General features: G+C 47.6%; 11 protein-coding genes across 11 annotated transcripts; 5 read left to right on the top strand and 6 right to left on the bottom strand.

Annotated features, from left to right (window-relative positions):
• The first annotated feature begins 11,804 nt into the window (after nt 1-11,804).
• Nucleotides 11,805-12,784, top strand: LOC142729718 (uncharacterized). Its single transcript, XM_075849302.1, has one exon. It carries the CDS (start codon nt 11,837-11,839, stop codon nt 12,680-12,682), a length of 846 nt encoding a protein of 281 aa, XP_075705417.1. The 5' UTR covers nt 11,805-11,836; the 3' UTR covers nt 12,683-12,784.
• A 9,276-nt stretch (nt 12,785-22,060) lies between these two features.
• On the bottom strand, nt 22,061-23,441 carry LOC142729734 (uncharacterized). The gene is made up of 2 exons (XM_075849317.1): nt 23,385-23,441; nt 22,061-22,882 (listed from the first exon to the last, which is right to left on the bottom strand). The coding sequence occupies exons 1-2, from the start codon at nt 23,439-23,441 to the stop codon at nt 22,175-22,177; spliced, it is 765 nt and encodes a 254-aa protein (XP_075705432.1). The 3' UTR covers nt 22,061-22,174.
• On the bottom strand, nt 23,312-27,376 carry LOC142729733 (uncharacterized). The gene is made up of 5 exons (XM_075849316.1): nt 27,338-27,376; nt 25,076-25,186; nt 24,264-24,437; nt 24,058-24,181; nt 23,312-23,726 (listed from the first exon to the last, which is right to left on the bottom strand). Exons 1-5 carry the CDS (start codon nt 27,374-27,376, stop codon nt 23,530-23,532), a joined length of 645 nt encoding a protein of 214 aa, XP_075705431.1. The 3' UTR covers nt 23,312-23,529.
• A 10,966-nt stretch (nt 27,377-38,342) lies between these two features.
• LOC142729731 (histone H4) lies at nt 38,343-38,654 on the bottom strand. Its single transcript, XM_075849315.1, has one exon. The coding sequence runs from the start codon at nt 38,652-38,654 to the stop codon at nt 38,343-38,345; it is 312 nt and encodes a 103-aa protein (XP_075705430.1).
• Nucleotides 38,655-39,686: 1,032 nt separating this feature from the next.
• Nucleotides 39,687-40,097, bottom strand: LOC142729724 (histone H3). Its single transcript, XM_075849309.1, has one exon. It carries the CDS (start codon nt 40,095-40,097, stop codon nt 39,687-39,689), a length of 411 nt encoding a protein of 136 aa, XP_075705424.1.
• An 846-nt stretch (nt 40,098-40,943) lies between these two features.
• On the bottom strand, nt 40,944-41,616 carry LOC142729723 (histone H1A-like). Its single transcript, XM_075849308.1, has one exon. It carries the CDS (start codon nt 41,614-41,616, stop codon nt 40,963-40,965), a length of 654 nt encoding a protein of 217 aa, XP_075705423.1. The 3' UTR covers nt 40,944-40,962.
• Nucleotides 41,617-50,734: 9,118 nt separating this feature from the next.
• Nucleotides 50,735-51,115, top strand: LOC142729728 (histone H2B 1.1). The gene has a single exon (XM_075849312.1). The coding sequence runs from the start codon at nt 50,735-50,737 to the stop codon at nt 51,113-51,115; it is 381 nt and encodes a 126-aa protein (XP_075705427.1).
• A 1,562-nt stretch (nt 51,116-52,677) lies between these two features.
• LOC142729725 (histone H2A type 1) lies at nt 52,678-53,070 on the top strand. The gene has a single exon (XM_075849310.1). It carries the CDS (start codon nt 52,678-52,680, stop codon nt 53,068-53,070), a length of 393 nt encoding a protein of 130 aa, XP_075705425.1.
• A 9,883-nt stretch (nt 53,071-62,953) lies between these two features.
• On the top strand, nt 62,954-63,334 carry LOC142729729 (histone H2B 1.1). Its single transcript, XM_075849313.1, has one exon. It carries the CDS (start codon nt 62,954-62,956, stop codon nt 63,332-63,334), a length of 381 nt encoding a protein of 126 aa, XP_075705428.1.
• Nucleotides 63,335-64,896: 1,562 nt separating this feature from the next.
• LOC142729726 (histone H2A type 1) lies at nt 64,897-65,289 on the top strand. The gene has a single exon (XM_075849311.1). The coding sequence runs from the start codon at nt 64,897-64,899 to the stop codon at nt 65,287-65,289; it is 393 nt and encodes a 130-aa protein (XP_075705426.1).
• A 1,553-nt stretch (nt 65,290-66,842) lies between these two features.
• LOC142729730 (histone H4) lies at nt 66,843-67,154 on the bottom strand. The gene has a single exon (XM_075849314.1). It carries the CDS (start codon nt 67,152-67,154, stop codon nt 66,843-66,845), a length of 312 nt encoding a protein of 103 aa, XP_075705429.1.
• Nucleotides 67,155-70,932: the final 3,778 nt, after the last annotated feature.

Here is a 70,932-nt window from a genome sequence, read left to right as displayed (position 1 = left end):
CCCTCACACAGTATTATGCCCCTCACACAGTATTATGCCCCTATAGCTGCCCCTCACACAGTATTATGCCCCTCACACAGTATTATGCGCCTTTAGCTGCCCCTCACTCAGTATTATGCCCCTCACACAGTATTATGCCCCTATAGCTGCCCCTCACACAGTATTATGCCCCTATAGCTGCCCCTCACACAGTATTATGCCCCTATATACCTGCCCCTCACACAGTATTATGCCCCTATATACCTGCCCCTCATACAGTATTATGCCCCTATAGCTGCCCCTCACACAGTATTATGCCCCTATAGCTGCCCCTCACACAGTATTATGCCCCTATAGCTGCCCCTCACACAGTATTATGCCCCTTTAGCTGCCCCGCACACAGTATTATGCCCCTCACACAGTATTATGCCCCTATAGCTGCCCCTCACACAGTATTATGCCCCTATAGCTGCCCCTCACACAGTATTATGCGCCTATAGCTGCCCCTCACACAGTATTATGCCCCTCACACAGTATTATGCCCCTCACACAGTATTATGCCCCTATAGCTGCCCCTCACACAGTATTATGCCCCTCACACAGTATTATGCGCCTTTAGCTGCCCCTCACTCAGTATTATGCCCCTCACACAGTATTATGCCCCTATAGCTGCCCCTCACACAGTATTATGCCCCTATAGCTGCCCCTCACACAGTATTATGCCCCTATAGCTGCCCCTCACACAGTATTATGCCCCTATAGCTGCCCCTCACACAGTATTATGCCCCTATAGCTGCCCCTCACACAGTATTATGCCCCTATAGCTGCCCCTCACACAGTATTATGCCCCTATAGCTGCCCCTCACACAGTATTATGCCCCTATAGCTGCCCCTCACAGTATTATGCCCCTATAGCTGCCCCTCTCACAGTATTATGCCCCTATAGCTGCCCCTCCACACAATATTATGCCCCTATAGCTGCCCTCCACACAGTATTATGCCCCTATAGCTGCCCCTCAGACGGTATTATGCCCCTATAGCTACCCCTCACACAGTATTATGTCCCTATAGCTGCCCCTCACACAGTATTATGCCCCTATAGCTGCCCCTCACACAGTATTATGCCCCTTTAGCTGCCCCTCACACAGTATTATGCCCCTTTAGCTGCCCCTCACACAGTATTATGCCCCTATAGCTGCCCCTCACACAGTATTATGCCCCTATAGCTACCCCTCACACAGTAATATGCCCCTATAGCTGCCCCTCACACAGTATTATGCCCCTATAGCTGCCCCTCACACAGTATTATGCCCCTATAGCTGCCCCTCACACAGTATTATGCCCCTATAGCTGCCCCTCACACAATATTATGCCCCTATAGCTGCCCCTCACACAGTATTATGCCCCTATAGCTGCCCCTCACACAGTATTATGCCCCTCACACAGTATTATGCCCCTATAGCTGCCCCTCACACAGTATTATGCCCCTATAGCTGCCCCTCACAGTATTATGCCCCTTTAGCTGCCCCTCACACAGTATTATGCCCCTATAGCTGCCCCTCACACAGTATTATGCCCCTTTAGCTGCCCCTCACACAGTATTATGCCCCTATAGCTGCCCCTCACACAGTATTATGCCCCTATAGCTACCCCTCACACAGTATTATGCCCCTATAGCTGCCCCTCACACAGTATTATGCCCCTATAGCTGCCCCTCACACAATATTATGCCCCTTTAGCTGCCCCTCACACAGTATTATGCCCCTCACACAGTATTATGCCCCTATAGCTGCCCCTCACACAGTATTATGCTCATATAGCTGCCCCTCACACAGTATTATGCCCTTATAGCTGCCCCTCATACAGTATTATGCGCCTATAGCTGCCCCTCACACAGTATTATGCTCCTATAGCTGCCCCTCACACAGTATTATGCCCCTAGTGGCCCGTCACACAGTATTATGCCCCTATAGCGGCCCCTCACACAGTATTATGCCCCTATAGCTGCCCCTCACACAGTATTATGTCCCTATAGTGGCCCCTCACACAGTATTATGCCCCTATAGCTGCCCCTCACACAGTATTATGCCCCTATAGCTGCCCCTCACACAGTATTATGCCCTATAGCTGCCCCTCACACAGTATTATGCCCCTATAGCTACCCCTCACACAGTATTATGTGCCTATAGCTGCCCCTCACACAGTATTATGCCCCTCACACAGTATTATGCCCCTATAGCTGCCCCTCACACAGTATTATGCCCCTATAGCTGCCCCTCACACAGTATCATGCCCCTATAGCTGCCCCTCACACAGTATCATGCCCCTATAGCTGCCCCTCACACATTATGCCCCTATAGCTGCCCCTCACACAGTATCATGCCCCTATAGCTGCCCCTCACACATTATGCCCCTTTAGCAGCCCCTCACACAGTATTATGTCCCTATAGCTGCCCCTCACACAGTATTATGCCCCTATAGCTGCTCCTCACACAGTATTATGCCCTATAGCTGCTCCTCACACAGTATTATGCCCTATAGCTGCCCCTCACACAGTATTATGCCCCTATAGCTACCCCTCACACAGTATTATGCCCCTATACCTGACCCTCACACAGTATTATGCCCCTATAGCTGCCCCTCACACAGTATTATGCCCCTATAGCTGCCCCTCACACAGTATTATGCCCCTATAGCTGCCCCTCACACAGTATTATGCCCCTATAGCTGCCCCTCACACAGTATTATGCCCCTATAGCTGCCCCTCACACAGTATTATGCCCCTATAGCTGCCCCTCACACAGTATTATGCCCCTATAGCTGCCCCTCACACAGTATTATGCCCCTATAGCTGCCCCTCACACAGTATTATGCCCCTATAGCTGCCCCTCACACAGTATTATGCCCCTATAGCTGCCCCTCACACAGTAATATGCCCCTATAGCTGCCCCTTACACAGTATTATGCCCCTATAGCTGCCCCTCACACAGTATTATGCCCCTATAGCTGCCCCTCACACAGTATTATGCCCCTATAGCTGCCCCTCACACAGTATTATGCCCCTATAGCTGCCCCCCAGCACAGCGGACCAGTTGTAGAGAGCAAGCCCAAAGCTCCTGAACCTGTAAAAATACAGAATTCATTATTGTTGTGTAATACATGAGGTCCGGCTCTTACATAAGGTACAAGGTTGGTGGGTTCCTGTGTAATGAATGACATCCCGCATACACAATCAGAGCCCGCACATGTGAACACAGGACCCCGAAGAGCCCCCACAGGACCCCGAAGAGCCCACACATGCCCACACAGAACCCCGAAGAGCCCACGCATGCATACACAGGACCCCTGAAGAGCTTGCGCACGCCCACGCAGGACCCCCAGAAGTGCCCACACAGGACCCCGAAGAGCCCACACAGGACCCCGAAGAGCCCCCGCATGCATACACAGGACCCCTGAAGAGCTTGCGCACACCCACACAGGACCCCCAGAAGAGCCCGCGCATGCCCACACAGAACCCTTAAGAGCCCACACAGGACCCCGAAGAGCCCCCGCAAGCACAGACTGGACCCCCAAAGAGCCCCCGCACGCACAGACAGGACCCTGAAGTGCCCTAGCACGCACAGACAGGACCCTGAAGTGCCCCCGCACGCACACACAGGACCCTGAAGTGCCCCCGCACGCACACACAGGACCCTGAAGTGCCCCCGCACGCACACACAGGACCCTGAAGTGCCCCCGCACGCACACACAGGACCCTGAAGTGCCCCCGCACGCACACACAGGACCCTGAAGTGCCCCCGCACGCACACACAGGACCCTGAAGTGCCCCCGCACGCACACACAGGACCCTGAAGTGCCCCCGCACGCACACACAGGACCCTGAAGTGCCCCCGCACGCACACACAGGACCCTGAAGTGCCCCCGCACGCACACACAGGACCCTGAAGTGCCCCCGCACGCACACACAGGACCCTGAAGTGCCCCCGCACGCACACACAGGACCCTGAAGTGCCCCCGCAAGCACACACAGGACCCTGAAGTGCCCCCTCACTCACATAGACTGCTCCTTATAGTTCCCCCCCTCTACGACACAAGCTGTTCCCCATGGTTTAGACCCCAGACAAGACCCTCCCCTTAGTACAGACCAGACACTCCACCACAGAACCTAGAGCAGACCCCCTCCCATAACAGACCCCAGAACACCCCTCAACAAAGACCAAACTCTCTTTACCACTATCAACAAAGACTCCCCCTTAAGACTGTCCCCGCTCAGTATAGACCCCAGGCCGGCTATTCACAGCGTCTCCCCTGCTCGCTCTGGAAGATTGATCGCGCTCATGTTGGAGAACAGACACAAGACACGGACCTGGGAACGTCCCACCCTCCATATATGGCGTCTCCATGACTACAACCAAACGACAGAAAAGAAGCGTGCGGGGGCGTGGCCTGTACTGTGAGCGACTTCCGGGTGAGAGGGTAAGAGGAGGCGGGGTAGTGAGGAGACATTGCTGTGACTGTATCATAGGCTGTTATTAAGGTCTGCGGCTCCATGACGGCTTGTGCATACATTCTATTAGATCTAGTGGCATTTTTCTTGTTCTGTTCTGTATTTTGGAGCAGCATGTTTGTATGTCCTTAGTAGTATGTATATCATATAGAAGTATATAGCAGATATATAGAGATGCTGCCCTATAGTATGTACATACCAGGTATCATATACCCCCCACAGCTCCCCATAACTGTAATAGCTGCGGTGTCCCCATAACTGTAATAGCTGTGGTGCCCCCATAACTGTAATAGCTGCGGTATCCCCATAACTGTAATAGCTGCGGTGTCCCCATAACTGTAATAGCTGCGGTGTCCCCATAACTGTAATAGCTGCGGTGTCCCCATAACTGTAATAGCTGCGGTGTCCCCATAACTGTAATAGCTGTGGTGCCCCATAACTGTAATAGCTGCGGTGTCCCCATAACTGTAATAGCTGCGGTATCCCCATAACTGTAATAGCTGTGGTGCCCCCATAACTGTAATAACTGCGGTGTCCCCATAACTGTAATAGCTGCGGTGTCCCCATAACTGTAATAGCTGCGGTGTCCCCATAACTGTAATAGCTGCAGTGTCCCCTTCCCCTTTCCCATCCCACTTCCCCTTTCCCATCCCTTGGTTGAACTTGATGGACATGTGTCTTTTTTCAACCGTACAAACTATGTAACTATGTCCCCATAACTGTAATAGCTGTGGTGTCCCCATAACTATAATAGCTGTGGTGTCCCCATAACTGTAATAGCTGCGGTGCCCACATAACTGTAATAGCTGTGGTGCACCCACAACTAATAGCTGTGGTGCCCCCATAACTGTAATAGCTGCGGTGCCCCCATAACTGTAAAAGTGACAGTGTCCCCATAACTATAATAGCTGCGGTGTCCCCATAACCAAAATAACTGTGGTGCCCCCATAACTGTAAAAGTGACAGTGTCCCCATAATAGTGACACACAGTGCCTACTTGAAAGTGACAACAACAGTTCTCCCATAACAGTAACAACTACCTGCCAAAGTGTCCCCATAACAGTGATAGTCATAGTGTCCCAGTAACATTCCCAATGCCCCCATTACAGTCACATTCAAAGTGTATGCATAATAATAACAGCCACATCACCGCCGTGACAGTAATAGCCATGATACAGCCACAGAGCCCCCATAACAATGACAGTAATAGCCATGGTACAGCCACAGAGCCCCCATAACAATGACCGTAATAGCCATGATACAGCCACAGAGCCCCCATAACAATGACAGTAATAGCCATGGTACAGCCACAGAGCCCCCATAACAATGACAGTAATAGCCATGGTACAGCCACAGAGCCCCCATAACAATGACAGTAATAGCCATGGTACAGCCACAGAGCCCCCATAACAATGACAGTAATAGCCATGGTACAGCCACAGAGCCCCCATAACAATGACAGTAATAGCCATGGTACAGCCACAGAGCCCCCATAACAATGACCGTAATAGCCATGGTACAGCCACAGAGCCCCCATAACAATGACAGTAATAGCCATGGTACAGCCACAGAGCCCCCATAACAGTGACAGTAATAGCCATGGTACAGCCACAGAGCCCCCATAACAATGACAGTAATAGCCATGATACAGCCACAGAGCCCCCATAACAATGACAGTAATAGCCATGGTACAGCCACAGAGCCCCCATAACAATGACCGTAATAGCCATGATACAGCCACAGAGCCCCCATAACAATGACAGTAATAGCCATGGTACAGCCACAGAGCCCCCATAACAATGACAGTAATAGCCATGGTACAGCCACAGAGCCCCCATAACAATGACAGTAATAGCCATGGTACAGCCACAGAGCCCCCATAACAATGACAGTAATAGCCATGGTACAGCCACAGAGCCCCCATAACAATGACAGTAATAGCCATGGTACAGCCACAGAGCCCCCATAACAATGACCGTAATAGCCATGGTACAGCCACAGAGCCCCCATAACAATGACAGTAATAGCCATGGTACAGCCACAGAGCCCCCATAACAGTGACAGTAATAGCCATGGTACAGCCACAGAGCCCCCATAACAATGACAGTAATAGCCATGGTACAGCCACAGAGCCCCCATAACAATGACAGTAATAGCCATGGTACAGCCACAGAGCCCCCATAACAATGACAGTAATAGCCATGGTACAGCCACAGAGCCCCCATAACAATGACAGTAATAGCCATGGTACAGCCACAGAGCCCCCATAACAATGACAGTAATAGCCATGGTACAGCCACAGAGCCCCCATAACAATGACAGTAATAGCCATGGTACAGCCACAGAGCCCCCATAACAATGACAGTAATAGCCATGGTACAGCCACAGAGCCCCCATAACAATGACAGTAATAGCCATGGTACAGCCACAGAGCCCCCATAACAATGACAGTAATAGCCATGGTACAGCCACAGAGCCCCCATAACAATGACAGTAATAGCCATGGTACAGCCACAGAGCCCCCATAACAATGACAGTAACGTTGTCCTCACATAAGTAATGTACAGAGTGCTCCCATATCAGACACAGTGCCCCATAATAGTAATAGCTCAGTGACATCCACAGTTCCCCCATAACAGTGACAGCCATATTTTCCCCACAATTGTGACAGCCACAGTGCCCTCGTAACCGGGACAACCACAGTGTTTCCTCTAGAAGGAAGTATCGGGCCTAAAATCCAGGATGCTTGGGAGCCACGCGCTTGTTAGAGAATTGGGGTCAGTTCACACGTAGCGTCAATACTGCGGAGAGACCGCGGCAAATTACATTAGCAGCAAAGTGGATGAGAAAGAACAAATCCACCGAAAACCCTTCATAGACTGACCGGCGGTGCGTTTTTAAGCCGTAGTTTGCCAATTTATGCTGCGGAATCGCTGCTTTTCTGGTGCAGGTTTTCCCCATTGAATTTAAAGGGAAGATGAGCCATGCGTTGCGGCGGAAACCCTGCGATTCCACCGCAAATATCGCAAATGAGAAAAAAGGTTTTTGAGTTAAAATGAAGAAAACAGTTTATACTTACCCTCCGGCGTTGTCATGGCGACACGTCTCCGTCTTCTGAGCGTAGCCCGGCCTCCTGGGATAACGTTTCAACCCATGTGGCTGCAGCAGCCAATCAAAGGATGCAGCGGTCACATGGACTACAGCGTCATCCCAGGAGGCCGGGCTAGGCTCAGAAGGGGGAGATGTGTCGCCATGACAACGCCAGAGGGTAAGTATAAACTGTTTGTTTTTTTTTTAGATTTTCTGCAGCGGACATTTTTGCCTGATATCCCTGCACCACAATTTGGTGTGTTTTTTTCGGGTGGTGGGATTATCTGCGGCTTCCAGAACTATTACTTTGTGTACTTTCCTGTGTGTTCGCAGGACAAATCCCATTCTCTGGCGACCTGGTTCCGCTCCCTGCACTTTATACACTCAGCAGCTGGGGGCCCCAATCTGGTCCCGGGGCTGAAGTTGATCACAGACCGCTCCTGCGGGGCCGAGTGCACGCAGCGGAGGGGTATGCATCGTGGCTGTGACTACTGAGAAGAAGAAGAGCTGGGGGGAGTGGGGGGCTGCTGTGACTATTGGGAGGGTGGAGGGAGTGGGGGGCCTGCTGTGACTATTGGGAGGGTGGAGGGAGTGGGGGGGCCTGCTGTGACTATTGGGAGGGTGGGGGGTCCTGCTGTGACTATTGGGAGGGTGGGGGGCCTGCTGTGACTATTGGGAGGGTGGAGGGAGTGGGGGGCCTGCTGTGACTATTGGGAGGGTGGGGGGCCTGCTGTGACTATTGGGAGGGTGGAGGGAGTGGGGGCCTGCTGTGACTATTGGGAGGGTGGAGGGAGTGGGGGGCCTGCTGTGACTATTAGGAGGGTGGGGGGCCTGCTGTGACTATTGGGAGGGTGGAGGGAGTGGGGGGGCCTGCTGTGACTATTGGGAGGGTGGGGGGCCTGCTGTGACTATTGGGAGGGTGGAGGGAGTGGGGGGCCTGCTGTGACTATTGGGAGGGAGTGGGGGGCCTGTTGTGACTATTGGGAGGGTGGAGGGAGTGGGGGCCTGCTGTGACTATTGGGAGGGTGGAGGGATTGGGGGCCTGCTGTGACTATTGGGAGGGTGGAGGGAGTGGAGGGCCTGCTGTGACTATTGGGAGGGTGGAGGGAGTGGGGGGCCTGCTGTGACTATTGGGAGGGTGGAGGTAGTGGGGGGGCCTGCTGTGACTATTGGGAGGGTGGAGGGAGTGGGGGGCCTGCTGTGACTATTGGGAGGGTGGAGGGAGTGGGGGGCCTGCTGTGACTATTGGGAGGGTGGAGGGAGTGGGGGCCTGCTGTGACTATTGGGAGGGTGGAGGGAGTGGGGGGCCTGCTGTGACTATTGGGAGGGTGGAGGGAGTGGGGGGCCTGCTGTGACTATTGGGAGGGTGGAGGTAGTGGGGGGGCCTGCTGTGACTATTGGGAGGGTGGAGGGAGTGGGGGGCCTGCTGTGACTATTGGGAGGGTGGAGGGAGTGGGGGGCCTGCTGTGACTATTGGGAGGGTGGAGGGAGTGGGGGCCTGCTGTGACTATTGGGAGGGTGGGGGGGCTGCTGTGACTATTGGGAGGGTGGAGGGAGTGGGGGGCCTGCTGTGACTATTGGGAGGGTGGAGGGAGTGGGGGGCCTGCTGTGACTATTGGGAGGGTGGAGGAAGTGGGGGGGCCTGCTGTGACTATTGGGAGGGTGGAGGGGTGCTTCTGTAACTACTGGGGAAACGGCGGACGGCCAAGCTGGACACAAGCTTTCGGGTATCTTCACTGCATCATGGCATATCGGCATGGAATTAAATGCAGATTTTGTGGCACTCATGGCAAAACTGCACAAAAAATACTGCCCGGTGTGAATGTGCGCTTACTACTAGAGGGGGGAGCAGATAGAAAATTGTTGGTTCAGGCTTGAAATGATTTTTTTCTCTTTCTGTAGATGGTTGCCCGATTGTGTTTATATTAGGTCCATTAATTGTGTCATCATGATGGGTAAAGGAATCCGTCATAAGAATGAGAGAATACTAAACCCCACTCTGGAGATCATCTACCTGCTAACGGGAGAGGTGAGGGATTCTGGGAGTTATGTCACATGACGTCTCTCTAATCTATATTAATATACTACGAGTATGAGGGATTGAAAGAATGTGTATCGGGACATGTATCAGTGTCTCCCCATACACAGGACTACGCTGTCCTGAAGAAAACATGTGATGAGGGTGTGACCTCCGGCGGCCGTTCCCGTGTGTCAGGAGGAGGGAGCAGGACCCACAGCCCCATCACAGGACCTCTACCTCACTCACTGATACATGAGCAGAAGATCCTGGACCTCACCAACAAGATCATTCAACTGCTGACCGGAGAGGTGAGGACCACCGGGAATGCTGGGACATTATATAGTGACGCTATGAAGGTGTCGGGATGATGACTGTCTCATTGTGTGTCAGGTTCCTATAAGGTGTCAGGATGTCACCGTCTATTTCTCCATGGAGGAGTGGGAGTATATAGAAGGACACAAGGATCTGTACAAGGACGTCATGGCGGAGGACCACCTGCCCCTCACATCACCGGGTAAGAGGGATCTGTGCAGGGACGTCATGATGGAGGACCACCAGACCCCATCACCGGGTAAGAGGGATCTGTACAAGCACGTCATGATGGAGGACCACCGGAACCGCACATCACCGGGTAAGAGGAGACTTCCATTATAGGGGTTATGCGGGGTCAAAAAAATGATTATCCCTGCAGTATGTGAGTACATTCGCTAATATACATTCCGGTCCCCTTCTTTGATGACGATTCTTTGTCATGTGACTGAGCCCGTTGTACTCTATGTAATCGCTGTTCTATTTCTCCTGCTTGTACATAGAGTAAAGCGGGGCCGGTCACATGACGAAGAGTCATATCGTCATCAAAGAAGACTGTGCAACTAGACTTCCGGTCCCCCGGCAGCGCTATAAAAATCTATGAAATCTCATAATCCGCGCCACCGGGGACCGGAATGTATATTAGCGAGTGTACTCACATACTGCACAGACTACACCGCTAATACATTTTGGTCCCCGCATAACCCCTTAAGAAGAGAACAGTTTTGAGGGTCACCTATCTGTCACCCCACCATCTTTTCATCAAATATACACTATGTATTCAGTCACTCTCCACGTGTTTCCTATAGATGGATCCAGCAGGAAATGGCCAGCAGGGAGATGTGCCAGTCCAGTGAACCCCAAGGATAGACCAGAGAAAAATCACAATGTCCGACAGAGTCATCAGGTATATAGAAACGACACTGTGACCTGTGGAACCTCTACACATATTGAACGTTATTATGTTTGTTAGATTTTTTGTCTTTCTTGATTTATTTCTTTTTTTAGGCTGAAGAACTGGTTATTATTAAAGTTGAAGAGGTGGAAGGGCTAGAGGAAGAAGGAGAGACATTTATCTGGGATGATTGGCAGAATACAGAGGAGAACATTCTCACAGATACCAGTCTAGGTGATTACTAACCACTAAATACAGAAAAGAGGAACATATTGCCCATGTCTAATCCCTGCGTCAGTCTTGTATTCTGCCATCTTCTCTGCCAATGTAAACTAGTGAGGAAAATGCATTTGCCGAAGGAGGTGCCTTCAGTGACATGCACACGCTGCGTATTACGTACGGAGTTGCCGTGCAGGTTTTCCTGCAGCAAATCCGCAGCGTAATTCAGTACCGGCGAAGGCAAATCAGGTTTCAACTAATCTCATCTACACAAAGCAGAATTTTTCCTGCACATAAGTTGCCCTGCGGTGCGTATTTTATAATCTACAGCATGTCAATTTATCTTGTGTTTCTGCCTCACAATTGTATCTGACAAAATTGGAAAAAAAACGCAGCAAAAACCGACCTAAAAACGCATAAAAGAACGGTGCGGATTTGACCTGCCTGTCTTTACCTACCGTTTTGATTCAGATTTTCTGCATCAAATTACGCAATAGCCTAGGCAATTGCTTCCGGCAAAACTACGGGTCCGATGCACAACAGAGAAAATCGGAAACCATGGGCACCGGATCCGTCACCATTGAAATCAATGGCGATGGAAACGGAAACCTCTGGTTTACGTCAGTTTGTGTCTGTTCCTGGTCCCGGGAAACCTCCGACGGAACGTCATAACGGGACCCCAACGCAGATGTGAACGAGGCCTTAGCCTTGATCCTTTCAATAATAGTGATTTATAAATATTTGCTTGTTATTGTAAGATGTTTCTGTAGTAAACTTTAATATTTAAAGATTTTATTTTTCTCGTGCAGATGGATCCATGATCAAGAATACACTGGAGAAATGTCTCATGTTGTCTTCTGATTGTAACATAGACAATGACAAGCCCGCACACAATTCTCCAGGACATTACCCCATTTCTCACAATATAACAGACTCCCATAATGGTAGAATAGCCCATGGAAGTGGTGACAAGTATCAGTGCTCTGAATGCGGGAAATGTTTTACCCAAAACGGGTCTCTTAACGTCCATAAAAGAATCCACACAGGGGAGAAACCCTTCTCTTGTTCAGAAAGCGGAAAATTGTTTATGCGGAAATCTGACCTGGTTAGACATTACCGAGTTCACACTGGAGAAAAACCCTTTGTATGTTCAGTGTGTGGGAAGTGTTTCAGTCAAAAGTCAAAGCTTGTAAGTCATCAACGTACCCACACGGGCGAAATCCTCTTCCCATGTCCCGAGTGTGGAAGATGTTTTACAAATCGAGCTATACTTGCAACACATCTGAAATTTCACTCAGGAGAGAACCCATTTCAGTGTTCCGATTGTGGGACGTGTTTTCAGTACAAATCGTATCTTGTTAAACATCAAATAATTCACACGAAGACAAAACCCTTTTCTTGTTCGGAGTGTGGAAAATATTTAACCAACAAGGGCGCCCTCATCTATCACTTGAGGACACACACAGGGGAGAAACCTTTCTCCTGTTCTGAATGTGGGCGATGTTTTACAAGTAAAGGACACCTTGTCACTCATAAGCGGACCCACACAGGGGAGAAGCCATTTTCATGTGCAAAATGTGGGAAACGTTTTGCCCGTAAGGCAGACATGGCGATACATCAAATCATGCACTCAATCGAGGAGCCGTTTTCATGCTCCAACTGATGAGGAATATTACAGAAATGTCAATCAGAAAATGACTCCTAAGGCATCAATTCTATTTTTGGAACCTGTAATGCATAAAAAAAACTAAATAAAACTCATTTTAATTTATTACACACATGTGGATGTGAATCCATTTTTATCTTGCAACTAATAGTGTTTTTCTTCTCCAGTTTTTCTTCTCCAAATTTAAAGAGGACCCGTCACTTGGTCATATAAGTTGAGCCAGTCTACTGACCTGATTAGCGCTGTCTCTGATTCCAGCGCTGTTTTTCTTTTTTTCCTGGACCCCCACATTCCAGAAATATGGCCACTGTTGTGTTGGCTCCCTATATGCTGTAGTTAGCCAACAAGGCGTGAACTACCCTCAAGCTGCCTCGCGCTGGTTGGTCAGTATCACAGGCAGGGAAGCTAGCCCCACCCCCTTGACTAACTACAGCAAATTAGCATATAGGGAGCCAACACAACAGTGGGTCATATCTCTATATCAGGAAAAAAAGAAAAACAGCACTGGAATCAGGGAGACAGCGCTATTCAGGTCAGTAGACCAGTTCACATTATATGACCTAGTGACAGGTCCTCTTTAAAGCATCAGCGTGTTAGTATTACAGACCATTTTTGAAAAAAATCTTTTCTATCTTTATGGTCACCGATAGGGTCCTGATCCACGATCATAATTTAGTCATTCAGAAACACCAAACTCGGTAAGTTGCAAAGTGAATACTTCCTTCACCTAGATAGGAGCTTTGTTTTTCTCCAGTTTGTGAAGAAGCTGGGTGACAATGCCCAAAGGAGTGCAAAAATGGCTGCCCATAGTAGTTTTTAGTCCTTTGGAAAAACTTCTTTGCATTGGTTAATAGAGGTCTGCACACATTCGGTAAGATTTATGAAAAGTAGTACAAAAGAAAAGTACAGTAGTCGCCCAGAGCCACCAATCAGATTTTAGGTTTCCAAAGATCCTCTGGAATAGGAGAGATGGAATCTGATTGGTTACTGAAGGAAACGACTCCACTTTTCCTCTGCACTACTTTTCATAAACCTCCCCAATTGAATTTGAAGCTTCCAACTTTGATCAATTTTAATGTCCATTTTTTTTCCAAAGGATATTCCGTGGCGAGATTTATTAAAACTGGCCTGTGACGGATTAAGTAGACCATGGGCTGTTACCCAAACTTGGGCCCCCCTTCCTCACCGCCGCCCTGCCGCGCCGTATCTATTTTTAACACTACCTTTTTGGGCAAGCATTAACAGTGTTACGATTTCCCTTGTCACACTGTGCAGGGACACAACCTCCTGACAAGGGGAATTGTCTATCAGTCCTGGACTGCAGAAATACTTTTTTTGAAATACAAGGATTCCTATAATAAACATGTCAGGAGAGGTGACAGTTTCTCTATAAATCTAGTGACTCACAGGTGACGACGCCTCAGATTCTAGTAGTTTTTTTCCTCTTTTCTTCTCCATCCGGTCCAGCGCTCATGACGACTTCTCCCGGCCATGACTCATTTCTGCAGAAATTGCCACTCAGACGTCTCCTCACTTTTCCAACATTTCCACACCTATAAACGAAAATAAAGTTATCATGGTGTCACATACTGTGCCCCTAAATATAATAGCACCAAACACTGCGCGCCTGAATATAATAATACCACACACTGTAAAACACCACATACACACAGCCCCCTGTTCATAGTGCCACACATAGCCCCTGTAGATATTACACACCCCCATAGATATCGCCATACACAGCCCCCTATATATATCACACATCCCCCCCCCGTAGAGAGCGTTACACACAGCCCCCTATAGATAGTGCCATACAGCCCCCCTGTAGAGAGCGCCACACAGCCCTCCCCCTCTTGTAAATAGCACCAAAAAGCCCCCCCTATAAAGAGCGCCACACACATACCACTGTGGATAGCACTACACAGCCCCCCTTGTATATAGTGCCACACAGCGCTCCCCCTTTTATATAGTGCCACACAGCGCTCCCCCTTGTATAGTGCCACACAGCGCTCCCCCTTGTATATAGTGCCACACAGCGCTCCCCCTTGTATATAGTGGCACACAGCGCTCCCCCTTGTATATAGTGGCACACAGCTCTCCCCCTTGTATATAGTGCCACACAGCGCTCCCCCTTGTATATAGTGCCACAGGGTTATGTACACATTTAAAAACTTTATATTATAATATATATATATATATATATATATATATATATATATATATATATATATATATATATATATATATATATATATATATATATTTATTAGTATGTGTGTGTATCAGTGTGATTGATTGATTTTATTAAAAAATATTTTTACTTTTTGAGATACAGGTGCTTTGTTTCTTGCAGGATCAGTGGTACGCAGGATCCACCTCAAATCTATCACATCTAAGATTATAATTTAGCGCAGGGCCCGTTTCACTGATCCCGTCAGTCCTGCTGACCTGACGGATACAGGATACAAAGCAGCTGTATCTCAAAAAGTGAAAATATTTTTTAATAAAACGTAATTACAAAGTTGCACCAAACACATTTTTATTAAAAAAAAAATAAAACCGACGTGATTTTTGCGACGTTTTTTTTCCGTAGACAATGCAGGTTTAGTTTTTTATCGTTTTTTACACACCTTTTTTGCAATTTTAGAATTTTTATTCATAAAGTTTGAAACTAATAGTAAAAAAATAAGCTTTTTTACATTTCAGCTATTTTTTTTTTGGTAATATAGTTTTACCCTAAAATAGACCTTTTATTTGGAATCGTCATTGTTTACCGGAAATTTTTATATATTACATGTCTATATTAGGGTAATTGGGTCAGCGCTGGCGTTACAACAATGATTGGCGGGGGGGAACGTTTTTTTTGGGGTGGGTATTTTATGTGTATTTATTATTTAATTTTTTTTTGCACTTTACTTTACTATTTTTTTATTACTGTGGTCTGATCCTCAAAGGTCAAAAAAGACCTTTGGGGAACTTTATATATATTTTTTCTTTTACACCATGCTTTTCCACTGTAACTGGGGCTGCACAGCAGCCCCAGTTACAGGGGAAATCAGCCCTCTCATAGTGACGATTGTCACTAATAGGGCTGTGCTGGGTCTAGTAAGACCCAGCAGCAGCCTGCCACTAACGGCACCCGGCGATCATGTGACCAGTCACATGATCACCGGGAGGAATAGAGACAGCGCCGCTGCTGCTGTCTCTATTCCTGTACACAGCGCGCATTCAGCGCTGTGTACAAGTCATCAGAGAAGACAGAAGCAGCGAAAGCTGCTTCTATCCTCTCCTCAGGGTCCCCGGCAGTCACTGACAGCCGGAGACCCGACATTCAGCTGCCCGATCGCGCGGGCAGCAAGTTAAAACCCGAGCCATAGAAAGTCTATGGCTCGGGTTTTAACGACCCGTTCCTGACCGCTGGCCGTAAAAATACAGCCAGCGGTCAGGAACCAGTTGGGCAGGAGGTTAAGCCAACTAACCTCAGCGCCGGTGACCGCCCGCCCGGCTCTTCTCTTGCTGCTTTGGAGCAACAGAACAGCCGTCCGTCGCTGTTCTGTTACTCAATGGCGGCGGCCCGCACTTGTCAGGGAGGCGTGTCCTACCGGCCAATTCCCTGTTCCTCCTCCTCATCTTCGGCAGTTAGCAGCGCTAGCACGCTGAATATATTTATAAGATGATGTGCGGTTCGGGCTGCCATGGGCCCCCTGGAGGCCCCGGGCGGCCGCCCGAATCGCCCATACGATAATCCGCCACTGAGACTGGCGTTTTATACGCCAGCCTTAATAAAGAGTTTACAGGATGTGACACACTTATTAGGAGGTGAACGTCTCTTAATGAATGTTTAGCCTGATTGGAGAGGGGGAAGGTCCGGGGTCCGGTATGGGCCTCTACCTTGTTACGCCCCACAGAGTGAACTCTACGCCAGCCAGGAGCCTTATTCCGCTATCATTTACACCAGCTTCTGGGGTCAATTATAGTAAATAATTCCCTATATAGAAAAATAATTCCCCACCATGTAACTCTGCTACCTGTCAACTGAAAAGTCATCCACAAGAGGGAAAAATGTTTCCCCATGGCGAAAAACCAGAAAGAGTCACTTGGGAATTACACATGACGGGGGAATTTTTTTCCCTCTGACAGATGACTTTTGAGTTGACAGGTAGCAGAGATACATGATGGAGAATTATTGACCATTTTTTTTTTTTTGCAGCGCAGGGGAGAAAATAGAAGACGGAAGAATACTGTATGTGAGTTTTTTTTATTTTTTTATATTGCTCATTTATTTTAATTTTTTTCAGGTGTAGCTGGACCCTTTGGACTTTGTCGTATATTTGTTGGACTATTGTGATAATCTATGTTTTTAAAAAAAAAACAAAAAAAAAAAAACGAAAATTAAAAGGGCTGCGTGGTGGAGTTTTTATTTCAATTTTTTTTTCTAATGTCTGTGTTTTATATTGCATTACGCCTTAGTAAAGGCCACTGTCTGGTTGACAGCATCCATTACTAAGGCCGGGCTTAGTGTTACCCAGTAAAAAGGATGCAAATAACCCCCATTATTACCCCGGTACCCATCACCACCATGGGTACAGGGAAGAGCCGGGTACAATCCAGTACCCGACCATCTGAAGCGATGGCCGGGCAATGGGGCAGCCGCAGGCTGGTATCATCGGGCTAGAAAGGGCCAAGAACTGTATCAGCTGTATCCTGGGTCTCCTAAGTGGCCCATCGATGCAGCACTATCAGCCAGTGGAGCTGCTAAGGTCTTAGAACATCAGGGGCACAAGCCCCAAGACATGTTTTACCCCCCAGAAAATGTATATTTGACAGCATATCTATAGGACTATGACCCCTATAGCTATGCCACTGGATAGGGTTATATACAGGGCCCAGCAGACAGTATCACACGTGATAAGATTGGATACAGCGGCTCTGCAGATAGTATCACACATGATAGGCTGAGATAAAGGGAACAGCAGACAGTATCACACATGATAAGATTGGATACAGCGGCTCAGCAGACAGTATCACACATGATAGGCTGAGATAAAGGGAACAGCAGACAGTATCACACATGATAAGATTGGATACAGCGGCTCAGCAGACAGTATCACACATGATAGGCTTAGATACAGTCCATGGCCCAGGCAGACAGTATAGCACATGGTAGTAGGCTGTGTTCACACTGAGTTTTTTGCAGGAGGAAAATTCCTCCTGCATTAACTGCTCCAGACGTTTTTTGCACAGTGGTTTGACAAAAACTCGTCAAGGTGTTTTTTTTACCTTTTCTGACTGATTGAAATGGGGTTTTGGAGGCGGAAACCACCTAAGGATGGGTCATGTCGCTTCTTTTTACCGCGACGCAGTTTTTTTACTCGCGGTAAAAAACCTTGTCTAACTCCCATTGAAATTCAATGGGAGGCATTTTCGGGAGTTTTTTAACGAGTTTTGCGGAGCGGTTTCCGCACCAAAAAACTCTGTGTGAACAAGGCCTTAGATACAGGGCCCCAGCAGGTATCTGTGAGTTATTCACTAGCATTTGGTGACATCCACTCAAGCCATTTTGCCTGGCACAGGACTTTACAGATGTATCTCCATATGACGGCCTCCTGGACTCCAACCGGCCACCTGGTATATTGATGACTGTACACAGGAAGGTGTCATCACCCTCTGAACTACGGACATCTGCAGAAAGCGGCTACAACCAGTGAACTGCTCACATCTGTGACCAACAACCCCTTCTACGTAGACTCCACCAGGAGTTCCCTTATCCATTAGATGTTACTCCCACTGGCTGGTTCCAGAATACAACAGCGACTGTAGCGGCAGCATCGTTCCGCTGAGCTCCTCCGAGTTGCCTTCTTTCTTCCACATCTGGTGAGCACAGGTCCCTTGTGGCCCTCACATCCCCTTCTTTCTAACTAACCACCTCAGGAGAGTTTTACTGCGTCTCTTTTTTAGAATCGGTCACACAACGGCCTCCCAAAACCAGGGTGTAGTTTAACCTACAGGTATTTCCAAGCCAGGCCTATAGAGACTACTAGTAGGTGCGCTCCTTTAGTGGTGCTTACACCAAACATTTTGCACTAACATTATACAGTGCGTTGGAAAACTATTTGCCCCTTACTTGAATTCTAATTTTTTGATAATTTGTCCCATGTAAATGTTTCACATCATCCAACCTATTTTAATTCCATTCCATTTAATGAGAATAATTCAAAATCTATTTTGCCCATGTGATCAAGTAATTGCCCCCCTAAAGCGAACTGGTTGCGCCAGCCTTGGTGGTAACAACTGCAATCAAACGCTTGCGATAACTTGCGATGAGTCTTTTACATCTCTGTGGAGGAATTTTGGCGCGCTCGTCTTTGCAGAATTGTTTTTATTTGGTTACATTGGAGGGTTTTCGAGCATGAAGTGCCAATTTAAGGTTTTGCCACAGCATCTCAATGGGATTCAAGTCAGGACTTTGACTCGGCCACCTCAAATTCTTAATTTTGTTTCTGTTGACCCATTCAGAGGTGGACTGTCTTGTGGACTTCGGATCTTTGTCCTGCCCCTTGGTGCTGCAGCTAATCTGTGCTCCTGGGGGAGAGGCTCTAAGCAAAATTATTCTCCTTCCTACTCTGGCAGCTGACAACAGTGCCTTATTTTCACAGCAGAAGGAGTCTCCAAAGCTATACCGACATGGAACTGCAGAGGCTCCGCTCCTTTCCTGACAAGCAGGAATGAAAGCTATTTCTATTGGCTGATCTGCAGGTATCAGAAGATTACAATGCAGAGACAAGGTTGTGGGGAGAGTAACTGTGCATGTATGTCCACCAGCATTGAGCTCAGTAGGTGGACGTGCACATTGCTATACACTTTGAACACCCGGAGGCGCCATAAATATGTAAGGTAAATTTCATAAATCTCCACTGGATCATTTTTTTTTTAACAGTAAATGGAAAACATTATTTTTTTTATGATCTTTACAATGTATATGATATTTAATAATGGGACCACTACGTTAAGGGTCTAAAAGTAGTCATGGCGACGTGTCCCTGTATTGTCCAGCAGCCCGGACTCCTGGGATGACGTTTCATCTCATGTGACTGCTGCAGCCTGTGATTGGCGTCATGAAACGTCATCCGAGGAGGCCGGCCTGGATGGAGAAGTATATAAAACGGGTAAGTTTAAGCTTTTCTTTTGTTTCAGCTATTCCGTCGCTAAAAAACCCAACATTTGAGATTTGTCGCAAGTTTTACCTCCGCATTGAATTAAATGGGGAAAACCCGCAAGAAAAAAACAGCAATTTCACAGCATAATGCTGCGGATTCATATAAATCCGATTGTTCAAATCTCATTCCCTCTACTGCTACTGCATTAGGCCTCACGCACATGGACTTCTATTGGCCACGGGAACCTTCCCGTTTACTTACAGGAAGGTGCCCGAGCCGTTGAATAATATAGAACATGTCCTATTTCGGGCTGTAATAACAGCACGGGCAGCCCATAGAAGTCTATGGGGCTCCCTTAATTACGGGTGGCTACGTGTGTGCAATCACGGGAGCGTTGCTAGGCGACATCAGGGGATAGTCACTGTCCAGGGTGCTGAAAGAGTTAACTGATCGGCAGTAACTCTTTCAGCACCCGGGACAGTACATTACAGGAGTTAATAGTATTAAAAGTTAACTTACCCAGAACTCCCTGCTGCTTGCTCCAGTCCGGCCTCCCGGGATGACGTTTCATCCCATGTGACTGCTGCAGCCAATCACAGGCCAATCACAGGCTGCAGCGGTCACATGGACTGCCGCGTCATCCAGGGAGGACGAACTGGATGTATTTACGGGCACGGGTCCGTAAATACTGGTGGAATATGAGTCAAATACGTGTAACAAAGGACCCGTATTTACGCCAGTATTTACGGGAGGAAAAAAAATATGTTCGTGTGCATGAGGCCTTAGGCTGCAGATTTTACGCAATGAAATACGTTGCAAAAAATCTGCAGTATTTATTCTACTAAATGTCTATCCTCAATAGACCGAGATGTGATCCTTAAAAAGTTGTGGTGTAAAGGGGAAATTCGCGTAATAAAGTAAAACAAATAATGTTATTCTCAGACTGTAAAAGAGATCAAAAGCTGAGAGGGTCTTTTTGGAGGTAAAAAGATAACAAAAACGTTGAGTTTTCACTTATATACCCGACGAAGCTAAGAATTATCCATAAAGGTCAGACAGTCGTCTTAGGAGATCCCGTCCTTTGTTACAGCTTGTGACTAATATTTTTGAAACATACATCGAATAATAGCTGGTTTCTGCCGGACAGCTGCCTCCTGTAATGTCCGTGGCTGCGGGCTGTCAGTGCCAACCTCCCCCTGACAGCCGCAGCCACGAGTCGGCAAGCGCTGGCCCCAGCCTCCTCCTCAGGAGACGCCAGCGCTTGCATCCATTCACCTCTGCCGTCCCGTAGGGTGCGCGCGCATGCTCGTTGCCCGCTCTTAAAGGGGCAGCGCGCTCCGAACCTCAAGGACGAACTTTGACCCGTGAGTACCCTGGACTATAAGAGGGGTCCAGCCCCCTAGTTCTATGCCTGAGCGTTGTTGTGTTCCCTAGTTTGTTTATGTGATGGCCTCCTAGTGTGTTTCCTGTTCCAGTCCCTGTCCCTATATCTGTTTCCAGTTCCTGTTCCTAGCAATCCATACCTTCCTGGTCTAACACGGAGCTGTGCCAAAGTCGTGCCGTGCTGCATCCACGCCTGACCTGCTTCACCTCGCCTGACGTTCGCCTGCTACCCAAGTCCCAGCCGAGCCTGCCCTGCTGCTGTCTGAGATGCCACAGGTACCTATAGAACTATAGACCCTCACCTGCTCCCTGTTGGCCAGCTGCCTTACCGCCAAGGCGGTACGGCCCAGTAGGTCATCAGACCCTTCGTGACACCTCCATTGTAATGAATGGAAATCCTAAGAGAAGGGGCTTTGCCTTCTAAACTCTCATGGGCGGTTGTGTGGGTGCATCTACTTAGTGACGGAGTGCCCTCCACTTTGCCCTAATCAAAGTAGGCACAAGTAGATATCGTAGGTATTAATACCCAGACTGACAAGGGAAGAGTTTGTGTATTTCGTATGTCTATTTTTAGTGAACAGAAAAATAATATTTCTCACCCCAAAAATCTGAACACGTGATTACCAGTTTTCTATAACCCCTTAACACAGAATGACGTCCATACAGCTACGTCGACGGAAAAATAAAAACGTTACGGCTCTTGGAATGCAACGATGGAAGAACCAAAAACAATGCTTGGTCCTTAAAGGGGTTGTCCGGGCACGGGGCGGTCTTTAATACGGAGGACCTATGGTCCACAGGATAGGTCCTCAGGATAGGCATGGACATCCGGTGCTCGGAATCAGCCGGAGCCGCTGATCGGTGCCGGGTCTTTATTTATAAAATCTGTTTCCATCTAAGGACGGTGATTTGTCAATTTCCCGTTTAGAGAACATAATCATTCTTTACATCAATGTTCTCCCACAATTGAACATGTCATTTTTGTCTCACTTTTGTGGGATTTTTGATATATATTAAGACTTGTTTTCTGTGCAAAACATTTTCCACAATCTGAGCAGAAAAACGGCTTCTCTCCAGTGTGCGTCCTTTGATGGATGGTCAGATACGTCTTCAATGAAAAACATTTCCCACATTCGGTGCAAGAGAATGGCTTCTCACCTGTGTGGGTTTTCCCATGGTTGACGAGACTTAGTTTATGAGCAAAGAGCTTCCCGCAATCAGCACATGGATATGGTTTCTCCCCTGTGTGAACCCTCTGGTGTCTTCTAAGTTTTGATCCACTTCGAAAGCATTTTCCGCATTGTCCACATTGGAACGGCTTATCCTCGGTGTGAGTTTTCTTATGTTTATTCAGATAGGATTTTAGTGGAAAACATTTCCCACACTCAGAACATGAACACATATTATTGTCCTTACAATCTGTACTAGGTGAATTGACGCTCAATCTAATAGAAGAACATTCCTGGTGGTCAGAAGAATCGGATGATAAACCTGCACTAACAACCCTTGGAGAAGTGACGTTTTCTCCTGGAGAACCTTGAGTGACGTTGCCGTTGTCCAGTATACAGACTGGAGATAAAAAGAGACATCCTTCCAAAATATTTTTGCTGTCCTCTCCATCTGTGGGAGCAAATGTGAAGATGTTAAATGTAAAGATCTCTTATCAAAGTGTCAGAGCAGAAAGTTATGACAATGATGATAGATGTCACAGCATTTCCAAGGATGGCAGGAGTCCAAAAGATGATGTTGGCTCCCCGTAGCCCCTACTGGACACTTCACACATATCAAGGCTACCTGCTCATGATTGTTTGTATTTGCGTCCTGCAAACAATGGATCCATTGTCCGTTTTTTTGCGGTACGACAGTGTGTCCTCCGCATCCGTCCCATTTGTTCCATAGGTTTGACTTGAATGGGCGAGACCGAGCCACAAATACTGACAGGAACAGGACCTGCTCTGAGTTTTGTGGCCCGGGTCCACTCAAGGATCTGTGAAGAACATGGTAGTGTGCACGGAGCCATAGAAATGAAGGGGTCAGTCTGCCGTCTGTTACAATACGGATAGCACACTGATGAGAAGAACGGTCGTCTGCATGTAGCCAAGGAGAGTTCATAAAAAGAGATTGTTTTAGTCACTGAACAGTTTGTGGTTGTCGCTCACCTGGGTAGATATTGTTAGAAGTTTCTTCCTTATTGCACTTTTGATCCTCCCACACATACGCCTTGTATCCTCCGTCTACATTCTCAACTTTAATATGAATATTTCCCTAAACACTCACATAAAATATGACAAATTATTTCCTCAGTTAATGAGCTGAAATGTAACAAATTATTAGGTAATATTGGCAAAGCATGAAGTGCACATTCACCTTTATGGGATTTGACGAGACTTTGGTTCCACCTACGTGATGACCCTCTGGGACGTTGTGATATTCCTGTGGACAATCCCAGGAAAACACAGAACTGGGACATCTCTCTGATGGATTTCTCTTACTGGATATACCTGTAGGAGACACATACAGTGGAAGACATTGTTTATATGTAGTTATCAGGTGATGGGTGTATCTTGTGGACTGTCAAAAATGCTCTCCTCTTACCCGGTGATGGGGTCTGGTGGTCCTCCATCATGACGTCCCTGCACAGATCCCTCTTACCCGGTGATGTGAGGGGCTGGTGATCCTCCATCATGACATCCTTGTACAGATCCCTCTTACCCGGTGGTGCACGGTTCCGGTGGTCCTCCATCATGACGTCCTTGTACAGATCCCTCTTACCCGGTGATGCGAGGGGTCTGTGGTCCTCCATCATGACGTCCCTGTACAGATACCTCTTACCCGGTGATGTGAGGGGCCGGTGGTCCTCCATCATGGCGTCCCTGTACAGATCCTTGTGTTCTTCTATATACTCCCACTCTTCCATGGAGAAATAGACGGAGACATCCTGACATCTTATAGGAACCTGATACACAATGATACAGTCATCACCCCGACACCTTCATAGTGTTACAATATAATGTCCCAGCATTCCCGGTAGTCCTCACCTCTCCGGTCAGCAGATGAATGATCTTGTTGGTGAGTTCTAGGATTTTCTGCTCATTGTTTCTCTTAGGTATCAGTGAAGGCTCCGTGATGGTACTGGTCCATCCTCCAGACATGTGGGGACATCTGTTGGGGGATAGAGAGTCACCAGATGTCTTCTTCACTACTGAACAATCCTGGATATCGAGATGGAACATACAAGAGAATCAAAATGAACAGGAAGTTCTTAGTAAACATTTTGATCGTATAAGCCCACCTGCCTCCTCATGGCAACTTCTTTTAAGTGGGTCCCTACTCTATTAGGTGCCGCACCACATGGCAACCAGTGCCACCGCAACACCCCTCCTGCAGAGGGAGTAACACAGTCCCCAGGCTAAGACACCTTATGTTGTAGCCCACAGATCAGTCCATAGTAATGCATCCAAAGGATAACTGAATGCAACCACCACCAGGTAACACTGTCCAGGTATAGAACAGGTGAATGATAGGTTATTAACCCCTTAATGAACAGCCTATTTTCGGTTTTTTCAATTTTCGTTTTTACCTCCCACCATTCCAAAAATCATAACTTTTGTAATGCGTGTCCACCGCGGACTGTTTAGGAAGGTGGAAGCAGCATTAGGGGGGCAGTCAAAATGCTAGGGGGCGCTATCATTGTATTAAAATAAATATCTATGCACCAGAGAAGATTTGTTACAGCATTTATATTTACAAATCAATTATGATGACGTGATCTTTTGCTTTTTCTATAATATTGTCCGTAGGATAAAAAGATAAGAGAAAGGACATATACATGAGTCCCGGATTATTTTACCTCCCCGGTAAGTAGGTAGATTATCTCCAGGGTGACGTTCAGTATCTTCTCCGTTATGTGTCCCTTATCCATCACAAAGAACAATGACGTGTAGATGGTTTCGAATGAGATCTACAAATAAAGAGATGATAACTAGATGATATAATTATGAAATGTTAAAGGGAGACTCCGGCCAAAACTAACCTCTCCCATGTGCTGCATTCTGGTATTCCATGTGTCGGTCTCTCACCTGTTATTTATCTCTATATATCAGACTGGGACGGTTGCTTAGCAGCGGTGTGAATCCGGCTCGGTGACTACTTTCTCTACTTGGGTCTCCAGAGATCTATGTGTCACTCATCACAGGCTTCAGCAGTTCCTGTACCGCACTAGTTATACACAGGGGAGAAACAGAAACTTCTATCATCAACTACCACTGATACTTAGACAGGTTCCTGTCACACAGGTGTAGAAGAATATAGTGCAGCCTCCCAGTCTGTATACTTATGGTTTCTCAGCTTATTTAGAAGAATATAAAGAGAATAATAATCACAGTGTCCCCCAGCATAAAGAAATTACATGGTCTTTAGCTGGTCATGTGATTGATAGCAAAGCAGAGAGGAAGAGAAAGCTGGGAAAATCTAAGAATCAAGACGGAGGCTTATTTTAAAGCACGGACAAGGCAGGAGTTCAAAAAGTAAGTACAGTATACATAAAAGAAGTGTAGAGTGATATATACAGTCAGGTGGCGGGTGCAGACATGGAAAGTTGTGCTTCCACTAGAGCTCTTCTTTATTTTCTAGTTCCGTGTCTTTTGGCAGTAAGGAGAAAATACAGCATGAGGGAGGTGAGAGACAATACTATATGGATAAAAGTACGTGAACACCCCCCCTAATTATTGAGCTTCACGCATTGAGCTGTTTCAGCTTCACGCATTGCAAACAGGTGCATAAAATCAAGCCCACAGCCATGCAATATCCAGAGAAACATTGCTAGTAGTATGGGTCGTACTGAAGAGCTCAGTGGCTTTAAACGTGGCGCAGAACAAGAACTGTGTGTCAAGAGCTTCATGAAATGGATTTCCTTAGATCCCCCTGCACAATGCCAGGCGTCAGCTGGAGAGGTGTAAAGCACGTCGTTCTCTAGAGTGATGACGTCTTGTTATCTGGTAGTCTGATGGGTGAATCTGGGCCTCTGAACGTTACCTACAGTAATACATAGTGTCTACTGGGGAAGGACCTTTCCTGTCCCAGCATGACTGCGCCCCTGTAAGTAAGGTCCATAAAGACATGGTTTGATGAGTTTGTTGTGTAGGGACTCGAGTGGCCTGCACAAAGGACCATCCAACACCTTTGGGATGAATTATAACACGGGTTGCGAGCAAAACCTACTCATCCAGTATCAGTGCTTGTCTGTGGGAATTTGTGCCCATTCAGCCAAAAAAAGCATCTGTGAGGTCACACTCCAAAATCTTGTGGCAAGCCCAGAAGACTAGAGACTGTTAAAGCCGCAAGAGGGCAATGATCGAGAACGAGGGTTCATATGGCAGTAAAACTTCTACCGATCGCAAAATGATGGCATAACCCAACGACAGACTTTGTGTGATGAGAATATTCCGTTACTTCTTAAGTGGAGATCCGCACAGTAACAGCCAATATCCTATGGCCTTCCTCTATCTATCAGAAGTTTAGTCCAGATGGGCCTGAGCTGTCTATACGTGTCTGCAGGAACATGATCAAAAGATGGTCTCTTGGTTATGGCCATGTCAACTTCCAGCAGACGGTGAGTAATGGTCATTACATTGTGATATGTACCCGGTAATGTAATAAGTGGTGAAATATGACACCCGGACCCCACACCGATCAGCTGTTCGGGCTGCCTCCGGGCACCGGATGTTATGCTGGGCATGCAGTGCTTCATACACTGTATAGCGGCCGTGCTGCAGAACTGCAGCTCCAGTCCCATTCACGGCCGCTATACTGTGAGCCATCTGCTTCCGGAATGGACCCCCATCAATGATATATCGATGACCTATCCTATGGAAAGGTCATCAGTATGAAAAACCGCCCCCTGCCCGGACAACCCCTTTAATTCTGGAGCACTGAACTCTCTTTAGCCGTGGGAACCTTCCAGTATTACACTTGAAGATCTCTGACCAAAAATGGAGCCAACTCAACGTTCTGTAAACAAGTCAACTTTATGGTCCAGTCAGGTAATGTCCTTGTCAGAGGTTATAATGTTGTCGGTCATTATAATGCCTGAACTGAAGTGTCCACATCTCACCTGACCCAGCTCCTCTCCAGACACTGATACCTTCAACATGCTCAGAACTGACGCTGTGCCGAGAAAATCCTGACAATCCACCAAAAACTTTCACCAAATATTTTTTATCAATGCCAGATTAGGGGCCGTTCACATATGACCGTTGCTCCTGTCAGTTTCCCTCCGGCGTGTTGCAGAACAGCCGGAGTGAAACTGATGCTAGAACGGATCCCATAGCTTTCTATGTGATCTGTCCTGGCACAGGGAACACCAGTTGTGGCTCCGTACAGTGATAGACCAGTGCAGGAACCAGGATCCAAAAACGTTACCTGCAGTGTTTTTTGGTCTGGCTCCCAGGATGTCCGGCGCCGTATCCTATCTATTTGAACTGTGGCCGGATGAACACCAGGTGCTGCCGCATCCACCTACCAGCAGCACCCGGCGGAAAGGTGGCCGGGGGTATGTCCCGCTGTCAACTGTATCTGCATCCTCAGGACGCAGATAGAGTTGAACCCAATTCTGAAGAAGGGAACCATCAGCTCCCTGCTTCAGAATTAGTTCAGAGCGGAGAAGCAGAGGGAGCTCCTCCGCTTGCTGAGGACTCTCTGGCCACAGCGCTACCTACGGGGAAGCCCTTGACGTCACTGTCCATATATGGACAGTGACGTCAGTGGCTACTGATTGGCCGGAATCCCCGTTGCCGATGATCTTGGCTCCAAGAGGAAACCCCTGAGGTCAATGTCCATATTTGGACATTGGCCAGGGATTCCGCTCCAGGAAGAGATCCTGACGTCAGAGTCGGCAAGGGGATTCCACTCAAGGAGTAGACACTGACGTCACTTTCCATATATGGACAGTGGCGTCAGGGGGTCCTTCTTGAGGCAATCCCCGGCCACAGCATTGGTAATGCTGCGGCCGGGGATTCCGTTTAGGGAGTAACCCCTGACGCCACTGTCCATGTATGCTAGAGGGAGCTTGAGTGGCGCTATCTACAGGAGAAGGGGGGGGGGGGTAGTGCTATATGTATCCGGTGCTATCTACAGGGGGGCGCTGTGTGGCACAATCTACAGTGGGCGCTGTGTGGCGTTATCTACAGGGGGGTGTGGCATTATATACAGAGGGGGTGTGACATTTTCATACCCTAGACGACCTTTTTGGTGGACCATTGTGGTAAAAACTGATGTTAAAAACGGATGACAACTAGCGACAACTGATGGTTTTGTAGTGAAAATTGTGAAAAAGTCTGATGCAACTGATACATTTTTTTAATCGGTTTTTGCATCAGTTGTAATCACTTGAGACAAAAAAAACTGATGATGATGCAATTGATATATGTGAACGCACCCTTAGGCTGGATTCACACGAACGTTGCGTTTTTGCGCGCGTGAAAAACGCGCCGTTTCGGTTGCGTTGGAGTTGCGTGTGGCATCCGTTTGGGCAGCGTGATAGCGTATTTAACGTGCGTATGGCATGCGTTTTTTACGCGCGTCAAAACAACGGAGGGTAGAGTAATGGAGAGGGCAGCCTACAAAAATACACCTTCTCCAACACCTGCTTGCTGTGAGCACATGCATGTTTGCATCAAGATTTCACGTTACCTCACACTTTGGCCCGTGTTTGATGTTTTTGGGTGGTTTTACAGGTTAAAAAACGACTATTGCTGCAGATGTCAGTGTAAACTGTGCGCATGTGCTCAGAAAGTGAAAAGCCACTTCCTGGTTTGTAGTTGTTTTGTCTAGTCTGCTCAACTCATTTACATAGACTTAACAAGTGTTGCGTGAAAAACGCTGTGCGTACGGAGGTGCTTCCGCGTGCCCTGCGTTGTTTTCACGCACCCATTGACTTCAATGGGTGCGTGATGCGTTGAAAACGCTGAATCAACGGACATGTCGTGCCTTTTTGGCAACGGAGCAACGCTGCGCAAAAACCACGCACATGTCTGCACGGCCCCATAGACTAATATAGGTCCGGGCAACGCGCGTGAAAATCCCGCGCGTTGCATGCGCATATTTTACGTTCGTCTGAATAAAGCCTTAGATGGAACTTCAAACAATGTAACAGTGGCCATCAGCTGTTAATCAACTGTTATGGGGGTCTTTGACTGTTGCTGTTATGTGGGCACTGTGACTGTCACTGTTAGGGGAGCACTATGGCTGTCATTTTCCTGGGGGAGAGTTGGTTGTCCCTGTTATGGAGGACTTTGACAGTTACAGTGCCCACATAACAGCAACAGTCAAAGTCCTCCATAACAGGGACAACCAACTCTCCCCCAGAACAGTGACAGCCATAGTGCTCCCATAACAGTAACAGTCACAGTGCCCACATAACAGCAACAGTCAGGCTGGATTCACTCGAGCACATTACGTCCGTAATGAACGGACGTATTTCGGCCACTAATCCCGGACCGAACACAGTGCAGGGAGCCGGGCTCCTAGCATCATAGTTATGTACGATGCTAGGAGTCCCTGCCTCGCTGCGGGACAACTGTCCCGTACTGTGATCATGTTTTCAGTACGGGACAGTAGTTCCACGGAGAGGCAGGAACTCCTAGCATCGTACATAACTATGATGCTAGGAGCCCAGCCCCCTGCACTGTGTTCGGTCCGGGATTAGCGCCCGAATTACGTTCCGTCCATTACGGACGTAATGTGCTCATGTGAATCCAGCCTCACAGTGCCCACATAACAGCAACAGTCAATGTTATGGGAGCACTATGGCTGTCACTGTTCTGGGGGCCCTTGACTGTTGCTGTCATGTGGGCACTGTGGCCGTCACTGTAAGGGTATGTGCACACGACCTATTTTCAGACGTAATGGAGGCGTTATACGCCTCGAATTACGGCTGAAAAGACGGCTCCAATACGTCAGCAAACATCTGCCCATTGCCTGCAATGGGTTATACAATGTTCTGTTCCCACGAGGTGTCATTTTACGCGTCGCTGTCAAAAGACGGAGCGTAAAATTACGCCCGCGTCAAAGAAGTGCAGGACACTTCTTCGGACGTATTTGGAGCCGTTTTTCCTCCAATGAAGAACAGCTCCAATTACGTCCGTAAAAGACGCCACGAAAAATGCGAGTTCATACAAAAACGTCTGAAATTCAGGAGCTGTTTTCTTCTGAAAACAGCACCGTAATTTCATACGTATTTTGCGTTGTGGTGTGAACATACCCTTAGGGTATGTTCATACGGTCTATTTTTGGCCGTTTTTTCCGGCCGTAAACGGCCGAAAAGCGTCCGGAAGGTCGATAGCAGAAACATTGATTTCAAAACGGCGTTCTCTTCCGACAGAGCGTTTTTTTACGCGTAAAATAACGGTCGCGAAAAAGAAGTGCATGTCACTTCTTGGGACGTTTTTGGAGCCGTTTTTCATTGACTCTAGCGAAAAAAGCTTAAAAAACGTCTGAAAATCAGGAGCAGTTTTCAAGGAAAAATAGCTCTTGATTTTCAGACGTTTTTTGAGCCACTCGTATTTTTCGCTGTGTTTTTGCGGCGTTTTTGTGGCCGTTCTTGGAGCTGTTTTCAATAAAGTCAATAAAAAACGGCTCCAAAAACGTCCCAAGAAGTGACCTGCACTTCTTTTGACGAGCCGTCATTTTAAGCGCCGTATTTTGACAGCGACGCGTAAAATTGCACCTTGTCTGAACAGAACATCGTAAAACCCATTGCAAGCCACGGGCAGATGTTTGTAGGCGTAATGGAGACGGTTTTTCAGGCGTAAATCGAGGCGTAAGGCTGGGTTCACACAGAGTTTTTTGCAGGCGGAATTTCTGCCTCAAAATTCCGTTTGGAAGTTTGAGGCAGATTTTCCTCTCCCTGCACGCCGATTTTCGCAGCATTTTTCGCCCGCAGCCATTGAGCACCGCGGCCATATAACGCCGCGAAATACGCTTTCTCTGCCTCCCATTGAAGTCAATGGGAGGTCAGAGGCGTAAACGCACAAAAATAGGGCATGTTGCTTCTTTTTCCCACGAGGCGGTTTTACCGCTGGCGGGAAAAAGACGCCTCCGCCTCCCATTGAAATCAATGGGAGGCATTTTCGAGCCATTTTTGACAAGTTTTTTGGCGCGGTTTCCGGAAAAAAACCTCTGTGTGAACATAGCCTAAAACGCCTGAATTACATCTGAATTTCATGTGAACATACCCTTGTGGCTACACTGGTGTTACCACGGTTACATAGGAGAGGGGGGTGTCACAGGGGCTCTGAAAAAAGATCAAATATCTGTTTTATATCTCCAAAAAGTGTGAGGTTTGATTCTGGAACATGTAAATGGTAATAATATAATAATGCTATGTCACAGCGCCACCTGGTGGCCATAGTACAGATTGCGCTCATCATCCGCCTGATAAGCATTTTAGTTAAAATCTCACATACAAAGAAGCTGAATATGTTTATACTACGCGCATCATGCGTCACACACTGACGTCACTAAACGTCACTTCCTGTTTGTGTGTTCCAGACATTTTTCTTCCGGGTACTCAGATGGCCTACCAAGACAGTTGCCACAGTGACCACACGAGGCCGCTGTTGCTACTGCACATCTTTTGTGCTGTCTGCATCATATAAAACTAGGTCTATAATTTCCCTGCAGTATTGCTATATTATTCATTAAAATATACAATATCGGAATAATTTGAAAGTAAAAAGTTCCCTGCGGTGACCACACGATGGCGCGCTGCTGCTCCTTGTATCACTAGGCTGCCTGCATTACATTGAATTTAGTGAGCATTTCACAGCATTGACCACACGATGGCGCTGCTGCTCAGCGTATCACTAATTCGGTCTGAATTAGGGTATGTTCACACGGCGGGGGTCCGTAACGGCTGAAATTACGGGGATGTTTCAGCCTGAAAACATCCCCGTAATTTCAGCCGTACCGGCATGTGCAGGCGCTTGAACGCCGCGTCAATTACGGCCGTAATTAGCGCTGCTATTCATTGGAGTCAATGAATAGCGGCTCCAATTACGGCCAAAGAAGTGACAGGTCACTTCTTCTACGCGGGCGTCTATTTACGCGCCGTCATTTGACAGCGGCGCGTAAATATACGCCTCGTGTGAACAGACAAACGTCTGCCCATTGCTTTCAATGGGCAGATGTTTGTCAGCGCTATTGAGGCGCTATTTTCAGACGTAATTCGGGGCAAAAACGCCCGAATTACGTCCGTAAATAGGCCGTGTGAACATACCCTTAGGGTAAATTCACACGGCCTATTTACGGACGGAATTCGGCCGTTTAAACCCCCGAATTACGTCCGAAATTACGGCTTGAAAGCGTTGACAAACATCTGCCCATTGAAAGCAATTGGCTGACGTTTGTCTGTTCACACGAGGCGTATATTTACGCGTCGCTGTCAAAAGACGGCGCGTAAATAGACGCCCGCGCCAAAGAAGTTTCATGTCACTTCAGACCATGGAAAACCAGCTCCAGTTACGTCCGTAATGGACGCGGCGTTCAAGCGCCTGCACATGCCGTTACGGCTGAAATGACGGGGCTGTTTTCTCCTGAAAACAGCCCCGTAATTTCAGTCGTTACGGACGCTGCCGTGTGAACATACCCTTACATTTAATTGATTATGCATTTCCCAGCATTGACCACACGATGGCGCTCCTGCTCAGCGTATCACTGGGCTACCTGCATTATATTGAATTTAGTGAGCATTTCTCAGCGTGGGCCACACGATGGCGCTGCTGCTCAGCGTATCCCTAAGTCAGCCTGAATTACATTGAATATAGTGCGCATTTGCCAGCATCGACCACAAGATGGCGCTGCTGCACAGTGTATTACTAGTCTGCCTGCATTACATTCAATTTAGTGAGATTTCTCAGCATTGACCACACGATGGCGCTGCTTAGCGTATCACTAAGGGTATGTTCACACGAGGGCGTCCGTTACGGCTGAAATTACGGGGATGTTTCAGCCTGAAAACATCCCCGTAATATCAGCCGTAACGGCATGTGCAGGCGCTTGAACGCCGCGTCAATTACGGGCGTAATTGGCGCTGCTATTCATTGGAGTCAATGAATAACGGCTCCAATTCCGGCCAAAGAAGTGACAGGTCACTTCTTTGACGCGGGCGTCTATTTACGCGCCGTCTTTTGACAGCGGCGCGTAAAATACGCCTCGTGTGAACAGACAAACATCTGCCCATTGCTTTCAATGGGCAGATGTTTTTCAGCGCTATTGAGGCGCTATTTTCGGACGTATTTCGGGGCAAAAACGCCCGAATTACGTCCGTAAATAGGCCGTGTGAACATACCCTAAGGCTGTCTGAATTACATTGAATTTAGTGAGCATTTCCCAGCATTGACCCCACGATGGCGCTGCTGCGCCGTATAGCCAATGCAGCCTTCCATAAGTAATATGGTCGTAAAATATAGTCAGTAATACCAGCGATGACCACATAATGGCGCTATTACTTCATCCATGAAAGTAAACAGTTCCCCGCGGTGACCACACCGTGGCACTCGACATTATATTTTGTATGTTTTTTCCTGCAGCGCATCATCTATAGAGGCTGTTCCACTTGCATTATATAACTAGACGAGACACTAAAGTCTGCTCAGGGGCGTAACTAGGAAAGACTGGGCCCCATAGCAAACTCTTGGCCGCCCCCCCTCGGGTGCCACAAGCAGCCCCCCCCTTATAAATAGTGCCCCCTGTAGAATGTGCCATACAGCCCCCCTGTAGACAGTGTCACCCTATTTGTAGATAGCACCCCCACCTCCCCCTTGTAGATTGCCATAAACCCCCCACTGTATAGAGTGCCACACAGCCCCCTCCCTTGTATATAGTGCCACACAGCCCCCCTTAGTAGAAAGTGCAGCACAGCTTCCCCTAAGTAGATAGTGCCACATATAGAAAGTAAATAGGAGGGGACCTCCAGCTCACCTTAAGGCAGAAGAATTTCAAATGCCTGTTGCGCACGGATCCTCGTGTCGGCACACGTTGGTGAAATTGTAGCAGAGAAGTAGTTGAGATCCAGCGCAGAAATGGAGAGTTATTCAGAGATATGTTAAAATGGAATCTAGTTCCAATTTTATTGGATAAATATACATAAAAACAGGGAGTCTTATTCCCACAGCGGGTAAGGTGGATGTAGATGGAAGAAAATAGATGCGTAGCCTACGCGTTTCAGACGATAGCCTCGTCCTTAGTCATGGCTGAGAATGAGGCTATCGTCTGAAACGCGTAGGCTACGCATCTATTTTCTTCCATCTACATCCACCTTACCCGCTGTGGGAATAAGACTCCCTGTTTTTATGTATATTTATCCAATAAAATTGGAACTAGATTCCATTTTAACATATCTCTGAATAACTCTCCATTTCTGCGCTGGATCTCAACTACTTCTCTGCTAGATAGTGCCACACACAGACACCTGTAGATTGTGCCACAGCCCTCCCCCTTGTAAATAGTGGCATACAGTTCCCCCATGTGTATAGTGCCACACAGCCACCCTATGTGTAAAGTGCCACACAGCCCCCCCTTGTGTATAGTGCCACACAGCCCCCCTTTGTGTATAGTGCAACACAGCTCTCCCCCATGTGTATAGTGCCACACAGCTCTCCCCCTTGTGTATAGTGCAACACAGCTCTCCCCCATGTGTATAGTGCCACACAGCCCCCTTTGTGTATAGTGCCACACAGCTCCCTTTAAGGATTTTGCTGCATCTGAAAAAAACATACAGCGGAATACTGTCAGATCATGTATTACCGCATGGTGACGGTTCAAGGGGTTAAAACTACCAGACAGGTTCCCATGAAATATACAATGAATTGAGAAAAATTCCATCTGCCCTGCAATTTTGTTATAAATATATCCTATATAATTACAGCTCCAGAACCAAGCTCCGACATATATACAGCACCAGTACCAAGCTCAGTACATATATACAGTACCAGTACCAAGCTCCGACATATATACAGCACCAGAACCAAGCTCAGTACATATATACAGCAATAGAACCAAGCTCAGTACATATATACAGCACTAGAACCAAGCTCTGACATATATACAGCAATAGAACCAAGCTCAGTACATATATACAGCAATAGAACCAAGCTCAGTAGACAGTGGCCCAAATATAGACCCCCCTGTATAATAATGGCCCACATCTCCACATATAGACCACCCTGTATATAATGGCCCACATCCCCACATATAGACCCCCCTGTATATAATGGCCCACATCCCCACATATAGACCCCCCTGTACAGTGAAGGAAATAAGTATTTGATCCCTTGCTGATTTTGTAAGTTTGCCCACTGTCAAAGTCATGAACAGTCTAGAATTTTTAGGCTACGTTAATTTTACCAGTGAGAGATAGATTATATAAAAAAAAAACAGTAAATCACATAGTCAGAATTATATCTATTTATTTGCATTGTGCACAGAGAAATAAGTATGTGACCCCCGACCAACCATTAAGAGTTCAGCCTCCTCCAGACCAGTTACACGCTCCAAATCAACTTGGTGCCTGCATTATAGACAGCTCTTACATGGTCACCTGTATAAAAGACTCCTGTCCACAGACTCAATGAATCAGTCTGACTCTAAACTCTACAACATGGGCAAGACCAAAGAGCTTTCTAAGGATGTCAGGGACAAGATCATAGACCTGCACAAGGCTGGAATGGGCTACAAACCCATAAGTAAGACGCTGGGTGAGAAGGAGACAACTGTTGGTGCAATAGTAAGAAAATGGAAGACATACAAAATGACTGTCAATCGACATCGATCTGGGGCTCCATGCAAAATCTCACCTCGTGGGGTATCCTTGATCCTGAGGAAGGTGAGAGCTCAGCCGAAAACTACACGGGGGGAACTTGTTAATGATCTCAAGGCAGCTGGGACCACAGTCACCAAGAAAACCATTGGTAACACATTACGCCGTAATGGATTAAAATCCTGCAGTGCCCGCAAGGTCCCCCTGCTCAAGAAGGCACATGTACAGGCCCGTCTGAAGTTTGCATATGAACATCTGGATGATTCTGAGAGTGATTGGGAGAAGGTGCTGTGGTCAGATGAGACTAAAATTGAGCTCTTTAGCATTAACTCAACTCGCCGTGTTTGGAGGGAGAGAAATGCTGCCTATGACCCAAAGAACACCGTCCCCACTGTCAAGCATGGAGGTGGAAACATTATGTTTTTGGGGTGTTTCTCTGCTAAGGGCACAGGACTACTTCACCGCATCAATGGGAGAATGGATGGAGCCATGTACAGTCAAATCCTGAGTGACAACCTCCTTCCCTCCACCAGGACATTAAAAATAGCTCGTGGCTGGGTCTTCCAGCACGACAATGACCCGAAACATACAGCCAAGGCAACAAAGGAGTGGCTCAAAAAGAAGCACATTAAGGTCATGGAGTGGCCTAGCCAGTCTCCAGACCTTAATCCCATCGAAAACTTATGGAGGGAGCTGAAGATCCGAGTTGCCAAGCGACAGCCTCGAAATCTTAATGATTTACAGATGATCTGCAAAGAGGAGTGGGCCAAAATTCCATCTAACATGTGTGCAAACCTCATCATCAACTACAAAAAACGTCTGACTGCTGTGCTTGCCAACAAGGGTTTTGCCACCAAGTATTAAGTCTTGTATGCCAAAGGGATCAAATACTTATTTCTCTGTGCACAATGCAAATAAATATATATAATTTTGACAATGTGATTTTCTGTTTTTTTTTTAAATATAATCTATCTCTCACTGGTAAAATTAACCTAGCCTAAAAATTCTAGACTGTTCATGTCTTTGACAGTGGGCAAACTTACAAAATCAGCAAGGGATCAAATACTTATTTCCTTCACTGTATATAGTGGCCCACATCCCCACATATAGACCCTCCCCTGTATATAGTGCACCACATCTTAATTAGTGTGTGTGCACATACCCTTACTCTGCAGCAACTTCATGCGTTAGTGGGATGAGGGGAGTCCTAAGTACAGACAACGCAGTGTTAGTACGAAGTAGAAATAGGTGCATTCTGTTTCCTGTCATTGTATTGCCAGCAGCTCGATTATACCAGCAGTCTGGCAAAGTGACATACAAGACAATGCAAGTCCATACTTATGTGGAACTTGGTGCTACAAATTGCTAGTTTGTTTTGAAAATCTCGTAACATTTGTAGCAATGAGAGCAGCTTGGAAAACACGGCCCCTCCAACATTGGGTTTTGCTCTTGTAAAATGCCGTATCAGCTGCATCAGTTTTGTCCTTTTTCATTCATTGAATGCGTCTCACTAAACGTTGCTCTGCAAGAAACTGCACGCGTTACTGTAATAAAGTGAGTCCTATATAGGGACAGCAGACAGAGTCATTATTAGTACTAGAGGTTAACAGATTTATTGCCAGCAGCCTTATTAATCCCAGCCGTCCGGCAGAATGAGATACGGGCCGAGCCGATACTTGTGTCAAAGTTGGTCCCAGTAACAGATTTATTGTTTGTTGTGAGAATCTGGTAACATTAGTAGCAGTGACAGCAGCTAAGAAAACACTGGCCCTCTCTCCAAGGATTGCGGAAAGCACGTTGCCCAGCAGCAAGCTGGACGCCTAAGAAGCAACACCGCAAGTCAGCTGTTTGATCCACTGCTCGGGCGCTTATACAGCGCTATGAGCAACTGAGCGGATATTCAGCGGTGAGTTTCTGCCACTCCTGTACGTGCAGGCATCGGCACAAACGGCGTCCGGCAGCGCCGCTACGAGGATGTGTTTTCCTGCCTGAGTACCTTACTGCTATACTTGCTGGCGAGTGATCCTCTTTCCCTTCAGATTAACACTCCCTGGTCTAAGACCCAATTCAGTCAGCTGCTTCTAGGACGCTATTAGGGGACACACTGCGGTCCACATATCCGGCTTCTCACTGGAAGACGGACGTGATACTGAAGCCCCTACCCCCGTGTATATAGAAGTAGAAGGTCACTGCTCAGATACAAAAGCGGTGACCAGCAGACATCATAGCTGATCTATAGAGGATGTGGCGGCTCTGAGAAGAGCCTTTGTGTTGTGTAAGATGGAGCAGAGCAGGAGCGGAATTAACCTCCGAAGCCGTACAGTGTGCGGCCCTGGCGTTTGAGCGCGTACACTACGTCCATAGCGGTGACGGTCTTCCTCTTGGCGTGCTCGGTGTAGGTGACGGCGTCACGGATGACGTTCTCCAGGAAAACCTTCAGGACGCCGCGAGTCTCTTCATAGATGAGACCGGAGATGCGTTTGACGCCTCCCCTGCGAGCTAGACGGCGGATGGCAGGCTTGGTGATGCCCTGGATGTTATCACGGAGCACCTTCCTGTGCCGCTTAGCACCGCCCTTTCCGAGTCCTTTTCCTCCTTTACCGCGACCAGACATCCTGTAAGCTGGAGCTAAAGAGAAATATTGTACCGAGAACCGCGGAGCGCGTCTTTATATAGACCTTGGGTGGACCAGAGAGAGAACTGTAATACATGTCACTTCCGGGGCGTTTCTTTAAGTAAATTCACATTACCAATCCCTCCCCCTCCCGTTGATTGGCTTAACTCAGATTTTGAATTGCACGTTCATTTTACAATACCGGCCGCTCTTTTCCCGCTTATAGCGCGACTGCTGTGTAATGTCTATCTGCCCCAAATCTAAAGCGTAATGTTAAGGGAAACAAGGAACAAGCGTGACGTCTTGGATTAGTATGGCGGCTGCTCGTTATCTGCCGTCACGTTCAGGATTTGTGTGCCCGCAGATCACCCCTCCGGCCACCAGCACCACAACGGCTTTATAGAATGAATAGGGAGGAGAGGACTCGGGCAGTGTTAATGCGTTTAGATCTCTGATTTACAACGGTGACCGGGACTACACCCGATGATCATGACCTCACAGAATAAGAGTAGAATTCCCCTGCGCTTGTGTTCACACCGGGCGGAGGATACCTGCTCCCCCACCCTACACGCTGCGCCTGGTTTGCCTTTACAAGGAGTAGGGAACAAGGACTCCGCACACACTGGTAAGCGGTGGATCATTAGCTGCACATAACGGCGTCATTCCTCGCAGCAGCAGCGGAGGTTATTATCGGAAGAGCGATGTGCGGTCATCAGTGAGGCGGGTTATCACTGCGATACAGCCGGAGAGGGAGGTGATGAATACAGCGCAGACAACCGGCATAACACATGACAGGACTGCTGAAAGGGCCGGATTACGTGAGTGCTAGAGACGGGGACTGGTTATAGTGTAAATGGCGCTAAGCACTGAAAAGGTTAACAATGGCACCTCCACATATTAATAGCAGAGCACCGAGAAGCCAGCGGGAGAGTCGCGGTAGAATTAACGGAGGAAAAGGATTCAGCTCGTTTGAGGGAGGATTTGGTGGCTCTGAAAAGAGCCTTTGTGTTGTAATCGTTGCCGGGTTGAGACCTAAGCCCTCTCCCCACGGATCCTGCGGGCCAGTTGAATGTCTTTGGGCATGATGGTGACCCTCTTGGCGTGGATGGCGCACAGGTTGGTATCCTCAAACAGTCCGACCAGATAAGCCTCGCTGGCCTCCTGCAGAGCCATGACTGCTGAGCTCTGGAAGCGCAGATCGGTCTTGAAGTCCTGAGCGATCTCTCTCACCAGGCGCTGGAAGGGCAGCTTACGGATAAGAAGCTCGGTGGACTTCTGGTAGCGGCGGATTTCACGGAGAGCGACTGTGCCCGGGCGGTAACGATGAGGCTTCTTCACTCCGCCGGTAGCGGGAGCGCTCTTCCGTGCAGCTTTAGTAGCCAGCTGCTTGCGGGGCGCTTTCCCGCCGGTGGATTTACGCGCAGTCTGCTTTGTTCTGGCCATAGCTCTACAACAATGTGCACACTTGTAGACTGATACGAGGAGAGGAAAGAGCAGAGTATTTATACACTTGAGCGTGTCCTCATTGGTCCATGAAAGGCACACCCCTACATTCTATTGGCTTCTTCATAAAAACAATACGCAACCGACAAAGCAAATGTGATATTCGCCACCAATCACCGTTCCGAAGAGGCGGACACCGGTTTACATGACGTCCACACGCAGCTTGTACAGCAGGGGGTGTTAATAACAGCTCACTGTATTTCCATGTCCGCAGATCACGTACACAGCGTTATATAAGAGACTACTTCCCCATCATCCGCCGCTTCAGTGGTTTTATAGATTACACAAAGGGACAATCCCCCACCCCATCCTTACACAGGACACTGTGCCCCGCATCCAGAGGCAGCATATAAGGGTCACCATCCACCACGTGTAATGAGGAGCAGGGGACATTGTGCTCTATTTACACCGGAGAGTGTAATCCATCGGCCTCCTTCACGTGGATCCTGTGCTGTAAGCTACAAGTCTATTGCTGCCCCGGTCCTTATTCACACATTACACCTGGTGGGCTGTGACCTGATAAACTCTGCCTGGATGTTACACCATAGTGACGGGACGGACACTGTGGAGGTCCGGATACAGCAGCTATGGCGTCCAGCGCAATGACCAGAAATGACACTTGTCATAGAGTAACAGGGACATGAAGCTCCTCCGTGCACACGCGATGATGGCGCCTCCTTTATCTCAGGATCGCGCTGCTGTCTGTACCGGAGGAAACAGCAGCCAGTGATCATACAGCTCTGCCGGGGAGAAGGTGGTGGCTCTGAAAAGAGCCTTTGTGGGACAAGAAACGGGCGGCTCTCGGTTATTTCTTCGTCACGGTCTTCCTGGAATTAGACGCCTTCTTAGCCGGACTCTTGGCAGCTTTCTTAGCCGGACTCTTGGCAGCTTTCTTAGCCGGACTCTTGGCAGCTTTCTTAGCCGGACTCTTGGCAGCTTTGGGCTTGGCCGTCTTCTTTGTTATTTTCTTGGGGGCAGGTTTTGGCTTCTTTGGGGTCTTCGCCACCTTCTTGGCAGCGGCAGGCCTCTTGGCCTTTGTCAGGCTCTTGGCCGGAGTCTTCTTCGGGGATTTGGCAGCAGCCGCCGGCTTCTTCTTGACCGCTTTGTCCTTAGTCTCCAGCTGCTTCTTGTTCAGCTTGAAGGAGCCGGAGGCGCCGCTGCCTTTCACCTGGAGCAGGGTTTCCTTGGTCACCAGAGTCTTGAGCGCCATCTTCAGGCGGCTGTTGTTCTTGTCTACATCGTATCCTCCAGCAGCCAGAGCCTTCTTCAGGGCGGCCAGAGAAACCCCACTGCGCTCTTTGGAGGCGGACACGGCTTTCACGATGAGCTCGGACACGCTGGGACCGGAAGATTTCTTGGTTTTCTTGGCGGCCCCTGCTGCAGTTTTTTTCGGCTGCTTCTTGGATTTGGCGGCCGGCTCGGTGAGAGGGACAGCGGCGGCTGGTGCGGTCTCTGCCATCGTATACCACGGGAATCCACTAAAACAATTATTCTGCGAGGGAAAAAACGGGGGCGCCTCTTATATGTACAGCGGCTGCTCGGTGATTGGCTGCGATTCTCCTGAGAGTCTATTGGCTGACACTGATCACATGTCCTCCCTTTCCTCATCTGACAGGAGTGAAGCTCCGCTCTCCCCTTGTGCTTCCCTGCCCGGGATAAGAGCCTTTTACCGACTAGAAGCGGCCGGGCGAGCGGGCTCTCTACGTGACTTCCCCCTCCCTGACATTCCCTCTACTCATTTCTAGCCTTCACTGGCAGAGATGCTGGGAAGTAGCCGGGAGGAGGCCCCGGGATCTCTGCCATAGTTCTGCCGATCTGCACGTCGCTGTGATCGGACAAGATAAATGTGTTTGCGGGAGCTCGTTCCCTCTATTCCCGGCACTTGTCACTATCACAGGGTTCTTTACCACAATGTCTAACGTGTGGGAAGCTGATTGTCCGATGCGGGGGCGACCTGGAGCTGCAGAGAGCCCAGAAGGGTAACCCGGCACAGACGCGATGTCGGAGTGTCTTCCGCCTGTCTTACTGTAACTTGACACAGAGGAGACACAGGATTTGCTCTACTTATGTTACAATAACTCGGCACAGGCAAGACACCAGCGTCTGCTCCACCTGTATTACAATTTCCCAGCACAGAAAAGACACTAAACTAACCTGACACAGGCCAGACCCCAAAACCTGCTCCTCCAGCAGTACATTACCCGGACACAGACAGGACACTAGAGACTTCTCCACCTGTATAACTATAACCTAGCACAGAGGAGGGAACAGACACTGTTTGTTCCTCTTGTACTACATTACTACGGTGTCTTGTCTTTTGCCGGCTTATTGTCCCTGTCCCCTCATATTACTGCCATTATGTCCCCTGTAGGAGGGTACAGGGACACAATGCCGGTAATATGTCCCTGTTCCCTCATCTTCGAGGCATTATGTCCCTGTTCCTTCATATTACCGGCTTTATGTCCCTGTTCCCTCATCTACCAGGCATTATGCCCCTGTTCCCTCATATTACAGGCATTATGTCCCTGTTCCTTCATATTACAGGCTTTGTGTCCCTGTTCCTTCATATTACAGGCTTTATGTCCCTGTTCCTTCATATTACCGGCTTTATGTCCCTGTTCCCTCATCTACCAGGCATTATGCCCCTGTTCCCTCATATTACAGGCATTATGTCCCTCTTCCTTCATATTACAGGCATTATGTCCCTGATCCTTCATATTACAGGCTTCATGTCCCTGTTCCTTCATATTACAGGCTTTATGTCCCTGTTCCCTTATATTACAGGCATTATGTCCCTGATCCTTCATATTACAGGCTTCATGTCCCTGTTCCTTCATATTACCGGCATTATGTCCCTGTTCCCTCATCTTACAGGCATGATGTCCCTGTTCCTTCATAATACCGGCATTATGTCCCTGTTCCTTCATAATACCGGCATTATGTCCCTGTTCACACATAGTACCGGCATAATGTCCCTGTTCCCTCATATTACTGGCATTATGTCCCCTGTAGGAGGGTACAGGGACATAATGCCGGTAATATGTCCCTGTTTCCTCATCTTACAGGCATTATGTCCCTGTTCCTTCATATTACCGGCTTTATGTCCCTGCTCCCTCATTTTACAGACATTATGTCCCTGTTCCCTCATCTTACTGCCATTATCTCCCTGTTCCTTCTAATTACCGGCATTATTTCCCTGTTCCTTCATATTACCGGCATTATGTCCCTGTTCCTTCATATTACCGGCATTATGTCCCTGTTCCTTCATATTACAGGCATTTTGTCCCTGTTCCTTCATCTGAACCTGCATTATGTGCCTGTTCCTTCATCTTACCGGAATTATATCTCTATTCCTTCATAATATTGGCATTACGTCCCGGGTTCCTTCATATTACCGGCATTACGTCCCTGTTTCTTCATATTACCGACATTACGTCCCGCCTCCTTCATATTATCGGCATTACGTCCCTGTTCCCTCATCTTACCGACATTTTGTCCCTGTTCCCTCATCTTACCGGCATTATGTCCCTGTTCCTTCATCTTACCGACATCATGCCGGTAATATGAAAGTACAAGGACATAATGCCAGTAATATGAAAGTACAAGGACATAATGCCAGTAATATGAAAGTACAAGGACATAATGTCCCTGTTCCCTCATCTTACCAGCATTATATCCCTGTTCCTTCATATTATCGGTATTATCTCCCTGTTCCTTCATATAACAGGCATTATGTCCCTGTTCCTTCATATTACAGGTATTATGTCCCTGTTCCTTCATATTACAGGCATTATGTCCCTGTTCCTTCATATTACAGGCATTGTGTTCCTGTTCCTACATATTACAGGCATTATTTCCCTGTTCCTTCATATTACAGGCATTATCTCCCTGTTCCCTCATCTTACAGGCATGATGTCCCTGTTCCTTCATAATAACGGCATTATGTCCCTGTTCCCTCATATTACCGGCATAATGTCCCTGTTCCCTCATATTACTGGCATTATATCCCCTCTAGGAGGGTACTGGGACATAATGCCGGTAATATAATGTCTGTAATATGAGGGAACAGGGACATAAAGCCGGTAATATGAAGGAACAGGAATATAATGCCTGTAAGTTGAGGAAACAGGGACATGTCCCTGTTCCTTCATATTACCGGCTTTATGTCCTTGTTCCCTCATATTACAGACATTATGTCCCTGTTCCCTCATATTACCGGCATTACGTCCCTGCTCCTTCATATTACCGGAATTACGTCCCTATTTCTTCAAATTACCGGCATTATGTCCCTGTTCCTTCATATTACCAACATTATGTCCCTGTTCCTTCATATTGCAGGCATTTTGTCCCTGTTCCTTCATATTACCGGCATTATGTCATTGTTCTTTCATATTACCGGTATTATATCCTTGTTCCTTCATATTACAGGCATTTTGTCCCTGTTACTTCATCTTTCCGGCATTATGTCCCTGTTCCCTCATCTGAACCGGAATTATGTGCCTGTTCTTTCATTTTACCGACATTATGTCCCTGTTCCTTCATATTACCGGCATTATGTCCCTGTTCCTTCATATTACAGGCATTTTGTCCCTGTTCCTTCATCTGAACCTGCATTATGTGCCTGTTCCTTCATCTTACCGGAATTATATCTCTATTCCTTCATAATATTGGCAATACGTCCCGGGTTCCTTCATATTACCGGCATTACGTCCCTGTTTCTTCATATTACCGACATTACGTCCCGCCTCCTTCATATTATCGGCATTACGTCCCTGTTCCCTCATCTTACCGACATTTTGTCCCTGTTCCCTCATCTTACCGGCATTATGTCCCTGTTCCTTCATCTTACCGACATCATGCCGGTAATATGAAAGTACAAGGACATAATGTCCCTGTTCCCTCATCTTACCAGCATTATATCCCTGTTCCTTCATATTATCGGTATTATCTCCCTGTTCCTTCATATAACAGGCATTATGTCCCTGTTCCTTCATATTACAGGTATTATGTCCCTGTTCCTTCATATTACAGGCATTATGTCCCTGTTCCTTCATATTACAGGCATTGTGTTCCTGTTCCTACATATTACAGGCATTATTTCCCTGTTCCTTCATATTACAGGCATTATCTCCCTGTTCCCTCATCTTACAGGCATGATGTCCCTGTTCCTTCATAATAACGGCATTATGTCCCTGTTCCCTCATATTACCGGCATAATGTCCCTGTTCCCTCATATTACTGGCATTATATCCCCTCTAGGAGGGTACTGGGACATAATGCCGGTAATATAATGTCTGTAATATGAGGGAACAGGGACATAAAGCCGGTAATATGAAGGAACAGGAATATAATGCCTGTAAGTTGAGGAAACAGGGACATGTCCCTGTTCCTTCATATTACCGGCTTTATGTCCTTGTTCCCTCATATTACAGACATTATGTCCCTGTTCCCTCATATTACCGGCATTACGTCCCTGCTCCTTCATATTACCGGAATTACGTCCCTATTTCTTCAAATTACCGGCATTATGTCCCTGTTCCTTCATATTACCAACATTATGTCCCTGTTCCTTCATATTGCAGGCATTTTGTCCCTGTTCCTTCATATTACCGGCATTATGTCATTGTTCTTTCATATTACCGGTATTATATCCTTGTTCCTTCATATTACAGGCATTTTGTCCCTGTTACTTCATCTTTCCGGCATTATGTCCCTGTTCCCTCATCTGAACCGGAATTATGTGCCTGTTCTTTCATTTTACCGACATTATGTCCCTGTTCCGTCATATTATCGGCATTACGTCCCGGTTTCTTCATATTACCGGCATTACGTCCCGGTTTCTTCATATTACCGGCATTACGTCCCGGCTTCTTCATATTATCGGCATTACGTCCCTGTTCCCTCATCTTACCGGCATTTAGCCCCTGTTCCTTCATCTTACCGACATAATGGCGGTAATCTGAAAGTACAAGGACATATCGGCATTACCTCCCTGTTCCTTCATAAAACTGGCATTACGTCCCTGTTCCTTCGTATTACTGGCATTACGTCCCGGTTTCTTCATATTACCGGCATTACGTCCCGGCTCCTTCATATTATCGGCATTATGTCCCTGTTCCCACATGTTACCGGCATTATGTCCCTGTTCCTTCATATTACAGGCATTATGTCCCTGTTCCTTCATATTACCGCCATTATGTCCTTGTTCTTTCATATTACCGGCATTATGTCCCTGTTCCTTCATATTACAGGCATTATGTCCTTGTTCCTTCATATTACCGGCATTATGTCCCTGTTCCCTCAGCTTAACGCCATTTTGTCCTTATTCACTCATCTTACCTGCATTATGTCCCTGTTCCTTCCTTTTACCGGCATTATGTCCCTGTTCCTACTTATTACCTGCATTATGTCCCTGTTCCCTCCTATTAACGCATTATGTCCCTATTCTATTACAGCGTGTAGAAGAAACCAGAGACTGCTCCTCCAATAACCAGGCAATTACAATAACGACTAAACACACTAGAGTTTGCGGCTACAATAACCTTGCACCAAAAAAAAGAAACAACAAAGTTTGTATTACAATAACCCAGAACAGACTAGCAACTATAGTCTTCTCCACCTGTAATACAATAACCCGGCACAGACAAGAAGCTATAGTCTGCTCCACCTGTATTACAATAACCCGGCACAGACAAGAAGCTATAGTCTACTTCAGCTGCAATACAATAACCCGGCACAGACAAGAAGCTATAGTCTGCTCCACCTGTATTACAATAACCCGGAACAGACTAGCAACTATAGTCTACTTCAGCTGCAATACAATAACCCGGCACAGACAAGAAGCTATAGTCTGCTCCACCTGTATTATAATATTTCGGAAAAGACAAGCAACTATAGTTTGATTCACATGTAATACAATAACCCCGCACAGAATAGACACCAGAGTCTACTTCACCTGTATAAATAAAACCCAGCACATACGTATTGATGTATTACAGATGGAACTCATTCTAGTGTACTGTAATAGACAAGACATTAGAGTACGCTCCATCTGTATTACAAGAACCCAAGTCCCAGCACATACAGTACAGGACAGGGACAGCCGGAATCAGAGAGACGGTCAGTAGCCAGGGACAGCCGAGTGCAGAGAGACGGTCAGGAAACAGGGACAGCCGAGTGCAGAGAGACGGTCAGTAGCCAGGGACAGCCGAGTGCAGAGAGACGGTCAGGAGCCAGGGACACCGAGTGCAGAGAGACGGTCAGCAGACAGGGATAGCCGGAAACAGAGAGACGGTCAGAAGCCAGGGACAGCCGGGTGCAGAGAGACTGTCAGGAGTCAGGGACAGCCGAGTATAGAGAGACGGTCAGGAGCCTGGGACAGCCAAGTGCAGAGAAACGGTCAGGAGTCCGTGACAGCCGAGTGCAGAGAGACGGTCAGGAGTCAGGGACAGACGAGTGCAGAGAGACGGTCAGGAGCCAGGGACAGCCAAGTATAGAGAGATGGTCAGGAGTCAGGGACAGCCGAGTATAGAGAGACTGTCAGGAGTCAGGGAAAGCCGAGTATAGAGAGACGATAAGGTGTCCGGGACAGCCGAGTGCAGAGAGACGGTCAGGAGTCAGGGACAGCCGAGTGCAGAGAGACGGTCAGGAGCCAGGGACAGCCAAGTGCAGAGAAACGGTCAGGAAACCGGGACAGCCGAGTGCAGAGAGACGGTCAGGAGCCAGGGATAGCCGAGTGCAGAGAGACGGTCAGGAGCCAGGGACAGCCGAGGGCAGAGAGACGGACATGAGTCAGGGACAGCCGATTGCCAAGAGACGGTCAGGAGACAGGGACACGGCATAATGTCCCTGTTCCCTCATATTACCGGCATTATGTCCCTGTTCCCTCATCTTACAGGCATTATGTCCCTGTTCCTTCATATTGCAGGCATTATATCCGTGTCCCTTCATATTACCGGCATTATGTCCCTGTTCCCTCATCTTACCGGCATTATGTCCCTGTTCCCTCATCTTACAGGCATTATGTCCCTATTCCTTCATATTATCGGCATTACGTCCCTGTTCCTTCATAGTACAGGCATTATGTCCCTGTTCCCTCATCTTACAGGCATTATGTCCCTGTTCCTTTATATTACAGGCATTATGTCCTTGTTCCTTCATCTTACAGGCATTATGTCCCTGTTCCTTTATATTACAGGCATTTTGTACCTGTTCCTTCTTATTACAGGCATTATGTCCCTGTTCCTTCATATTACCGGCATTATGTCCCTGTTCCCTCATCTTACAGGCATTATGTCCCTGTCCCTTAATATTACCGGCATTATGTCCCTGCTCCCTCATCTTACCGGAATTACTTCCGTATTCCTTCATATCACCGACATTATGTCCCTGTTCCTTCATCTTACAGCCATTATGACCCTGTTCCTTCATCTTTACAGGCATTATGTCCCTGTTCCTTAATATTACAGGCATTTTGTACCTGTTCCTTCTTATTACAGGCAGTGATCTTCTACTTCTATATACACGGGGGTAGGGGCTTCAGTATCACGTCGGTATTCCAGTGAGGAGCCAGATATGTGGACTGCAGTGTGTCCCCTAATAGCGTCCTAGAAGCAGCTGACTGAATTGGGTCTTAGACCAGGGAATGTTAATCTGAAGGGAAAGAGGATCACTCGCCAGCAAGTATAGCAGTAAGGTACTCAGGCAGGAAAACACATCCTCGTAGCGGCGCTGCCGGACGCCGTTTGTGCCGATGCCTGCACGTACAGGAGTGGCAGAAACTCACCGCTGAATATCCGCTCAGTTGCTCATAGCGCTGTATAAGCGCACGAGCAGTGGATCAAACAGCTGACTTGCGGTGTTGTTTCTTCGGCGTCCAGCTTGCTGCTGGGCAACGTGCTTTCCGCAATCCTTGGAGAGAGGGCCAGTGTTTTCTTAGCTGCTGTCACTGCTACTAATGTTACCAGATTCTTACAACAAACAATAAATCTGTTACTGGGACCAACTTTGACACAAGTATCGGCTCGGCTCGCATCTCATTCTGCCGGACGGCTGGGATTAATAAGGCTGCTGGCAATAAATCTGTTAACCTCTAGTACTAATAATGAATCTGTCTGCTGTCCCTATATAGGACTCACTTTATTACAGTAACGCGTGCAGTTTCTTGCAGAGCAACATTTATTGAGACGCATTCAATGAATGAAAAAGGAGAAACTGATGCAGCTGATACGGCATTTTTCAAGGGCAAACCCCAATGTTGGAGGGGCCGTGTTTTCCAAGCTGCTCTCATTGCTACAAATGTTACGAGATTTTCAAAACAAACTACCAATTTGTAGCACCAAGTTCCACATAAGTATGGACTTGCATTGTCTTGTATGTCACTTTGCCAGACTGCTGGTATAATCGCGCTGCTGGCAATACAATGACAGGAAACAGAATGCACCTATTTCTACTTCGTACTAACACTGTGCGTTGTCTATACTTAGGACTCCCCTCATCCCACTAACGCATGAAGTTGCTGCAGAGTAACATTTACTGAGACGCATTCAGAGAATGAAAAGGACAAATTGATGCAGCTCTATTCAGGAGTAAAATCTAATATCAGAGCTCCAATAGTGCGGTACTTGAGGGAGACGAACATTACAGCCCAGTTTGTCCCCTTTATGCCCCCACTTTTGATATTTGATTTATGTACCTTTCCCTTTTATTCCCCTTCATCTACGATAAGTCACAATGCTGAATGGGATTTGTTCATTAAATGGGGTGTTCTCTACTTAGGGACCGTTCTCCCCTTCCCTGTTAGGTAGAATATACCTCTAAGCTCGTTGTTTTATTGATCGATATTTTTTCTTAATTCAAGAGATCCTTTGATCCGTGTGCTTCTCGCCCTTCTCTTCCCCTCCCTTTTTCATTTGTTCACATTTAGTTGGTGGTGTACACCAGGGCAGAATTAGAAGCAAAAGAGTCCTTGAGAGGAAGGGTTTGTTACCCTAATAGCGTCTCCTGTGTATATAAAGCATTGCCGCAGACCCCTCGTAGGACTTCTCCTTTGTAGTTTAGGAACTGCTATTATCGGTAAATGACGCGGGGATAGAATCTTAGCCTAAACACCTGGGATGATGATGGTGGTTATACTTCAGGGGGACCGAATTGTGACAAAGCTCTTGAGACTGGAAGATAGAATTTAAGACACTATGTAGTCGGGGGCGAGTTGTAGATCATGAACACGAATCACTGGAGTAGTTGTACTATTAATGTGTTCTGTACAGTATAGTTAGTGCACCAATGAGGACAGCGCCATCATCTGCACGAGGCAGTAGTTAACTACTGCACCGCTCACCAGCTCCTGTGATCGGATAGATTTAAATCCACCAACAGAGAACAGACTCGTGGAAACCACCAATTAGCTGGCACTGGGAGTGGCTTATGACGATTCCATAGGTCACATGACTTGCTCTTCCAGTAGAACAGCGGTCAGGCAGCGTTGCTCATTTGCATAGCCCGTGTATAAATACAGCAGCGGTGGGAGGGTAAAGCATTCCATTATTTCAGTTGTGAGCAGATCGCAGTGTGTTATCATGCCTGAGCCCGCCAAGTCTGCCCCGGCGCCCAAGAAGGGCTCCAAGAAAGCCGTGACCAAGACACAGAAGAAGGACGGCAAGAAGCGGAGAAAGAGCAGGAAGGAGAGCTACGCCATTTACGTGTACAAGGTGCTCAAGCAGGTTCACCCTGACACCGGCATCTCGTCCAAGGCTATGGGCATCATGAACTCCTTCGTCAATGACATCTTCGAGCGCATCGCAGGGGAAGCCTCCCGCCTGGCTCACTACAACAAGCGCTCCACCATCACCTCCCGGGAGATCCAGACTGCCGTGCGCCTGCTGCTGCCTGGAGAGCTGGCCAAGCACGCCGTGTCCGAGGGCACCAAGGCCGTCACCAAGTACACCAGCGCCAAGTAATGTGCCCCGTCCCTGCAGTAAGAACACAAAGGCTCTTCTAAGAGCCACCCACCTTGTCTACAACAGAGCTGTGCCTGCTATTGTCTGGCCTCCCGCTAGTCCCCCTGTTCTATGGGCGGCCGCTCTCGTGTCGGTGCAGATGCTGCTTCATACATTATGTGGCTGCCGGACAGGGAGGGACAATGCCGCGTGTGAGGAAGCCGGGACACTGATCCTGCGGGCAGATGACCCGTCATAATATCACACTGTCCAGAAGAAACGGAACATTGTACATTAGGAGACGGAAGGAAGCATGGGACATCTGTAAATAACAATGATGAGGGTAGTAGTCAGATTTATAATCGATGCCAGGGAAACTGCTTGTCGACGATAGAGAACAAGCAATCACACTGGCGAGGACTGGATAAAGGGTGGTTATTGTAATACAGGCGGAGCAGACTCTGGTGTATCCTCTGTGCCGGGTATTGTAATACAAGTGGAGCAGACTCTGGTGTCTCCTCTGTGCCGGGTATTGTAATACAAGTGGAGCAGACTCTGGTGTCTCCTCTGAGCCGGGTATTGTAATACAAGTGGAGCAGACTCTGGTGTCTCCTCTGAGCCGGGTATTGTAATACAGGCGGAGCAGACTCTGGTGTATCCTCTGTGCCGGGTATTGTAATACAGGTGGAGCAGACTCTGGTGTCTATGCCTGGTTATTGGAGCAGTCTCTGGTTTCTTCTACACGCTGCAATAGAATAGGGACATAATGCGGTAATAAGTAGGAGCAGGGACGTAATGCCGGTAATAGGAAGGAACAAGGACATAATGTCTGGAAGATGAGAGAACAGGGACATGTTACCGGCATTGTGTCCCTGTACCCTCCTACATAGGACATAATGCCGGTCACATGAGAGGACAGGGACATAATGCCGGTAATTCGGGAACGATACGGATGTAATAAAGACGTGTTACATGTTTGTACGTCACCCCCTTTATACTGGAGATTGGTACGTTGGAATTGTGCGTTTCACGGTATGGTTGGATAGAGAAGAATCAGCCCGTGCAGCCCGCAGATAACAAGACCCTAATGCAGCAGCAGCTCTGCGCTATCACACCCGGGAATGTCCCCCCATATCCTGCAGCACGAAGGAGCGGCTGCACGGACTGAACGACTCTTCCAGACATGGGAGACCAGCGGGAATAAAGACATGCGCACGAATAAGCACAAGATGGAGGCGGCAGCTCTGTTGTAGACTTGGTGGGGGGCTCTTAGAAGAGCCTTTGGGTCCTTCCTGCAGGGACGGGGCACATTACTTGGCGCCTAATGAGAAGAAGCCGCCGCTGCTGCTTTATTCCTGCTCCATTCGAGTTCAGGCGGGAGATGTTCCTGTTGGTAGAGACAGAGGAGGGGGCGTGGTGTTATCTGCGAGTCTATAGAAATATTCTACTTCCTCATTGGCTACAGAGTCTGGCGTTGAATACAAGTTTTAGATGCGGCCAATCAGAGAAGAAGCTCTCTGCTCCATCCGGGTATAAGAAGTGACGGTGGGAGCGCAGCCGTTAGATCTGATCAGATAATAGACATGTCTGGAAGAGGAAAGCAAGGAGGCAAAGTGCGGGCTAAAGCCAAGACCCGCTCATCCCGGGCAGGACTGCAGTTCCCTGTCGGTCGTGTGCACAGACTTCTCCGCAAGGGTAACTACGCTGAGAGGGTCGGCGCCGGCGCTCCGGTCTACCTGGCCGCTGTGCTGGAATATCTGACCGCTGAGATCCTGGAACTGGCAGGAAATGCCGCCCGGGACAACAAGAAGACCCGAATCATTCCCCGTCACCTGCAGCTGGCCGTGCGCAATGACGAGGAGCTCAACAAGCTGCTGGGTGGTGTGACCATCGCTCAGGGAGGCGTCCTGCCCAACATCCAGGCCGTTCTGCTGCCCAAGAAGACCGAGAGCAGCAAAAGCGCCAAGAGCAAGTGAGCGCCGCTTATCCAAATTTAACCACAAAGGTTCTTTTAAGAGCCGCCCACATGGTCCTTAGAACAGAGCTCACCGCTGATCTCCGATATGTAAACGTTCTGCGCCAGATAAGTGGCTCTGCTTGTACAGAGATCTAGCCATATGAATTCATATACCGCGGGGTTTCACATTGAAGAGGAAGCCGTAGGGTGGGTGGGTGTAGAACTTCTGCGTTACTCATGACCTATACATTCACTACTGTCTCGTGCAGATGATGGCGCTGTCCTCATTGGTGCACTAACTATACTGTACAGGACACATTAATAGTACAACTACTCCAGTGATTAATGTTCACGATCTACAACCCGTCCCCGACTACATAATATCTTAAATTATATCTTCCAGTCTCTCTGGATTCTTCGAATGCGTCTCAGTAAATGTTACTCTGCAGCAACTTCATGCGTTAGTGTGATGAGGTGAGTCCTAAGTATAGACAACGCACAGTGTTAGTACGAAGTAGAAATAGGTGCATTATGTTTCCTTGGTCACCAGAGTCTTGAGCGCCATCTTCAGGCGGCTGTTGTTCTTGTCTACATCGTATCCTCCAGCAGCCAGAGCCTTCTTCAGGGCGGCCAGAGAAACCCCACTGCGCTCTTTGGAGGCGGACACGGCTTTCACGATGAGCTCGGACACGCTGGGACCGGAAGATTTCTTGGTTTTCTTGGCGGCCCCTGCTGCAGTTTTTTTCGGCTGCTTCTTGGATTTGGCGGCCGGCTCGGTGAGAGGGACAGCGGCGGCTGGTGCGGTCTCTGCCATCGTATACCACGGGAATCCACTAAAACAATTATTCTGCGAGGGAAAAAACGGGGGCGCCTCTTATATGTACAGCGGCTGCTCGGTGATTGGCTGCGATTCTCCTGAGAGTCTATTGGCTGACACTGATCACATGTCCTCCCTTTCCTCATCTGACAGGAGTGAAGCTCCGCTCTCCCCTTGTGCTTCCCTGCCCGGGATAAGAGCCTTTTACCGACTAGAAGCGGCCGGGCGAGCGGGCTCTCTACGTGACTTCCCCCTCCCTGACATTCCCTCTACTCATTTCTAGCCTTCACTGGCAGAGATGCTGGGAAGTAGCCGGGAGGAGGCCCCGGGATCTCTGCCATAGTTCTGCCGATCTGCACGTCGCTGTGATCGGACAAGATAAATGTGTTTGCGGGAGCTCGTTCCCTCTATTCCCGGCACTTGTCACTATCACAGGGTTCTTTACCACAATGTCTAACGTGTGGGAAGCTGATTGTCCGATGCGGGGGCGACCTGGAGCTGCAGAGAGCCCAGAAGGGTAACCCGGCACAGACGCGATGTCGGAGTGTCTTCCGCCTGTCTTACTGTAACTTGACACAGAGGAGACACAGGATTTGCTCTACTTATGTTACAATAACTCGGCACAGGCAAGACACCAGCGTCTGCTCCACCTGTATTACAATTTCCCAGCACAGAAAAGACACTAAACTAACCTGACACAGGCCAGACCCCAAAACCTGCTCCTCCAGCAGTACATTACCCGGACACAGACAGGACACTAGAGACTTCTCCACCTGTATAACTATAACCTAGCACAGAGGAGGGAACAGACACTGTTTGTTCCTCTTGTACTACATTACTACGGTGTCTTGTCTTTTGCCGGCTTATTGTCCCTGTCCCCTCATATTACTGCCATTATGTCCCCTGTAGGAGGGTACAGGGACACAATGCCGGTAATATGTCCCTGTTCCCTCATCTTCGAGGCATTATGTCCCTGTTCCTTCATATTACCGGCTTTATGTCCCTGTTCCCTCATCTACCAGGCATTATGCCCCTGTTCCCTCATATTACAGGCATTATGTCCCTGTTCCTTCATATTACAGGCTTTGTGTCCCTGTTCCTTCATATTACAGGCTTTATGTCCCTGTTCCTTCATATTACCGGCTTTATGTCCCTGTTCCCTCATCTACCAGGCATTATGCCCCTGTTCCCTCATATTACAGGCATTATGTCCCTCTTCCTTCATATTACAGGCATTATGTCCCTGATCCTTCATATTACAGGCTTCATGTCCCTGTTCCTTCATATTACAGGCTTTATGTCCCTGTTCCCTTATATTACAGGCATTATGTCCCTGATCCTTCATATTACAGGCTTCATGTCCCTGTTCCTTCATATTACCGGCATTATGTCCCTGTTCCCTCATCTTACAGGCATGATGTCCCTGTTCCTTCATAATACCGGCATTATGTCCCTGTTCCTTCATAATACCGGCATTATGTCCCTGTTCACACATAGTACCGGCATAATGTCCCTGTTCCCTCATATTACTGGCATTATGTCCCCTGTAGGAGGGTACAGGGACATAATGCCGGTAATATGTCCCTGTTTCCTCATCTTACAGGCATTATGTCCCTGTTCCTTCATATTACCGGCTTTATGTCCCTGCTCCCTCATTTTACAGACATTATGTCCCTGTTCCCTCATCTTACTGCCATTATCTCCCTGTTCCTTCTAATTACCGGCATTATTTCCCTGTTCCTTCATATTACCGGCATTATGTCCCTGTTCCTTCATATTACCGGCATTATGTCCCTGTTCCTTCATATTACAGGCATTTTGTCCCTGTTCCTTCATCTGAACCTGCATTATGTGCCTGTTCCTTCATCTTACCGGAATTATATCTCTATTCCTTCATAATATTGGCATTACGTCCCGGGTTCCTTCATATTACCGGCATTACGTCCCTGTTTCTTCATATTACCGACATTACGTCCCGCCTCCTTCATATTATCGGCATTACGTCCCTGTTCCCTCATCTTACCGACATTTTGTCCCTGTTCCCTCATCTTACCGGCATTATGTCCCTGTTCCTTCATCTTACCGACATCATGCCGGTAATATGAAAGTACAAGGACATAATGCCAGTAATATGAAAGTACAAGGACATAATGCCAGTAATATGAAAGTACAAGGACATAATGTCCCTGTTCCCTCATCTTACCAGCATTATATCCCTGTTCCTTCATATTATCGGTATTATCTCCCTGTTCCTTCATATAACAGGCATTATGTCCCTGTTCCTTCATATTACAGGTATTATGTCCCTGTTCCTTCATATTACAGGCATTATGTCCCTGTTCCTTCATATTACAGGCATTGTGTTCCTGTTCCTACATATTACAGGCATTATTTCCCTGTTCCTTCATATTACAGGCATTATCTCCCTGTTCCCTCATCTTACAGGCATGATGTCCCTGTTCCTTCATAATAACGGCATTATGTCCCTGTTCCCTCATATTACCGGCATAATGTCCCTGTTCCCTCATATTACTGGCATTATATCCCCTCTAGGAGGGTACTGGGACATAATGCCGGTAATATAATGTCTGTAATATGAGGGAACAGGGACATAAAGCCGGTAATATGAAGGAACAGGAATATAATGCCTGTAAGTTGAGGAAACAGGGACATGTCCCTGTTCCTTCATATTACCGGCTTTATGTCCTTGTTCCCTCATATTACAGACATTATGTCCCTGTTCCCTCATATTACCGGCATTACGTCCCTGCTCCTTCATATTACCGGAATTACGTCCCTATTTCTTCAAATTACCGGCATTATGTCCCTGTTCCTTCATATTACCAACATTATGTCCCTGTTCCTTCATATTGCAGGCATTTTGTCCCTGTTCCTTCATATTACCGGCATTATGTCATTGTTCTTTCATATTACCGGTATTATATCCTTGTTCCTTCATATTACAGGCATTTTGTCCCTGTTACTTCATCTTTCCGGCATTATGTCCCTGTTCCCTCATCTGAACCGGAATTATGTGCCTGTTCTTTCATTTTACCGACATTATGTCCCTGTTCCTTCATATTACCGGCATTATGTCCCTGTTCCTTCATATTACAGGCATTTTGTCCCTGTTCCTTCATCTGAACCTGCATTATGTGCCTGTTCCTTCATCTTACCGGAATTATATCTCTATTCCTTCATAATATTGGCAATACGTCCCGGGTTCCTTCATATTACCGGCATTACGTCCCTGTTTCTTCATATTACCGACATTACGTCCCGCCTCCTTCATATTATCGGCATTACGTCCCTGTTCCCTCATCTTACCGACATTTTGTCCCTGTTCCCTCATCTTACCGGCATTATGTCCCTGTTCCTTCATCTTACCGACATCATGCCGGTAATATGAAAGTACAAGGACATAATGTCCCTGTTCCCTCATCTTACCAGCATTATATCCCTGTTCCTTCATATTATCGGTATTATCTCCCTGTTCCTTCATATAACAGGCATTATGTCCCTGTTCCTTCATATTACAGGTATTATGTCCCTGTTCCTTCATATTACAGGCATTATGTCCCTGTTCCTTCATATTACAGGCATTGTGTTCCTGTTCCTACATATTACAGGCATTATTTCCCTGTTCCTTCATATTACAGGCATTATCTCCCTGTTCCCTCATCTTACAGGCATGATGTCCCTGTTCCTTCATAATAACGGCATTATGTCCCTGTTCCCTCATATTACCGGCATAATGTCCCTGTTCCCTCATATTACTGGCATTATATCCCCTCTAGGAGGGTACTGGGACATAATGCCGGTAATATAATGTCTGTAATATGAGGGAACAGGGACATAAAGCCGGTAATATGAAGGAACAGGAATATAATGCCTGTAAGTTGAGGAAACAGGGACATGTCCCTGTTCCTTCATATTACCGGCTTTATGTCCTTGTTCCCTCATATTACAGACATTATGTCCCTGTTCCCTCATATTACCGGCATTACGTCCCTGCTCCTTCATATTACCGGAATTACGTCCCTATTTCTTCAAATTACCGGCATTATGTCCCTGTTCCTTCATATTACCAACATTATGTCCCTGTTCCTTCATATTGCAGGCATTTTGTCCCTGTTCCTTCATATTACCGGCATTATGTCATTGTTCTTTCATATTACCGGTATTATATCCTTGTTCCTTCATATTACAGGCATTTTGTCCCTGTTACTTCATCTTTCCGGCATTATGTCCCTGTTCCCTCATCTGAACCGGAATTATGTGCCTGTTCTTTCATTTTACCGACATTATGTCCCTGTTCCGTCATATTATCGGCATTACGTCCCGGTTTCTTCATATTACCGGCATTACGTCCCGGTTTCTTCATATTACCGGCATTACGTCCCGGCTTCTTCATATTATCGGCATTACGTCCCTGTTCCCTCATCTTACCGGCATTTAGCCCCTGTTCCTTCATCTTACCGACATAATGGCGGTAATCTGAAAGTACAAGGACATATCGGCATTACCTCCCTGTTCCTTCATAAAACTGGCATTACGTCCCTGTTCCTTCGTATTACTGGCATTACGTCCCGGTTTCTTCATATTACCGGCATTACGTCCCGGCTCCTTCATATTATCGGCATTATGTCCCTGTTCCCACATGTTACCGGCATTATGTCCCTGTTCCTTCATATTACAGGCATTATGTCCCTGTTCCTTCATATTACCGCCATTATGTCCTTGTTCTTTCATATTACCGGCATTATGTCCCTGTTCCTTCATATTACAGGCATTATGTCCTTGTTCCTTCATATTACCGGCATTATGTCCCTGTTCCCTCAGCTTAACGCCATTTTGTCCTTATTCACTCATCTTACCTGCATTATGTCCCTGTTCCTTCCTTTTACCGGCATTATGTCCCTGTTCCTACTTATTACCTGCATTATGTCCCTGTTCCCTCCTATTAACGCATTATGTCCCTATTCTATTACAGCGTGTAGAAGAAACCAGAGACTGCTCCTCCAATAACCAGGCAATTACAATAACGACTAAACACACTAGAGTTTGCGGCTACAATAACCTTGCACCAAAAAAAAGAAACAACAAAGTTTGTATTACAATAACCCAGAACAGACTAGCAACTATAGTCTTCTCCACCTGTAATACAATAACCCGGCACAGACAAGAAGCTATAGTCTGCTCCACCTGTATTACAATAACCCGGCACAGACAAGAAGCTATAGTCTACTTCAGCTGCAATACAATAACCCGGCACAGACAAGAAGCTATAGTCTGCTCCACCTGTATTACAATAACCCGGAACAGACTAGCAACTATAGTCTACTTCAGCTGCAATACAATAACCCGGCACAGACAAGAAGCTATAGTCTGCTCCACCTGTATTATAATATTTCGGAAAAGACAAGCAACTATAGTTTGATTCACATGTAATACAATAACCCCGCACAGAATAGACACCAGAGTCTACTTCACCTGTATAAATAAAACCCAGCACATACGTATTGATGTATTACAGATGGAACTCATTCTAGTGTACTGTAATAGACAAGACATTAGAGTACGCTCCATCTGTATTACAAGAACCCAAGTCCCAGCACATACAGTACAGGACAGGGACAGCCGGAATCAGAGAGACGGTCAGTAGCCAGGGACAGCCGAGTGCAGAGAGACGGTCAGGAAACAGGGACAGCCGAGTGCAGAGAGACGGTCAGTAGCCAGGGACAGCCGAGTGCAGAGAGACGGTCAGGAGCCAGGGACACCGAGTGCAGAGAGACGGTCAGCAGACAGGGATAGCCGGAAACAGAGAGACGGTCAGAAGCCAGGGACAGCCGGGTGCAGAGAGACTGTCAGGAGTCAGGGACAGCCGAGTATAGAGAGACGGTCAGGAGCCTGGGACAGCCAAGTGCAGAGAAACGGTCAGGAGTCCGTGACAGCCGAGTGCAGAGAGACGGTCAGGAGTCAGGGACAGACGAGTGCAGAGAGACGGTCAGGAGCCAGGGACAGCCAAGTATAGAGAGATGGTCAGGAGTCAGGGACAGCCGAGTATAGAGAGACTGTCAGGAGTCAGGGAAAGCCGAGTATAGAGAGACGATAAGGTGTCCGGGACAGCCGAGTGCAGAGAGACGGTCAGGAGTCAGGGACAGCCGAGTGCAGAGAGACGGTCAGGAGCCAGGGACAGCCAAGTGCAGAGAAACGGTCAGGAAACCGGGACAGCCGAGTGCAGAGAGACGGTCAGGAGCCAGGGATAGCCGAGTGCAGAGAGACGGTCAGGAGCCAGGGACAGCCGAGGGCAGAGAGACGGACATGAGTCAGGGACAGCCGATTGCCAAGAGACGGTCAGGAGACAGGGACACGGCATAATGTCCCTGTTCCCTCATATTACCGGCATTATGTCCCTGTTCCCTCATCTTACAGGCATTATGTCCCTGTTCCTTCATATTGCAGGCATTATATCCGTGTCCCTTCATATTACCGGCATTATGTCCCTGTTCCCTCATCTTACCGGCATTATGTCCCTGTTCCCTCATCTTACAGGCATTATGTCCCTATTCCTTCATATTATCGGCATTACGTCCCTGTTCCTTCATAGTACAGGCATTATGTCCCTGTTCCCTCATCTTACAGGCATTATGTCCCTGTTCCTTTATATTACAGGCATTATGTCCTTGTTCCTTCATCTTACAGGCATTATGTCCCTGTTCCTTTATATTACAGGCATTTTGTACCTGTTCCTTCTTATTACAGGCATTATGTCCCTGTTCCTTCATATTACCGGCATTATGTCCCTGTTCCCTCATCTTACAGGCATTATGTCCCTGTCCCTTAATATTACCGGCATTATGTCCCTGCTCCCTCATCTTACCGGAATTACTTCCGTATTCCTTCATATCACCGACATTATGACCCTGTTCCTTCATCTTTACAGGCATTATGTCCCTGTTCCTTAATATTACAGGCATTTTGTACCTGTTCCTTCTTATTACAGGCAGTGATCTTCTACTTCTATATACACGGGGGTAGGGGCTTCAGTATCACGTCGGTATTCCAGTGAGGAGCCAGATATGTGGACTGCAGTGTGTCCCCTAATAGCGTCCTAGAAGCAGCTGACTGAATTGGGTCTTAGACCAGGGAATGTTAATCTGAAGGGAAAGAGGATCACTCGCCAGCAAGTATAGCAGTAAGGTACTCAGGCAGGAAAACACATCCTCGTAGCGGCGCTGCCGGACGCCGTTTGTGCCGATGCCTGCACGTACAGGAGTGGCAGAAACTCACCGCTGAATATCCGCTCAGTTGCTCATAGCGCTGTATAAGCGCACGAGCAGTGGATCAAACAGCTGACTTGCGGTGTTGTTTCTTCGGCGTCCAGCTTGCTGCTGGGCAACGTGCTTTCCGCAATCCTTGGAGAGAGGGCCAGTGTTTTCTTAGCTGCTGTCACTGCTACTAATGTTACCAGATTCTTACAACAAACAATAAATCTGTTACTGGGACCAACTTTGACACAAGTATCGGCTCGGCTCGCATCTCATTCTGCCGGACGGCTGGGATTAATAAGGCTGCTGGCAATAAATCTGTTAACCTCTAGTACTAATAATGAATCTGTCTGCTGTCCCTATATAGGACTCACTTTATTACAGTAACGCGTGCAGTTTCTTGCAGAGCAACATTTATTGAGACGCATTCAATGAATGAAAAAGGAGAAACTGATGCAGCTGATACGGCATTTTTCAAGGGCAAACCCCAATGTTGGAGGGGCCGTGTTTTCCAAGCTGCTCTCATTGCTACAAATGTTACGAGATTTTCAAAACAAACTACCAATTTGTAGCACCAAGTTCCACATAAGTATGGACTTGCATTGTCTTGTATGTCACTTTGCCAGACTGCTGGTATAATCGCGCTGCTGGCAATACAATGACAGGAAACAGAATGCACCTATTTCTACTTCGTACTAACACTGTGCGTTGTCTATACTTAGGACTCCCCTCATCCCACTAACGCATGAAGTTGCTGCAGAGTAACATTTACTGAGACGCATTCAGAGAATGAAAAGGACAAATTGATGCAGCTCTATTCAGGAGTAAAATCTAATATCAGAGCTCCAATAGTGCGGTACTTGAGGGAGACGAACATTACAGCCCAGTTTGTCCCCTTTATGCCCCCACTTTTGATATTTGATTTATGTACCTTTCCCTTTTATTCCCCTTCATCTACGATAAGTCACAATGCTGAATGGGATTTGTTCATTAAATGGGGTGTTCTCTACTTAGGGACCGTTCTCCCCTTCCCTGTTAGGTAGAATATACCTCTAAGCTCGTTGTTTTATTGATCGATATTTTTTCTTAATTCAAGAGATCCTTTGATCCGTGTGCTTCTCGCCCTTCTCTTCCCCTCCCTTTTTCATTTGTTCACATTTAGTTGGTGGTGTACACCAGGGCAGAATTAGAAGCAAAAGAGTCCTTGAGAGGAAGGGTTTGTTACCCTAATAGCGTCTCCTGTGTATATAAAGCATTGCCGCAGACCCCTCGTAGGACTTCTCCTTTGTAGTTTAGGAACTGCTATTATCGGTAAATGACGCGGGGATAGAATCTTAGCCTAAACACCTGGGATGATGATGGTGGTTATACTTCAGGGGGACCGAATTGTGACAAAGCTCTTGAGACTGGAAGATAGAATTTAAGACACTATGTAGTCGGGGGCGAGTTGTAGATCATGAACACGAATCACTGGAGTAGTTGTACTATTAATGTGTTCTGTACAGTATAGTTAGTGCACCAATGAGGACAGCGCCATCATCTGCACGAGGCAGTAGTTAACTACTGCACCGCTCACCAGCTCCTGTGATCGGATAGATTTAAATCCACCAACAGAGAACAGACTCGTGGAAACCACCAATTAGCTGGCACTGGGAGTGGCTTATGACGATTCCATAGGTCACATGACTTGCTCTTCCAGTAGAACAGCGGTCAGGCAGCGTTGCTCATTTGCATAGCCCGTGTATAAATACAGCAGCGGTGGGAGGGTAAAGCATTCCATTATTTCAGTTGTGAGCAGATCGCAGTGTGTTATCATGCCTGAGCCCGCCAAGTCTGCCCCGGCGCCCAAGAAGGGCTCCAAGAAAGCCGTGACCAAGACACAGAAGAAGGACGGCAAGAAGCGGAGAAAGAGCAGGAAGGAGAGCTACGCCATTTACGTGTACAAGGTGCTCAAGCAGGTTCACCCTGACACCGGCATCTCGTCCAAGGCTATGGGCATCATGAACTCCTTCGTCAATGACATCTTCGAGCGCATCGCAGGGGAAGCCTCCCGCCTGGCTCACTACAACAAGCGCTCCACCATCACCTCCCGGGAGATCCAGACTGCCGTGCGCCTGCTGCTGCCTGGAGAGCTGGCCAAGCACGCCGTGTCCGAGGGCACCAAGGCCGTCACCAAGTACACCAGCGCCAAGTAATGTGCCCCGTCCCTGCAGTAAGAACACAAAGGCTCTTCTAAGAGCCACCCACCTTGTCTACAACAGAGCTGTGCCTGCTATTGTCTGGCCTCCCGCTAGTCCCCCTGTTCTATGGGCGGCCGCTCTCGTGTCGGTGCAGATGCTGCTTCATACATTATGTGGCTGCCGGACAGGGAGGGACAATGCCGCGTGTGAGGAAGCCGGGACACTGATCCTGCGGGCAGATGACCCGTCATAATATCACACTGTCCAGAAGAAACGGAACATTGTACATTAGGAGACGGAAGGAAGCATGGGACATCTGTAAATAACAATGATGAGGGTAGTAGTCAGATTTATAATCGATGCCAGGGAAACTGCTTGTCGACGATAGAGAACAAGCAATCACACTGGCGAGGACTGGATAAAGGGTGGTTATTGTAATACAGGCGGAGCAGACTCTGGTGTATCCTCTGTGCCGGGTATTGTAATACAAGTGGAGCAGACTCTGGTGTCTCCTCTGTGCCGGGTATTGTAATACAAGTGGAGCAGACTCTGGTGTCTCCTCTGAGCCGGGTATTGTAATACAAGTGGAGCAGACTCTGGTGTCTCCTCTGAGCCGGGTATTGTAATACAGGCGGAGCAGACTCTGGTGTATCCTCTGTGCCGGGTATTGTAATACAGGTGGAGCAGACTCTGGTGTCTATGCCTGGTTATTGGAGCAGTCTCTGGTTTCTTCTACACGCTGCAATAGAATAGGGACATAATGCGGTAATAAGTAGGAGCAGGGACGTAATGCCGGTAATAGGAAGGAACAAGGACATAATGTCTGGAAGATGAGAGAACAGGGACATGTTACCGGCATTGTGTCCCTGTACCCTCCTACATAGGACATAATGCCGGTCACATGAGAGGACAGGGACATAATGCCGGTAATTCGGGAACGATACGGATGTAATAAAGACGTGTTACATGTTTGTACGTCACCCCCTTTATACTGGAGATTGGTACGTTGGAATTGTGCGTTTCACGGTATGGTTGGATAGAGAAGAATCAGCCCGTGCAGCCCGCAGATAACAAGACCCTAATGCAGCAGCAGCTCTGCGCTATCACACCCGGGAATGTCCCCCCATATCCTGCAGCACGAAGGAGCGGCTGCACGGACTGAACGACTCTTCCAGACATGGGAGACCAGCGGGAATAAAGACATGCGCACGAATAAGCACAAGATGGAGGCGGCAGCTCTGTTGTAGACTTGGTGGGGGGCTCTTAGAAGAGCCTTTGGGTCCTTCCTGCAGGGACGGGGCACATTACTTGGCGCCTAATGAGAAGAAGCCGCCGCTGCTGCTTTATTCCTGCTCCATTCGAGTTCAGGCGGGAGATGTTCCTGTTGGTAGAGACAGAGGAGGGGGCGTGGTGTTATCTGCGAGTCTATAGAAATATTCTACTTCCTCATTGGCTACAGAGTCTGGCGTTGAATACAAGTTTTAGATGCGGCCAATCAGAGAAGAAGCTCTCTGCTCCATCCGGGTATAAGAAGTGACGGTGGGAGCGCAGCCGTTAGATCTGATCAGATAATAGACATGTCTGGAAGAGGAAAGCAAGGAGGCAAAGTGCGGGCTAAAGCCAAGACCCGCTCATCCCGGGCAGGACTGCAGTTCCCTGTCGGTCGTGTGCACAGACTTCTCCGCAAGGGTAACTACGCTGAGAGGGTCGGCGCCGGCGCTCCGGTCTACCTGGCCGCTGTGCTGGAATATCTGACCGCTGAGATCCTGGAACTGGCAGGAAATGCCGCCCGGGACAACAAGAAGACCCGAATCATTCCCCGTCACCTGCAGCTGGCCGTGCGCAATGACGAGGAGCTCAACAAGCTGCTGGGTGGTGTGACCATCGCTCAGGGAGGCGTCCTGCCCAACATCCAGGCCGTTCTGCTGCCCAAGAAGACCGAGAGCAGCAAAAGCGCCAAGAGCAAGTGAGCGCCGCTTATCCAAATTTAACCACAAAGGTTCTTTTAAGAGCCGCCCACATGGTCCTTAGAACAGAGCTCACCGCTGATCTCCGATATGTAAACGTTCTGCGCCAGATAAGTGGCTCTGCTTGTACAGAGATCTAGCCATATGAATTCATATACCGCGGGGTTTCACATTGAAGAGGAAGCCGTAGGGTGGGTGGGTGTAGAACTTCTGCGTTACTCATGACCTATACATTCACTACTGTCTCGTGCAGATGATGGCGCTGTCCTCATTGGTGCACTAACTATACTGTACAGGACACATTAATAGTACAACTACTCCAGTGATTAATGTTCACGATCTACAACCCGTCCCCGACTACATAATATCTTAAATTATATCTTCCAGTCTCTCTGGATTCTTCGAATGCGTCTCAGTAAATGTTACTCTGCAGCAACTTCATGCGTTAGTGTGATGAGGTGAGTCCTAAGTATAGACAACGCACAGTGTTAGTACGAAGTAGAAATAGGTGCATTATGTTTCCTGTCATTGTATTGCCAGCAGCGCGATTATACCAGCAGTCTGGCAAAGTGACATACAAGACAATGCAAGTCGATACTTATGTGGAACTTGGTGCTGCAAATTGGTAGTTTGTTTTGAAAATCTCGTAACATTTGTAGCAATGAGAGCAGCTTGGAAAACACGGCCCATCCAACATTGGGTTTTGCTCTTGTAAAATGCCGTATCAGCTGCATCAGTTTTGTACTTTTTCATTCATTGAATGCGTCTCACTAAATGTTGCTCTGCAAGAAACTGCACGCGTTACTGTAATAAAGTGAGTCCTATATAGGGACTGCAGACAGATTCATTATTAGTACTAGAGGTTAACAGATTTATTGCCAGCAGCCTTATTAATCCCAGCCGTCCGGCAGAATGAGATACGGGCCGAGCCGATACTTGTGTCAAAGTTGGTCCCAGTAACAGATTTATTGTTTGTTGTGAGAATCTGGTAACATTAGTAGCAGTGACAGCAGCTAAGAAAACACTGGCCCTCTCTCCAAGGATTGCGGAAAGCACGTTGCCCAGCAGCAAGCTGGACGCCGAAGAAGCAACACAGCAAGTCAGCTGTTTGATCCGCTGCTCGTGCGCTTATACAGCGCTATGAGCAACTGAGCGGATATTCAGCGGTGTTTCTGCCACTCCTGTACGTGCAGGCATCGGCACAAACGGCGTCCGGCAGCGCCGCTACGAGAATCTGTTGTCCTGCCGGAGGTTCACTCGGCAGCAAGTATAACACTAAGGTACTCTTTCCCTTCAGATTAACATTCCCTGGTCTAAGACCCAATTCAGTCAGCTGCTTCTAGGACGCTATTAGGGGACACACTGCAGTCCTATATCCTGCTCCTCACTGGAAGACGGACGTGATACCGATGCCCCTACCCCCGTGTATATAGAAGTAGGTCACTGCTCAGATACACGAGCGGTCACCAGCAGACATCATAGCTGATCTATAGAGGATGTGGCGGCTCTGAGAAGAGCCTTTGTGTTGTGTAAGATGGAGCAGAGCAGGAGCGGAATTAACCTCCGAAGCCGTAGAGAGTGCGGCCCTGGCGTTTGAGCGCGTACACCACGTCCATAGCGGTGACGGTCTTCCTCTTAGCGTGCTCGGTGTAGGTGACGGCGTCACGGATGACGTTCTCCAGGAAAACCTTCAGGACGCCGCGAGTCTCTTCATAGATGAGACCGGAGATGCGTTTGACGCCTCCCCTGCGAGCTAGACGGCGGATGGCAGGCTTGGTGATGCCCTGGATGTTATCACGGAGCACCTTCCTATGCCGCTTAGCACCGCCCTTTCCGAGACCTTTTCCTCCTTTACCACGACCAGACATCCTGTCAGCTGGAGCTAAAGAGAAATACTGTACCGAGAACCGCGGGGCGCGTCTTTATATAGACCTTGGGTGGACCAGAGAGAGAACTGTAATACATGTTACTTTCGGGGCGTTTCTCTCAGCTAATTTACATTACCAATCCCTCCCCCTCCCGTTGATTGGCTTAACTCAGATTTTGAATTGCAAGCTCATTTTACAATACCGACCGCTCTTTTCCCGCTTCTACTTGTACTTTCATATTACCGGCATTACTACCCTGTTCCTTCATATTACCGGCATGATGTCCCTGTTCCCTTATCTTACCGGCATTACGTCACTGTTCCTTCATATTACCGGCATTATGTCCCTGTTTGTTTCTTCATATTACCAGCATTACGTCCCTGTTTCTTCATATTACCGAAATTGCTTCCCTATTCCTTCATATTACCGGCATTATGTCCTTGTTCCTTCATATTACAGGCATTATGTCCCTGTTCCTTCATATAACCGGCATTAAGTCCCTGTTCCCTCATCTTACCGGCATTATGTCCATATTCCCTCATCTGAACCGGCATTATGTGCCTGTTCCGTCATCTTACCGGCATTACGTCCCTGTTCCTTCATATTACCGGCATTACGTCCCTGTTCCTTCATATTTTTGGCATTATGTCCCTGTTCCCTCATCTTACCGGCATTTTGTCGGTGTTCCCACATCTTACCGGCATTACGTCACTGTTCCTCCATATTACCGGAATTACGCCCCTGTTCCTTCATATTACCGGCTTTATGTCCCTGTTCTCTCATATTATAGACATTATGTCCCTGTTCCCTCATCTTACCGGAATTGTGTCCCTGTTCCCTCATCTTACCGGCATTATGTCCCTGTTCCTTCATCTTACCGGCATTACGTCCCTGTTCCTTCATATTACCGGCATTACGTCCCTGTTCCTTCATATTGCAGGCATTAAGTCTCTGTTCCTTCATATTGCAGGCATTATGTCCCTGTTCCTTCATATTACCGGCATTATTTTCCTGTTACTTCATATTACTGCCATTATGTCCACTGTAGGAGGGTACAGGGACATAATGCCGGTAATATGTCCCTGTTCCCTCATCTTACAGACATTACGTCCCTGCTCCTTCATATTATCGACATTACGTCCCTTTATCTTCACATTACCAGCATTACGTCCCTATTCCTTAATATTACCGGCATTATGTCCCTGTTTCTTCATATTACCGAAATTGCGTCCCTATTCCTTCATATTACCGGCATTATGTCCTTGTTCCTTCATATTACAGGCATTATGTCCCTGTTCCTTCATATAACCGGCATTAAGTCCCTGTTCCCTCATCTTACCGGCATTATGTCCATATTCCCTCATCTGAACCGGCATTATGTGCCTGTTCCGTCATCTTAGCGGCATTGCGTCCCTGTTCCTTCATATTACCAGCATTACGTCCCAGTTCCTTCATATTACCAGAATTGCGTCCCTATTCCTTCATATTACCGGCATTATGTCCCTGTTCCTTCATATTACCAGCATTATGTCCCTGTTCCTTCATATTACAGGCATTTTGTCCCTGTTCCTTCATATTACAGGCATTATGTCCCTGTTCCTTCATATAACCGGCATTAAGTCCCTGTTCCCTCATATTACCGGCATTATGTCCCTGTTCCCTAACCTTACCGGCATTATGTCCCTGTTCCCTCATTTGAACCGGCATTATGTGCCTGTTCCTCTATATTACCGGAATAACGTCCCTATTCCTTCATATTACCGGCATTACGTCCCTGTTCCTTCATATTACCGGCAATACGTCCCTGTTCCTTCATATTACCAGCATTACGTCACTGTTACTTCATATTACCGAAATTGCGTCCCTATTCCTTCATATTACCGGCATTATGTCCCTGTTCCTTCATATAACCGGCATTAAATCCCTGTTCCCTCATCTTACCGGCATTATGTCCCTGTTCCCTCATTTGAACCGGCATTATGTGCCTGTTCCTTCATCTTACCGGCATTACGTCACTGTTCCTTCATATTACCGGCATTACGTCCCTGTTCCTTCATATTACAGGCATTATGTCCCTGTTCCTTCATATTACCGCCATTATTTTCCTGTTCCTTCATATTACAGGCATTATGTCCACTGTAGGAGGGTACAGGGACATAATGCCGGTAATATGTCCCTGTTCCCTCATCTTACCGGCATTATGTCCCTGTGCCTTCATTTAACAGGCATTACGTCCCTGTTCCTTCATATTACAGGCTTTTTATGTCCCTGTTCCCTCATCTTACCGGCATTATGTCCCTGTTCCTTCATATTACAGGCATTATTTCCCTGTTCCTTCATATTATCGGCATTATGTCCATGTTCCTTCATATTACCGACATAATGTCCCTGCCCCCTCATATTACAGGCATTATGTCCCTGATCCTTCATATTACAGGCTTCATGTCCCTGTTCCTTCATATTACCAGCATAATGTCCCTGTCCCCTCATATTACTGGCATTATGTCCCGTGTAGAAGGGCACAGGGACATAATGCCGGTAATATGTCCCTGTTCCCTCATCTTACAGGCATTATGTCCCTGTTCCTTCATATTACCGGCTTTATGTCCCTGTTCTCTCATATTACAGACATTATGTCCCTGTTCCCTCATATTACCGGCATTACGTCCCTGCTCCTTCATATTATCGGCATTATGTCCCTGTTCCCTCATCTTACCGGCATTATGTCCCTGTTCCCTCATTTGAACCGGCATTATGTGCCTGTTCCTTCATACTATTGGCATTACGTCCCTGTTCCTTCATATTATCGGCATTACGTCCCTGTTCCTTCATATTATCGGCATTATGTCCCTGTTCCTTCATATTATCGGCATTAAGTCCCTGTTCCTTCATATTATCGGCATTATGTCCCTGTTCCCTCATCTTACCGGCATTTTGTCCCTGTTCCTTCATCTTACCCACATTATGTCCATGTACTTTCATATTACCGGCATTATGTCCCTATTCCCTCATCTTACCGGCATTATGTCCCTGTGCCTTCATATTACAGGCATTATGTCCCTGTTCCTTCATATAACAGGCATTACGTCCCTGTTCCTTCATATTACAGGCTTTTTGTGTCCCTGTTCCCTCATCTTACCGGCATTATGTCCCTGTTCCTTCATATTACAGGCATTATGTCCCTGTTCCTTCAAATTACAGGCATTATTTACCTGTTCCTTCATATTACAGGCTTCATGTCCCTGTTCCTTCATATTACCAGCATAATGTCCCTGTCCCCTCATATTACTGGCATTATGTCCCATGTAGGAGGGCACAGGGACATAATGCCGGTGATATGTCCCTGTTCCCTCATCTTACAGGCATTATGTCTCTGTTCCTTCATATTACCGGCTTTATGTCCCTGTTCTCTCATATTACAGACATTATGTCCCTGTTCCCTCATATTACCGGCATTACGTCCCTGCTCCTTCATATTATCGGCATTACGTCCCTGTTTCTTCATATTACCAGCATTATGTCCCTGTTCCTTAATATTACCGAAATTGTGTCCCTATTCCTTCATATTACCGGCATTATGTCCCTGTTCCTTCATATTACCGGCATAATGTCTTTGTTCCTTCATATTACAGGCATTATGTCCCTGTTCCTTCATATAACCGGCATTAAGTCCCTGTTCCCTCATCTTACCGGCACTATGTCCCTGTTCCCTCATCTTACCGGCATTATGTCCCTGTTCCTTCATCTTACCGGCATTGCGTTCCTGTTCCTCCATATT

This window comes from Rhinoderma darwinii, unplaced genomic scaffold, assembly GCF_050947455.1.
Source record: "Rhinoderma darwinii isolate aRhiDar2 unplaced genomic scaffold, aRhiDar2.hap1 Scaffold_733, whole genome shotgun sequence".
Taxonomy (NCBI): domain Eukaryota; kingdom Metazoa; phylum Chordata; class Amphibia; order Anura; family Rhinodermatidae; genus Rhinoderma; species Rhinoderma darwinii.
Note: the sequence above shows the minus strand (reverse complement) of the source record. Positions and strands in the feature narration are given on the sequence as shown.

Coding starts and splice junctions, on each gene's coding strand:
- LOC142729729 (XM_075849313.1), top strand. CDS start 62,954: ATGCCTGAGCCCGCCAAGTCTGCCCCGGCGCCCAAGAAGGGCTCCAAG.
- LOC142729726 (XM_075849311.1), top strand. CDS start 64,897: ATGTCTGGAAGAGGAAAGCAAGGAGGCAAAGTGCGGGCTAAAGCCAAG.
- LOC142729723 (XM_075849308.1), bottom strand. CDS start 41,616: ATGGCAGAGACCGCACCAGCCGCCGCTGTCCCTCTCACCGAGCCGGCC.
- LOC142729728 (XM_075849312.1), top strand. CDS start 50,735: ATGCCTGAGCCCGCCAAGTCTGCCCCGGCGCCCAAGAAGGGCTCCAAG.
- LOC142729730 (XM_075849314.1), bottom strand. CDS start 67,154: ATGTCTGGTCGTGGTAAAGGAGGAAAAGGTCTCGGAAAGGGCGGTGCT.
- LOC142729734 (XM_075849317.1), bottom strand. CDS start 23,441: ATGTGTGGGAGGATCAAAAGTGCAATAAGGAAGAAACTTCTAACAATA. Junction 22,883..23,384: donor TTCTAACAATATCTACCCAG/GTGAGCGACAAC, acceptor CTTTGATAAGAG/ATCTTTACATTTAACATCTT.
- LOC142729731 (XM_075849315.1), bottom strand. CDS start 38,654: ATGTCTGGTCGCGGTAAAGGAGGAAAAGGACTCGGAAAGGGCGGTGCT.
- LOC142729725 (XM_075849310.1), top strand. CDS start 52,678: ATGTCTGGAAGAGGAAAGCAAGGAGGCAAAGTGCGGGCTAAAGCCAAG.
- LOC142729733 (XM_075849316.1), bottom strand. CDS start 27,376: ATGTTGAAGGTATCAGTGTCTGGAGAGGAGCTGGGTCAG. Junction 25,187..27,337: donor CTGGAGAGGAGCTGGGTCAG/GTGAGATGTGGA, acceptor CTTTATTTGTAG/ATCTCATTCGAAACCATCTA. Junction 24,182..24,263: donor TTCATCTGCTGACCGGAGAG/GTGAGGACTACC, acceptor ATTGTGTATCAG/GTTCCTATAAGATGTCAGGA.
- LOC142729724 (XM_075849309.1), bottom strand. CDS start 40,097: ATGGCCAGAACAAAGCAGACTGCGCGTAAATCCACCGGCGGGAAAGCG.
- LOC142729718 (XM_075849302.1), top strand. CDS start 11,837: ATGATCAAGAATACACTGGAGAAATGTCTCATGTTGTCTTCTGATTGT.